Below are 70998 nucleotides of genomic sequence, written 5' to 3' on the forward strand. Positions count from 1 at the left end.
GGGGTTAAATTGTTATCAGGTCAAGATCTATTTGTCCTGAAATTTTCAGATGAATCGGACAACCTGTTGTTGGGTAGCTGTCCTTGAATTGGTAATTTGAGGAAATTTTGTTGTTTTTGATTATTATCTTGAATATTATTATAGATAGAGATAAACTGTAAACCGCAAAAATGTTCAGCAAAATAAGATTTACAAAAATGTCAACATGATCGAAATGGTCAATTTTTAACCATTTTTTGTAAAACATAGTAATCTTTACAAAAATCTTCTCCTCTGAAACTACTGGGCCAAATTATTCCAAACTTCGCCAAAATCATCTTTGGGGTTTCTTGTTTAAAAAATGTGTTCTTGATCCAGCCATTCAACCAATATGGCTGCCACTGCTAAAAATAGAACATAGTGGTAAAATGCAGTTTTGGGCTTATAACTTAGAAACCAAAGCGTTTAGAGCAAATCTGACATGAAGTAAAATTGTTTATCAGGTCAAGATCTATCTGCCCTGAAATTTTCAGATAAAAAGGACAGCCACTTCTTGGGTTGCTGCATCTGAATTGGTAAGTTTTAAAGTGCCCTATGGTTCTCATGTATGTGCACATAACACATATAAACTGAAAAAAAGGGTATATTATTGGACCAGTTTATTAAAGAATGAATACATTAATCTAGAGCTAGCACAAATTACGTTGATTTTTATAGAGCAAAGATACTACTTTCTTACAAGAAATCAGTTATGTTGTGCATGTACTGCAACATCATTGTTGAAACCGTCCGCTGATTAAGTAAAATTTCAAACTCGCAATGTCCTGTGCATGGAGCAAGTCATTTACTGAACGAATGTAGAGAATTTCGCATGAAATCAATTTCAGAACGTATGGAGCTTGTTTTCGCGCCATCTAAGAAGAGACTGCACAGAGTTCTTGAAATGTTCAGTTCTGACAGAGTCGGGAACATCCTTCTGCTTTACATACCGATATAGAAAGTATTAAAAAGAATAAACCCCCAGAATATCACGAGGGGAAGAATGAATAAGGAGAAGTTAGCACAGTATGCACACGAATGTGTGGTCAAGTATCTGCCACCAGTAAGTCATGTTCAAATCTTATGCTAGTTAAAGTGTGTCCATAAGGAAAACCCAAACAATCACAAATGATGAATTCCTCAATAGATGACCAAAGTAACAGATAATTCGCCACTTCCAATTTCTTTTATTTGTTTTCTGATAATGGACCTCAATCTGAATATGTTTAGTCGTCTTGTGCTGAATGAAATAAAATTCACAACATCTGTTCACAATTATTGATATGACTGTGCAATTTATTGAACTTCAGCAAGAAGGCGTTGCAAAGGTCACTTGCCATAGCAGTTGTCATTGGTCTTGAAGGACTTTCATATGACATCAAGCTGAAAGATCCAGGAAGTTTTTCTGTTGGAGTTCTACAGAAAATTTTGCATAATGAAAAAGATCTGGTCTTCAGAAAATCGCAAGTATCTCATGTTTATTTTATAAAATGTTACACTTAATGTTACAAAACATTGATTTTTTCGAAAAAAAAATAAGGATTTTCTTATCCCAGGTATAGATTACCTTAGCCGTATTTGGCACAACTTTTTGGAATTTTGGATCCTCTATGCTCTTCAACTTTGTACTTATTTGGCTTTATAAATATTTTGATATGAGCGTCACTGATGAGTCTTATGAAGACGAAACGCGCGTCTGGCGTGCTAAATTTTAATCCTGTTAACTTTGATAACTATTAAGGTAGATGTGACCTTTAAATTTCTTTAAGGAAAATGTACCCCTCATTATCAAATTTAATACCCAATTTAAAAGAATCTTGTAAGATGATGAACATATATGTTTTGTTACCCACATACCTGTATACGATGTTATATATATTGCATTTATCTCTCCAATGTAAACATTGATTTAAACATTGGAAGTCGATTTCTGACAAAGTATTCAAAACTATTACAATAAGATAGGAGATAAACAAATAATTCATGTCACAAGGAAGAAACCATGGAACTCAAATCGTGAATATTTGCTTCTGAACATGATTCTTTTCAAAACTATATGCAAGGAAAGTGTAGATATTTCCTTTATCTTTTATGCACAGTTATACTTGTACAAATGGCAGTAACAAGCTATAAAATAACAGAACTTAAAATTTTACTATGTTGCCATCATCTACTTTGAATGAATTTTTTTTAACAGCTAAACATGCCAAGTACAATCAAACATAATCAACCAAGCATATAAAACATATGTATAATGACAATTTTTGTTGTATTTGCAACTTTTCAATGGTTTGGAAGCCAGTACTCAAAGGGTGGGTTATATGAGCCGCAAAATGCGTGAAGAAAATTAGTTTTTTGGTAGATGGACATCAATACTGCCTTTACCCTGTAAGCTTATAAAGGTCATCCATGAATTGGAAAATATAAAACATAATGGTATTAAATCATCCATTGCAATGAATTGATGGACTAAGAGCAAAAAGAATAGTTGTTCGCCGCTAAATCAGACTCATCTGCTGTTATTCTTGAGCTACAACAAACTAAATGTACTAATAAGAAGTTAACAGAAGAAATAATAAACTAATAAATATGTCGTTTAAGGTATAATAATAGGTAAACAGACAAAGAGTCACAGGACAGTCATTATCTCATAGGACTTACAGTCCAAATTTGATAGGACAATCAGTCACAATTAATTTTTGACAATTGTTTGAATATATTTTGAAATATTTATTTTTTATTAAATACATTCATTTTTAAGTTAAGGAAATTGCTCATGAATCAAAATGTATGGTATTGTAATCTTGCAAATAATTGGCAAAAAGAAGTCATTTAAGTACCAAATCACTTTGACATTACGTTTTCAAATTAATGTTTTGATCCATAAATATGTTTTGCTAGAAATGTGGCACAAAGAGGCGACGATCGGGAACATATTCCTGAGTTTCACAGAGTCCGTTCCCAAATAACACTTATTCGACTAGCGTACATACCCGGTCATGCTCTGTTTAGAGTATATTTAATCCTAGGTGATCAAAAATAAAAGTATAAAAGAAAACAGTTTAGCTGATATTTGGAACAGTTTTACATTTGGATTACTAATTTTTAGAAAGAAAATATATTTGTTTTCTTTTTCTTGAAGATGTCATTCGTCCTGTCTGAGTTTCATTTGGAAGCACAGTAGTTATCTGGCAGCTAGTTCAAAGCCATTAACAACTAATAAAAAAAAATCATGCCTCTAAGACTAACCAATCAATCCGGACACATCCAACATACAATGGATTTAGTGTAAAGACGTCATAAACAGCCCGAGAAAAACATGACATTGTGCAATGCCAAGTTACAGGTATCGACAGATTGTAGATCCATGAAAATGAATATGTATATAGCATACTAGTAATATTTAGTTAGCTTTTAATCTACTTATAACAAAGTCAATATTAATACCAATGAAAACAATATTCAATGATTTTATCACAGTGTTGAATAGGTAACCTTTAAGAACCTTTATTTAAAGGAGCAACAAGTTTACATGGATCATTTTAAATTTCCGGGCACGGTTAACAACATTTCCGTAAAAATGAGGATGTGATATCCCGTTTGAAATAAGTTTTCTATGTATAGAAGAACAAAAATCCGCTTACACACCATAGTTCAACACATTTGAAAAGTTTCCAAATTTAAATATGTAATATTCAAAATAAGACACAAATTAATGTTTTTATTAATGAAATGCGAATTATACACAACTTAATGTCTTTTTTATATATAAACTTGTTGTCCTAATAGCTATTGTACTGGTTACTACGAAGAACAGACACATTTTGCATAAAAAAAATAATCAGTCCATCATAGCTTCTAGTTGCTGTCTTTCCCGCTTAATGTGAGAGATAAGATGATGCCAATGAACATAAGCAAATATATCCCTCATATCATTCAATTGTTTTAAAGAGAATTCTCTTGTCAAAAAATATATTTGACTGGTAGTTGAAAAGCCGCATTTCCTTACCTTCTTACAAGTTTCAATATTATTTAAAGATTCATTACCAGTCGAAAAATTCCTTTGCCAAAGCACTTCATGCAACAACATCATTAGATCGATAACCCTTGATTAGTTTAAATTTAACTTCAAATGTGAATATGTTCCGGACCATATGAGTATTTGGACCATACGCGTATGGTCATGACCGTATGCGTATACTCATATGGTCCGACCGTACGCGTATGGTCGGACCATATGAGTATTATACTCGTTTGGTTATTAACGGGCCGGACCATGTGAGTATTTTTTTCAAATAACATTATAAACGTTTTAATAATACAAAAACTTTATCTAAAATAGCAGTGATGGTTACTTGACAATTTATTAATTTTATAATCCAAAACTACGTGAAAATTAAATATTGATTGCTAGTTACATTATTGCATGTAGGCGTGGGTGACATTCACTTCCACAGGGTATCATAGCTTTTTTTTTTTTTACATTTGCAAGAAATTTTTGCACGATCCTTTTCATTTACACCTTTTGTTTGCGAGTGAAAAACTAGCCTTTTTGCAGCTGCGTACAGTGATACAGAGATCTTTGGCCATCCTGATGTTTACGTTTTTTTTTTAAGAAGCTTTAGATCTCAAATGTCGTATAATGACTGCAGTACACCAAATTCACAAGACATTTAAAATAAACTATGTTACTTTCCAGTGACTTTTTGTGTAACAGTTCATTAAGAAATTTTGAATAATTTTTTTTAGTCGACATATTGCCATTCACTTGTAATAACAAATCGGTTATGACCATCGGTATAAATTTGTTTTACTATAAATTTGACAATTAAGTAATATTAACTATGTGACACTTCTTATCTTTTTCTTAAAATATGATAAGAAAATTACCTTTATTATTGCTTATTCTTAATGACCGGTCATACCATCTGAAGAGTTTAGAAGTATTAAAAGCAAACTCAGTGTAACAAAAATTTAATAACCCCGACCATACGCGTATGGTCGGACCATATGAGTATATACCCATATGGTCATGACCATACGCGTATGGTCCAAATACTCATATGGTCCGTAACAAATATATTTCAGTTAATACTGAAGTAGGCATTTGACATAAAACATCACGAGTCATTAATGCTACTGGTGACACAATTAACACCTGAATAATTCTATTGATGGACTGATTTTTCAAACATACGACCCTTAATCCAACGCTTCGTCGTCTATGAGCTCCTCCACTATGGGTTACTTGATTTTTAGCTCACCTGGCCCTTCGGGCCAAGTGAGCTTATGTCATCACTTGGCGTCCGTCGTCTGTCGTCGTAAACTATTTCAAGAATCTTCTCCTCTGAAATTACTGGGCCAAATACTTCCAAACTTCAACTGAATGTTCCTTATGGTATCTAGATTATAAATTGTATCCGAGGTTTTGATTTATCAACAAACATGGTCGCCATTGCTAAAAATAGAACATAGGGGTCAAATGCAGTTTTTGGCTTATAACTCAAAAACCAAAGCATTTAGAGCAAATCTGACATGGGTAATATTGTTAATCAGGTCAAGATCAATCTGCCCTGAAATTTTCAGATGAATCAGACAACCCGTTGTTGGGTTGCTGCCCCTGAATTGGTAATTTTAAGGAAATTTTGCTGTTTTTGGTTATTATGTTGAATATTATTATAGATAGAGATAAACTGTAAACAGCAATAATGTTCAGCAAAGTAAGATTTACAAATAAGTCAACATGACCGAAATGGTCAATTGACCCCTTAAGATGTTATTGCCCTTTATAGTCAATTTTTAACCATTTTTCGTAAATTTTAGTTATCATTTACAAAAATCTTCTCCTCTGAAACTACTGGGCCAAATACTTCCAAACTTTAACTGAATGTTCCTTAGGGTATCTAGTTTATAAATTGTATCCGAAGTTTTGATCTATCAACAAACATGGTCGCCATTGCTAAAAATAGAACATAAGGGTCAAATGCAGTTTTTGGCTTATAACTCAAAAACCAAAGCATTTAGAGCAAATCTGACATGGGGTAATATTGTTTATCAGGTCAAGATTTATCTGCCCTGAAATTTTCAGATGAATCAGACAACCTGTTGTTGGGTTGCTGCCCCTGCAACTGCTGTATCAATTTCAGCCAAACTTAGGCTAAATGAGTTTCATAGTATCTAGTATAAATTTTATATTTTATTTCCTTGTATGTCAAGAAACATAGCTTCTATGGCTAAAATAGAACATAGGAGAAAATGATTTTTTTTTTTGCTTTTGAAGAAAATAGGTTGATCCAAAAACATTTAAATAAATTGAAAGCCAAAATAATCATTGATGAGAGATTTCACCAAAAGAATTAAGGTGAGCGATTCAGGCTCTTGAGAGCCTCTTGTTTTTACTATTCTTCTTTTCTTTAGTGGTAGTTGCGTTTCCTCCTCCTCCGACAGTAAAGCAGGAAGATCCTCGTCTGTTGACAGCTCTTCTATTCTTGTCGGCGACGCCGGCACATCTTTTGGTATCGTCGGGGGTGTTATGTCCACACATTCTTCTTTCCCTCTACCATCTGCAAAGCTTTCTCTTCCTTTGCTAATTGAGTTCTGCTCTGAAAAAAGTGTTTTAATTTTAAATTGGATCTAGAAATCAAAGATGTTAAATCATATATTTTTTTAGAAAAATAAACATTACAATAGACATAATCACTTAAAACAAGTTTGTATTAATATATATTATGACATACCAGAATACCGAAGACTGACAAGAACCTACTTCTTTAAGGTTATATTTTAAATTCTGACATATTGTGAAACTAACTGTCATGGTGTCTTAACTTAAAGGTGGGACTACAAATTGAAGATGCAAAAACACCAAGGTGAACATTCTACATTGTGAATGGTCGGATTTTGAACAGACTGAAAAGAATGTATCCATGATAGTAGTGCGTATTATCAATTACTTACAAGACAAACAAAATATGTTGTTACGAGGATGGTAGAGAGTTATGTTCGTGCAACGTTTTGAGCATTTCATTATGCGCGTACTCCTGTATTTTGATTTTTTTTAAATTTCGTTGTCTTATGATTGCAGGGATACACGTGATACATATTTCATTTAATTCATCGATTGTGTTTCAGTTTATTTCTCGTGCATTAGCAATGATAGTTTAGTATAAAACAATAACTTTGTTAAAATTCTAGACTATACCATTTTGTTATATGAAAAATTGAAAACTTAATGCTTACCTGTGTTTCAAAATTGGAAGCTATCCCTTTCAGCTTATCCAAATCAATCAACGTCACCATGTTGTAATATTCCTTTTGCGACATTGAAAAAGTTTTAAACCCTCCAAATTGGTTGGGTCTTTACGAAGTATATGGTGGCTCCATATGAGTTGATTCTTGTCTAGAAGTTAATGGGTTTGTTTGAAACTATTATAGAGCATGTCCCTTACTAATTTTGATGCTTGTTAAGCCAGAAATATTCTCTTCTAAAATCTCTAACATGGTGTCCGGTAAAATTCTATAAATCTTGATTCTGCTTACTCCTTCTCCAAACAAAACATAGTAATTTGGTGTCCTAAATTTACAACTCTAAATTTCCGATGGGAAAGTTCTGATACATTCATGTGGAACATCAAATTGAACAAACCCGTCTATGGGAATAAATGGCATAACCAACAAGATAAACATTTTTTTTTATTTTCCAATCTTCTTCAATCGTCACAAAATGAGCATGTGCAAAGGTCAATAAATATGATACAGGATAAATTAATGATATATTGTTTCCGATCGAAATATAAAGTCGTTTAAATTTTTAAATATCTAAATGTTTGGTAAATAAAAGTGTTGCTTGGATTGTATTAGGATATATTAAAAAAAAAGGGAAGACTTTACAGATATCAGTAGATTTTCATTAAACTGAATTCTATTTTTCAGAATGATATATCCAAGACTACAACACAGGAAAGGAAGCAAGAACATGACATGACAAGCAGTGTCACTATTAAACAGATAGAAAAAAACAGAGGTAAATAGTTTACAATTATGTTTAGACTTAGTATGAAACAACATAATACAAGATAAGTATATTGATTATGAGTATTTTATAACTATGTTTTATGTATAATATATGTTGTGAAGGTTTAACTATATTGAAGGGGGTTGTTTAATAATATTATCTTGCAATATTTTTCATTAAAAAATTCATTCTAAAACTTAATTCTATTTTTTAGAATGATATCTAAGGTCACAACACAGGAAAGAAGAGGGGAGATGACACGACAAGCAGTGTCACTACTGTTAAACAGTAAGAAACAACAGAGGTAAACATTGAAATATAAATATAGTTACATATTACATTTTTTTTACATGTTAATTATAAGTATTTAAAATTCAAAATTTAGACTTGGAGATCTTCATTAGATGCTCAGTAGGGGTAGGAATTTACTTCTTGTGTAGCAGATATAGTTTGTAAAATTTCATAGATTTCCCTTTCATAATTTATCATATTTTTTACTTATACTATCTATAATTTTGTTGTAGGATCAGGAAACCACTCCCTGGATAGTCAGCACTGCCGTTTTGATTACAGGTACAAGTTTCAAATTAGATATTAGCACTTTTAATTTATCATCATTAGAAAAAGTTATTATGTTGACTTTAACAGTGATTAGTGTTTTTATAGTTAGTATTACATATGTGATAAAACATAAATTTGCATACAGAAAAATTCAATACTCTAACTTATACCAATGAAAAGGAAATGAAAGTGTATGTATAATGTAACTTTATTTTTGAGACATATTTCAGTGATTGCACTAGTATTTGGTATTTGCAGTTATCAAAAGAGGTGTAAAAAAAGGTTACTGCAGGATTGAAAATTGAGGAGAGGGGGTCTATCAATCTTAAAGATTCTTGTATTGATTGATTGTTGGTTGCTTAACGTCCAGTGGCAAATATTTCATGCATATTCAGGACGAGAACAAGTTCACAATAAATACAATAGGTAGGTTGATACAATAGTGGCCATCTGGGATGATGGTCGGAGAAATTTGGACTGCCACCGGAAAACGGGGGTATATTGGATAGGGACAGAAATTTTGCCTTGCAACAGGTCACCTACGGACCCCTCAAAGAGTTGTTGCAAGGGTTCTTAACGTGCAAAGAGTGTGGCACTCTCTTTACACGAGGCATCGGATTTAACGTCCCCTTCTGACCGGACGTGACTGCAAACTTGATACATCCCGCACAGCCAAACGGACGCCCCACTTCGGCAAGCGTTTTACTGCCGGTCGGGAGAAGACCAAGTGACCATATTTCTATACCCCAGTCACCCTTGGGGATAAAGATTCTTGTAAAGTTGATACACAGTTTCATTTCGAGAAACCTTTAAAAATGGAATAAGACTCCGTTTAATTTTCATTTCTTTTTTCTTTTCCAGTATTTACTATAATTCTGATATTTGTGCTATACATTTAGAGGAAAAAAGAATAACTCATCTAAGTAGGAGAAATTCTAATGCATCTACAAGTTTTGATATGTTTGACCGTGTACGGTATAGGATGAGAAATAATGATGAAATTGAACTTTAAGTTTCAGATTATTTAAACATAATAATCAGTTTAGAGACAGTGGCTGTAGCATATAGACGATTAATTAATGCTCTTGCACCAGTTTTTGATGATATCAGACAAGTATTCCCCATCCTCATACCTTCACCCCTGCACCAATTTCCTGTACAACCCCCTCAAGAGCAAAGAGCACACCTTCAACCAATTCCAGGAGTTGCACCTCAACAACCCTTGAAACGAAGTGATAGAATAAGAAGATTGATTGATTGATTGTTGGTTGCTTAACGTCCATTGGCAAATATTTCATGCATATTCAGGACGAGAACAAGTTAACAATAAATACAATAGGTAGGTTGATACGATAGAGGCCACCTGTGATGATGGTCGGGGAAATTCGGACTGCCACTGGAAAATGAGGGTACATTGGATAAGAAGAAGACCTAATAGACTTACCTTATAATTTATTAATTTTAATTCGATCTTACCTTAAAGTGTGAAAAAGATTTCCTTGATTAGAAGTACTGCACAAATTTGAAAACTGATCGAAAAACTTATGAATGACAATTGTTTGATTGAAAATCAAAATATATATGAACACACATTCCTCAGTATAATAACTGGAAATGCAGAAGGGGTTTTATAGAAAAAGACTTGTGTTAATCTGAGTGATTGTTTTATAAATAAAGGGCATTTAAATTGAGGGTAGAAGTTTAGTATCATCTTACATGTATATTATACTTGTAGTTTATTTTTAATGTTGATTTACATTGAAAATGTTATGTTCATATTTTTTACTTTATCTTTGTTTATAATGTTATGATTATTAATTGTTTTAAAATATCTAGATAAGAAAAAAAGTAAAATCACAAACATACTGAACTTCAAATCAATTCGGAAAGTCCATAATCACATCGCAAAATCAAATAACAAAACGCATCAAAAACGAATTGAAAAGAACTTGGTACAGGCATTTTCAAATGTAGAAAATGGTGGATTAAACATGGTTCTAAGGCGCTAACCCTCTCACTTTAATAAAATTTTCATCAAATTCCGTTATACTTACATTTATCCGTTAATTAAACAGACAATAAATAAAATTTTCTTCTCATTAAAAGTAAATTTTTAGTTTATGATTTACGATTCATAAGTAGACAGGGTCAGTCTTTTTTCATAAGAATTATATTTCAGTGAGGATTATTTTAAAATGTTCCATAGAATGTTGCGACATTTTGGCGTCTGCACAATCTGATCTTGCAAGAAAATGTTAACGTCTTTGGATTAGTCGCTATTAAAGCAGATAAGATAAGATTATTAAAAGATGCACATTATTGTTTTTGGAGCTATTTTTTATCTTAATCTAAAATCCAAAATAATCAAAGTATTTTAATAATGGCTTAACAATTAGATTTTTAATGATGGTTTAGCTTTTAATCTTTAAACTCATTTATTTTCAAGTCTTTTATACAAATTTTTTAAATTTTCAAAAAATATCAGAATAAAATTGATATGATAAAGAATGTATGCTTTTAATAGACCTTTTACTGTTTCTTTTATTTTAAATGAATAGATTAGATTTTTATTTATGTTTCAAATTGTATCATTTTATGTTTCTTATTCATATGTTTGTCAGATTATAAGAAAAATTATGAAAATCAAACAGGTGATAACTGAGTATTAATTTCATTACTTTGAATAAAACATGTATCTTTTAAAAGTATTATATTTTTAATACTCAACTTTGTAACAGTATAACATTTTTAATACTCAATTTAGTAACAGAATGTAATTTTAAACACTCATACTTTGTTATGAGTATGTTCAACTCTTCGTTGTTGTAGCAATATTTTACAGAAGTACATGTATATGTTGACTAATAGATTTTATGTGATGAATATCAATGTTTTACGTTCAATTGAAATCCATTCACCAAAGACATTCCAGTATTATTTTTAACTTTAATATGTCACAAGTGTTTCTATTCTCATGGTATTATTTTATAGTCTTTATTGAATTGACATATTTTTATTGATGTTTAATGTTAAATATTGATCAAAAACATTCCAGTATAACTCTTAAAACATGATATTCTAGGTTGGATAGATACATAAATGTTTAATACTTTTATAACATTGTTACTCAGGGACTATGCAATAATTTTTATTTTTTTATCTTAGGTTGTGATTTTTTTTTCATGTTACTTTTAGCTCATGTAGTTTTTAGTTCATTGTAAATATTTTAGGTAACTTTTTCATTGATGATTTTATTTGAAGTGCCATGAGCATGATAATTTTCAAGATTGTGATTTTCTTATGTATTTTTTTTTAAATTATCATCTATAAAAGTGCCATGATGCATAACCGATTTCATTTTTTTCCCTATCAAGATATTTTAATTTGATAGAAAATTTAGAGTTGTCTTTCTTTGTATGTATTTTTTTTACTAAGCTATCAAAGTTAGTATGAAAGGTAGTGTCTTTAACCAAACTTGTTTATAATGTTTCAAGATGTGATGCTACATACTAATATTCATCTGTTAGATAAACTATGATAAAAAATGTTTCATGAATAAACATATTTTGGACTCAGATATGTCTTTCTTTCCATTTTCATCATATAATTTCAAAGTGAGATTTATAAATCAGTACACTAGGTAAATAGTGAACCTCGGGTATATTTTCTGTAATTCTTACTAATACACCTTTGAAACTTTGTTGTGGAAAGTGGTTTGATAAACCATATGGAGTTATGGAGTTTCAACAAGGAAGGCTATGTGAGGGAAGTTGTGATAGTGCAAGTTATGTTAGACAATTGTAATTGCATAATCCATCTGGTACATTTCAATGAGCACCCTACTGTAGCAAACATGTTTAACAGAACTTGTAGTAGGACATGCACAAATGAGACATAAGGTAGGTTTTACATTAACACAGAAGTTTACATGAAGTATAATATGAAGTAAAAATTATGATGTCTGTTGTTAATCTTTGACCAAGAAAATATTACCCCTTGACCCATTCAAATCAAAATTTAAATGTTCAATTTCCAAGTTTAAAGGAAAATCCACAATAGACAATTCCTTATGGTTTGAGCACAGCAGAAGTATAATACAGAAATACAGATTCAAATCAAACATGTTGTACCTTACGTACACCTCATAGACCCCTTGATTGATTATAACATCTATTTCATAAATTTACTATTTTATTTAATAATTTTATCAACCAGCAATTGTCGATTGTTTTATATTTCATTTAAGATATATCTACATTTATCCTTGTTTTTTTGTCAATGGTAGCTTCATTAACATCTTTCAAAAGTAACTCTATAAATGCTTTGAGCTAATCTGGTGAATTTGTATTCCGAACAGCGATTATACCTGAAATAAATAACCTGTTTACATTTTTCTGTACTAACAATGTCAACGTTATTTTTATAATTGTCAATGTGCCTTTGTGAACCTGTGACAAAATGCAGTTTAGGCGTAAGACAATATTTGTAATTTATCGTTGAATTGTAATCCATGATTAATTACCCATTTGAACAATACGTTAACGAAAACTACATATCAAATCATCCTTTTATCCTCGGTTGTTATGAGATGCGTTAATTGTTGTTAGGGTGCTCTCTTCGAGGTCCGCGCTCATGGTATATAAGGACGCCGATACATGGTGTAAGTTCGTCAATCATCATTAGAACAGTCACGTCTCAGTCCTTACAGCTGAACGGACGTGCTGGGTCAGCTCTCCTTTACCCGCTATCTTCGATGAGGGTTTATTGCTAGATGGTCAACGACATACTACTAAGATGACAGAAACCAATCCATGCCGTACAGAGAGACGTAGTAGTAGGCGTACCCGCGTTAACATGCCTCCAAAACCATTGTCTATTATGGGGAGTGTCATGCCGATTAACGTCCGAGGGCTGTATCCTAGGCTGTTGGGTGATACGACCTACATTTCACTGCCTCAGGGCTTTGGTCCTGATAACGCTTCCTGTCATCTTAGAACTACGTCCACGATTCATCTACCAGTACTCCATCATCGAGGCTAGCGGGCTGCCAAGCTGACCAAACTGGCCCTGAAAGCAGCCGTTGTGAAGTAAAGAAAACAACAAAAATAGTCAAAAAATTAAATCAACTCACCAAAACCAAGATGGCGGCCTCCATTCGGCGTCCTTTGCTACCCGTTCCTGACCCACGGCGCAAAATATTTAAATGCTCACCAATCGTCTTCGGGCACCGAGCCGACCGTGCGAGGGCTGAAAAGCCAGTCAAGGTCGTTAAACACTTCCATATATATGTAAGTTCGCTCATTTGTTATTTGGCCGTTGATGGTTAAACACGGAAGAAAATACCAGCAAATAAAGAAGTTAGAATTGAGAAGTTTGTAAAGCTAGTTTGAGTTGAAAGCTTGTGGTTTTGAAGCAAGTGGTTTTTGAAGTCTTTACGACTGTTGCAAGCTACCGGGTTGTTCCGATACTGTAATTTCCCTCTCGGGAATGGTCGCAGTCCCTCGAACAGGTGGTTTGTAAAAGTCTGGTGACTTTGGTGCTTCGGAGACTAGGTATTACAATTATTAGAAGCTACCGGGTTGTTCCGACACTGTAATTTCCCTCGGGAATGGTCGCAGTCCCTCGAACATATAGCTTGTAATAATCTGGTGACTTAGGTGCTCCGGAGACTGCTATAGGTGCTTCAAAACTAGTTGTCTCAGGAACTAGGTGCTTCAGAGACTAGTCATTTCAGGACTAGGTGTTTCAGAAACCTATGATTTTTGAAGCTTGCTCTTACGTTTAATATAATTGTTTGTCAAATCAGTTGGGACCTCGGAGTCAGTGAAAGGATCAAAGATAAATTGAGATTCTAGTTTTCAGGCTACTTTTTGATATAAAGTTATTTGTGTGAATATTATTATTTCTTTATTAAGTTTCAAAGTTTAAGAACTGGTCTTGTAGTTTTTAAGGAAAGCCTCCAAGTTATTGTTAGGTTTTCGAGTTAATTAAAAGATTGATATTGGAGTATCTCAGATTCTGTGAAAACGGATACGAACATATAGTTCATAAGCCAAACACGTTACAAACCCACCTGTGTGACGTGGCCTATCAGCTATGACTTAAAATAATTTTGACGTTTAAGAATTGATACTTTGTAGTACTATCAATTGTTTTCTTTTAATGAAACTCCTGAGACTTGTTTAGTAGATTTAAGAAGGGTGTCGATGTTTGCCGTACATTATAGGACGAAAGGGAAACGTGGTGAATACGATCTTCATTTACAGTCATGTTACTACTAGGACAAAGTTATTTTCGGTTACCTGTATGCGACGTAGCTTAGAAACCTGGGACCCACCTTTTGTTGACAGGTTTATATTTCAGAGAAATGGAATACCTTACTGAAACTGATAAAATAAAAATTTTAATGGACTGCTCTTATCTCCTTACAGTAAAAAGCGCGTCGTGTACATTTATTCTGTACTAACTATGTCAACGATATTTTTCTTATCTCAATGTACCTGTGTGACGTGGCTTCCCGGGAATGCCTTAACACAATAATGTTATTTCACTGATGATACCAATTGGTCCGTTGAATTATTTTCGTTTGGTGAAACTGGTGAGACTTATTACAAATGGAGTCAGGATGATTTAACAAGGGTGTCCATGATTGCTGAAAATTTAAGAACGTAAGGGAATTATGGTAAAACACGATCTCGTGGATACCACAACTGATAACATTATTTTTAGTTACCTGTATGTGACGTAGCCTAGTTAATTACCTGGCACCCACCATATGTTGACACGTAAATATGGTAGCAGCATGTTAGAAGTAGGATTTCTCCAAAAAGAAAAGCAAACTTATATTCAGCAGAGCCATGTAGAGGCACATCCTTTTTTCTTACGATAACATTGGTAGTACGAAGTGCTGGCTGTTTCTGAATATATGCTACTTGTAATTTCCTGATCTTCATTAATATTGATTGCACAATCTTTAAATGCAACAGGATCACATGCATGAACATTTCTAATCTTCAAGACAATTAAACGGATTTAGTTCCTATCCAAAAATCAAAAGTTCTGTGTTCATTTGTATCAAGTGTAATGAAACCGTATTCGAATGCTTGAATAACTTCATAAAAACTTCAGTATTGTTATAAGCCTTTTTTAAAAGTTTTTCTTGAAATTGTTGGACATGTAATGCAATACGATTTGTGAAATGAAAATAAACATTTTGTTTCTTACCTGAACATTTTAAGTTGAAAAAATTAGATTTTATCAATAAGCGTTTGATGTACAAGTTTCATGAAAATATATGTTTACAATTAAAATACACAACAATAGCAACTTAGTTATTAGAGTTATTAATGTCTCTGATGTTGATAGTAATTCTTGGTTCTTAGAAAAAAAAAATGCATTATAATGTAGTATCAATGTACAATTGTGTATTCTGATAAAGTCGCAAATAAATCATTCACTGGAAACAAATGTAAAAGTGATTAGTCCGAAAGGTATAAACATAATGTTCAACTGTTAATATTCCGGTTCGAATTGTCGAAACTTTGTCTTTGGCATGTTGAAATGTCTGGATGTTGATATTGTGTTATAATTTGTTGTGTTTTGGTGTTGTGGTATATTAACCCGACAATTGTAATGCCCTTTGGCGCAATCTGGGGGAGGCTCAAGGTAGTAGGCCGGGACAACAATGGCAAAGAAAAACCAAACTAAAATATCAAGAAATTCGCTATTAATTAGTATTTGAAACCTCACAATTATTACAATATAATTTCACAGTACAAATTTAAAGTTAAAATCAATTAAAAATATAATAAAATACTATAAACAATTAACATTAAATATATTATAATAACAATAGTAATGACTATTTAATTATACCTTTGATATTAAAGTATTAGTTATTTATAAACTTGTTTTATTTTTCCAAAGTAAATTTAAAAGAAAAATAATTTAAATGAAAATTTTTTCAGAACTAAGACACTCACCTAAAATATCAAGAAATTCGCTATTAACATTATAGCGGCTTGATTACTTTATATACTAATTTGTGCGTGTCATGAGCCTTAAGTTATCTTTTATCTTTATCTGTAATTGATACTGCCTACATGAAGTTGACCATTGTCCATAGTTTATGGCCTAATTTGTTAACCTTTATCAAACAAAATTAAGTAACATTTGTACTCTCAGAAAGTCACTTGGAACAGCGTGACATTTACTTGAAACAAAAGTCTATTTGTTGTATCTTATGTCCACCAATTACACATGTAAGTTTGGTTTTAAAGTATAAAGCAGTTAAACAATAATTGACTATAAAATATTTTTCACAGAAGATTTTACATGTATTAATTAGTAACTATATGAAATCAAATAAAGTACATTTTTCTATTACAATAATCGCTCTCCCTTTGAAAAGGAGATTGTTCCACCAATCTAAATTACTAACACCATGAAATAACAAACAATAATAAAACAATATTTTTCGTTGTTTAGTTTTGTTTTCATATTTTTTTTTATTTTTTATTTTTTTTTATAATATATATAGATATATAATACAATAAAATACACAATGAAAAAAATAAAACATAAAAGACAATTAAATGGATATATAACATAAATCAATAATTAAAAGGCCTTCAAATATTTACAGATGTACATAAAGATACTTAATTAAATGACTATTTTAGAAACAATGATCATTATAATATATCACTCAATTAAGATATAGATAACTTTCCATGACGTTAACGATTTTCCCTTTCATGCTTAAACAAGGGACATTTTTTTTCTTTTTGTATAATCTATACACATATCACAATGGCAGCGATGATTGCATTTTATTTGTATACAAGTATTTCGCGTTTATTCGCGCACTTGAAGGTAGGAAATTTGAGGATAGTCTAAAATGAAGGGGGAATCTATATGAATGTTATTTTGTTGCAATATTGTAAAAAAAAAAATATATATGAGAACTTTGAACAAATAGTAAATATAATATATTTATCGATTGACAGAATTTAAATTTAACGAAAGTATCTAAGTTGTCTGATGTATTGCTTGTGTAACATTTCATAATAGGAAATATATAAACTCACAAAGGGGGGTAAATCATTATATGGTATATCCAACTCTTCATTTTTAGTTTGAAGAGATGAATAATTGAATGGATCAAAATTGATATCAGCTAAATAATTTGTGGCTTCTAAATAATCTATATCAGTATGGTTATTACATAATTTGTACCAGAGCTGGGACGGCGAAAAGGTGGTTACGTCTTTAAGCATATCAATATCTGAGAAAATAGAAAAAAAACCAATATGAGTATAAGGTAGAAGGGTATACATTAGTGTTGCGATTGTTTGGTTGACCTGGGTTATCACTATTTGTTGCGAATCTATTGTCATTTCTAATAGGACATTTAATGTTATGATGAAGTAGTATGACATAAACAGAGAAAGGATGTTTAAGTATTGACCTTAGTGTGCATGCTTGGAAAATGTTCAGATCGATAATTTCAGGTACCTGAATGGATAGATAAGTATTTTTATTTCGAACTGTAAAATTTGGATAAGAAATATGTTATTTTGGCCTTAAGTAATTTACAATAATGTTTGGAAGTTGAATATCCCAGTATGTTGGACATAGAGGCATGGAATAAATTGGAATATAAACACAATTGAAACCTGCTGTTATTTCTAAACATAATTTAGTATTCAGTATTCATATTTGTTCTTTTGAAGGATTTAACTAACAAAATAATAGTCATTAAAAAAGAAGTAAAAGCTAATGTAAAAACAGCATGATCCCAAGTTATATTGGAATTTAATACATTGATCCATGTAGTAGGTGCTTGAGTTGTGGAAGGGTCAAATTTAAAATTTGGTAGAGTGGTAGCAGATATTTGCACAGGTTGATATATAGCTATTGAAGCAGCTATAATTTTGAATTTATAAAATAACCAGATAAGAACAATTGTATAAAGTGAAGTAATAATAATTGCAATTAGTGATAATATATCATTGGTCGTAGGTCATTTTTCAAAGTTTAGATCAATTTGTCAATCTACCATAGAATCAGCTAAAGTGGAATATATAGTATTTTGTGTCTTGACTCTTGTAACCAATTTTTTTTAAATTGAGGTGATATTTTTCATCTTTAGCAAAAATATGATTCATTTTATTTTTGTATATTGTGAAGTTTGGTAAAGAAATAGAAACTGGATCAGTGAAAGTTGTAGTAGCAAGGATATTTTCAATTTTTGAATCACCAAAGAAGTGTTGTAAAATTGCTAAGTTAACTGGATGAAGTTTGGTAAAATCATATGTTCCATTTTCACAAAGTGATAATTTTGTTGCAAAATGTGAATTTTTAGAAAGTAAAAAACAGTGACAAGGGATCCTAAAAATACAAAAAGAACAACCTGATAGTGTTATATTTTCATCATTACACATTAAATTTAAATTATCATATTGATAAATTAGAACTGAATCGTCTGATATTTGCTCAATATGGGGTGAAATGGAATTAGGCAAAAATTTTAAATCACAAAAGTTTTTAATTTTTTGTTTGTCATTATTGAAAATATGAAAAGCACATTCTGTAGTATTGGATGATTGAAATAAAGGATTAAAATTACAATGCTTTGGAGTCATACCTTGACACATATTCATTTGTTCAAAAGTTCATACGTGATCAGCATATATTAAGGTACTTCAAAAAGTTGAGTTGCGTGAGAAGTATTGGTAGTAACTTGAACAGGAACAGATTTTATTTTATAACTTCAAATAGTTTGCCATGAGTTGTTTACGGAAATTGGACAGCTAAATACAATTTTGTATTGTTTTGGAGAACAATATATTTAGCGTAATTGTAATAGTAATGTGGATTAGAAGTTAAAACTTTGTATCCCGTGTAGTTAGCGTTTAAAATATTTTGAATATCCAACACAGTTTGTTGAATTACGTTTGGTTTGAGAAGAAGAGGAGATAATTTACCTTCAACTAAATTAATAATGGCTGATTTCAAATCCATTATATAATTTTGCAAAGTATTAGCATCTTGATTTTGATCTGTTAGAATTTGAAAATAGGATGTGTAATGTTCTAGGTTTTTAAAATCTCTTTGAATAAGGGTATTTAAAAAGGATAAAGCTTGATATTTTTTTTCAATACCTTGCATTGCATTGTCAAGTCTTTTTTCTGTTTGTGAAACAAAAGACGCTAAACTACCTCCATATTGTTTTAAAGCATTTGAAATTTTATTGTTTTCAGATGTTAAGGTATTTATATGGGAAACTATTTTTTTCATAGATTCTTCAGTTACTAAACCGAACAATCCCCCTACAATGCTTCCTACAAATGGGATTAATGCTCGCTTTGATTTGCCAATTAAAGTGATATTTATTCTTGGTACCAATTTGTCTATTAATGATTTCGTGTCTTGAATTTGTGCATTCATATATTCTCTTATATAATTTACTTGTGAAGCAATTTTGTTATACGATTGACATTGACGACCTGCCTGTTTTGGACATTTAGTGACGAACTTATGTTCTATATTCAAATACATTAGGATTTCATAAATATGTGTCCAATAATCTGTAGCAAAGTCAATATTAGGTTGATTTTCAAATGTTATTCCATAATTTATTCTCTGTTCATCTGCGTTTGACGTTGACAAAAGTAAGACAAAAAGCAAAAATCGCACAGTCACAAATCCAAATCTTGACATGCCTACAATATAAAAAAAAAAGAATTAATTTGATTTCTGGAGATCAAAAGATTGGGGATAAATTTTTCCAGTGGTCTAAATGAAAGGACAATTTTGATATAGGTAGGGAAGTGGATTAATGTGATTGTGAATTGCATGTCACTTTTGTAAATTATTTGAAAACAATTTTTTTTTTAACGTCTTCTTTATAATCTTTTGCGCGCTTTTTCTGAATGAAATGCTATCTTCAAAGGTTCACTAACATTTTCTTGCGGTTCCCATGTTGGGTTTGAATTATCTTTCCATTGAACTAAATAATGTTTCTTTCCTGAAATCCATTTTAGTTTTAATAATTTAATAGCCTCATACCATTCATCATTTTTGTTTTGACCTTGAATTGATGTTGCTTCATCAACATCACTTTGAGAGTTATTTTCTGAATTTTCTGGTTGATTTAAATCTTCATTTAAATTATTAGGATTTGGTTGATTTATATTACCAGGCTCATTATGTAAAGTTTCATTATCTTTTCTGAGATTTGGTGGTGGCCTGAAATCCTTTGGATCTTTATAAGCTTTAAGTCTGTTTGCATGAATGAATGATTTAACTGGCCTAAGTGTTTTTAAGTTGAGTAGCTTATAAATCAAATCATGCCGATTTTCCAGTATAGAAAATGGTCCAATCCATTTAGGTTCTAATTTCTTTTTCTTTCCTATTTGTACTTTTTCTTGTTTAAGTAAAACATGATCACCTACTTTAAAATTTGGTATTTTAGTAGTTTTATCATAATATGTTTTGCTTTTAAGTTGAGCATCTTCCAAATTTGTTTTAGCAAGATCATGAATAATTTTGACTTCTATTTATTAATTGATCTATATATTTTTCTGGAGATTGAGTGATTAATTCTTCAGGGATTAAAGCTGTATCTATCGGTAAAGGCATTTCTCTTCCAAAGATCATATAGTAAGGTGAAAAACCTGTAGACTGAGTACAAGGACTCATTCTAAATGCCATCATAATATTTGGTAAAATTTGCGGCCAATTTGTTTGTTGCTCAGAGCAATACGTTCTTAAAGATGGTGCTAATGTAGAATTTGTTCTTTCACATGCTACGTTACTTTGCGGATGATATGAACTAGTAAAATGTTGTGTAACATAATATGTTGACAAGTTTACTTAAGTTACTTGCATGTCTGTCGGATACCAAATATCGACAAGCTCCATATCTGGTAAAAATTTCAGAATATAAAATGTTTGCAATTTCTTCAGCTTCTTGAGTTTTCATTGGAAAACTTTCGCACCAATGCGAGAAAGAATCGGTTACTAACAAAATATATTTGTATTTTTCTTTTGAAGTTGGTAATCCCCCTAAAACATCCATGTGAAGGCGAACAAAAGAACCTTGGATTGGTAATGATTTTAATGGTGCTTTTTTCGCAGTACTGTCTTTTTTCATAGTTTGACAAATTTGACAACTAGTGACATAATCATAAACATTTTGATGCATTTTCGGCCAAAAGTATCTTTGTTTGATAGCTTCATAAGTTCTTTGAACACCTAAATGTGAACTACCTGCTTTTTGATCATGAAATGATAATAAAATATCATTGCGCAATGGTTGTGGAATTGCTACTTGTTTTATTAATTGATGTTTTGAAGTTCATATTGACTAGTTTCATATGGTATTGCTTGTGCTCTTTTTTTATCATCTGGTAAAGTGCCGTTTTGTAAGAAGGTGATTATTGGTCCAAAATATGGGCACTGTTTTTGTAAAGATGAAATATCTTGTAAGGAAAAGATTGGAATTTCTTTTTCAGAATTATTATTCTGTTCCAAAATTTCCCCGGGATAAATGAAAGTAATTTCAGTTAAAATTTTGGTTTGTTCTGGCTGTTTTTCATAAGTTCGTCTGGAAAGCGCATCGCAGTGTTGATTTCTCGATCCCAAACGATGTATAACGTCAAATTTATATTCTTGTAATTTTAACGCCCACCTTATCAATCTTGAGTTTGTGTGTTTTATAGTTTGTAACCATGTCAATGCTTTATGGTCTGTGTAAATAGTAAATTTGTTAGTCGCAAGATACACGTGAAAATGCGCGACTGCTGATACTAGTGCTAACATTTCTTGTTCTGTTACCGTGTAATTTTTTTCTGCCGGTGTTAAAGCTCTACCACCGTAACCAATTACATGTTCTTTTTCATCCTGTCCAATTTGTGATAAAATATAACCTATTGCGGATCCCGAAGCGTCACAAGATACAATAAATGGTTTATTGAAATTTGGGAAATTTAAAACTGGAGTTGATGTTAAAGCTTCTTTCAATGTATCAAAAGCGTTTTGACAATCTGTGGTCCATTTAAAAGGAGTATCTTTAGTAAGAAGTCGATTCAAAGGTGATGCAATTTTGGCATAACCCTTAACAAATTTCCTATAATAGTTGCATAAACCTAAAAAACTGCGGACATCATGTTGATTGTTTGGAATAGGAAAAGTTTCAACAGCTTTTGTTTTAGAAGTGTCGACTTTTATACCTTCTTTAGAAATGATATGTCCTAAATAAAGAATTTCTGATTGAGCAAAATCACATTTCTTAGGTCTTAGTTTTAAATTTGCCTGATTTAACCTTTGAAAAATCAAGTCTAAATGTTGTAAATGAGATTCAAAATCTTCAGACCAAATAATAACATCGTCAACGTACACTAAACAATGTTTCCATGTTAAACCTCTCAAAACTTGTGTCATTAAAGACTGAAAACTTTGACAAGCGTTGTTTAAACCATAAGACATTCTCTTGAATTGATATAAGGTTATCATGAGTTATAAACGCTGTTTTATGCTTTGAATGTTCTTCCATTGGCATTTGATAGTAAGCAGTTGTCAAATCAAGTCGTGAATACATTTTGGCATTTGATTGGCCTATAGCATCAAATACATCGTCTAATCGAGGCAAAGAATGTTGCTGAAGAATTGATTGTTTGTTAAGTGCACGAAAATCAATGCATAGTCTCCATGTGTTATCTTTTTTCTTAACAAGGACAATTGGCGAGCTATATTCACTAGTTGATGGCTCTATTATATCATTTTTAAGAAGTTCTTCGACTTGCCTTTGAATTTCTTGTTTAGCAGCTGGCGATGTCCCATAAGGACGAGATGTGACGAGCGGGGCATTTCCGGTATTAATTTTATGTTTATAGACATCAGTTTGACCTAGTTCTTGTAAATTGGTTGCAAAAACATTCCTATTTTGGTTTAAAAATGATTTTAATTGTTGTTTTCGTAGATCTGTTAAATCAGCTTTTGATAGATCAAATTGAATATCTGTTTGATTTAATTTAGTTTGTACCGAGTTTATATATTTACTTGATGTTTTATTTGTAGACTTGTCATCGTCTAAAGCAAGTATATTATTTTTATCTACATCATTAAGAGAAGCTAAAATCAAACCTGATTTTAAAGTAATGACCTCATTTGTAGGATTCAAAATTTGTAGGTAACATTTGATGTTACAATTTTTGATTAAACATCTAGCTGTTAGAAAATTGTACTTTGAATTTTGTAATGGTTCTAACAAGTAATTTTGATTCGGCAATGCCTGAGACATTCTAACACAAACATTCATAATTGTATTAGGAGGGATTGTTGTCTTCCTATAGACCCTAGCAAAACCTGGTGTTACTCTTACTACATTGATTGTAACTGAATCTTTAATCAAAGATAATTTGTAAGTATTCCAGTTTAAACAAACACTTTTTTCTTTGCAAAAATCTGTTCCTAAGATCATAGAATGTCTTAAAGCTGGTATAATATAAAAATTTTGAGAAAGTAATCCTCCGCCTATTTTAAATTTTAACTGAATTGCTTTAATGTGAATACCACCAAAATATACAGGAATAAGACATTGATGCAGATCTGTAAGAAATTGTTTTGTTTGCTTTTTTGAACTTTCATGATTTGAACAATTGTTTTCAACTTTGATATTTTGTATGCCTGTCCAAAGTAGAAATTCGAACAGGCTTGAATTGCTATTGTGGTTGCATTCTTCTGGTAGATAGACAGGCTGTTGCAAAATGTCCCATTTTGCTACAAAGATGTCAAGTTGCATTTCTGGCGGGACATTGGTTTCTATCATGAGAAAACCTATTGCAGTATACACATCTACGAGATGATGTTTGTGATTGATTTTGAAATCTAAATGGTTGTCGAAAATTTTGATTAACGGGATAGCGAGGAGGCATCCTATTGAAATTTTTACGTGGTTGTTGATTTTGTGGCACCTTATACCTATTTGATGGATACCCAGTATGATATGGCGTTCTTGGGGTATGATAAACTGGCTGTTGTACATGAACGGAATTTTGAGGAGGTTGATAAGACTGATGTTTGGGAGTATCTGGAGTTGTACTATTTACATTAATTTAATAGATTGGATATGTTCCTTTAGCGAATGAATTTCATTTAAAACAGTTTGATTCATGGAATTTACAGAATTTACATTTGAATCAATTGCTTTTTCTGCCAAATTTGCAGCATGCCTAAATTCTTCAATATTTTTAGGTTCCTTCGTCATGACTATTGTTTTTAAATCAGCCCTTAAACCATTCATTGCTACGGCTAGCAATATATCATCAGATATGTTTCTGTTAGTAGCTTATTTTAACAACCTAGATAAGAAATCTAGTACAGACTCATTTCTTCGTTGATGGGTTTGTAAAATTGTTATGTCCAAAAGATGTTGTTTATCTTTAAAACGATCTCTGAAAGCAGCTATCAAAAAATCTAAATGATGTTTCTTTGAATCGGCCACTGTGTCATACCAAATTTTGGCGTGGCCTTCTAAATGAAAAGGAAATGACTCTGCACTCTTTTTCTTTGACAAATCATACAAACTACAATATTGATTAAAATTGGTTAACCAAGTTTCCGGATTTTGAGTAGTGTCACCTTTAAATTTTTCAATTTTCAAAATTGATGACATGTTATAAATGTTGGTAGGAGGTTGTGTTGTCCTACCTTGGAAATGAGCTGTTGCTGCTGATCCTGATCCCGCTACTGCTCCTGTTCCTGGTCCTGGTCCCGGTCCTGCTACTGCTCCTGGTCCTGCTACTGCTATTGCTCCAGTTCCTGCAGCTGTAGTTACTGGAACTGTTGTGGATGTTGTAGCAGTCACTGTTGAAGGAATTTGTGATGTTGTTGAAGTTGTTGAAATTGGTAGGGTAGGATACAATGATGAAAAATGTTGTGGCGTTTGAAGTGAATTTGTGGTAGGTGCCGGTCTTTTAGTTAACGTTGATGGAATAGATGGCCGGTGTACAATTGATGGTCTTAATGGAGTGATACTGGATGGCAAAGTAGGTTGTCCTGTCCACGACGAAAGAAAGTTATTGGAATGAATAGGCGATGATTGAAAGAAAGGCTGGTCTTCAACGTATGGTATTGTGGTGTCGTTATCATCAACTGGATACGATGGTGGGTGATCGGGTTTGAAGCTTATAACGTTGTCTGGTTTTTTTGTGAAAAGATCTAAATTGTCGAAGGCCGATTCCATATCGCATTGAATTTCTTGATGATAATTACTAGTAGCTGGTGTTTTTCCTTGTTTCAGTGTTTTTTTGCTATTGTTAAACATGGTCCTCTACCATTCTATTGTGTTATAATTTGTTGTGTTTTGGTGTTGTGGTATATTAACCCGACAATTGTAATGCCTTTGGCGCAATCTGGGGGAGGCTCAAGGTAGTAGACCGGGACAACAATGGCAAAGAAAAACCAAACTAAAATATCAAGAAATTCGCTATTAATTAGTATTTGAAACATCACAATAATTACAATATAATCTCACAGTACAAATTTAAAGTTAAAATCAATTAAAAATATAATAAAATACTATAAACAATTAACATTAAATATATTATAACAATAGTAATGACTATTTAATTATACCTTTGATATTAAAGTATTAGTTATTTATAAACTTGTTTTATTTTTCCAAAGTAAATTTAAAAGAAAAATAATTTAAATGAAAATTATTTCAGAACTAAGACACTCACCTAAAATATCAAGAAATTCGCTATTAACATTATAGCGGCTTGATTACTTTATATACTAATTTGTGCGTGTCATGAGCCTTAAGTTATCTTTTATCTTTATCTGTAATTGATACTGCCTACATGAAGTTGACCATTGTCCATAGTTTATGGCCTGATTTGTTAACCTTTATCAAACAAAATTAAGTAACATTTGTACTCTCAGAAAGTCACTTAGAACAGCGTGACATTTACTTGAAACACAAGTCTATTTGTTGTATCTTATGTTCACCAATTACACATGAAAGTTTGGCTTTAAAGTATATAGCAGTTAAACAATAATTGACTATAAAATATTTTTCAGTGTATGCAAATAAAAAAAAACTTGTTTCTTGCTCTATCTACTACAATTTCAACTACTTCCTTAACTAAAGAGGGAATTAAAAGTCTATCATGGTGGGAACTGTCAAAAAAAGGTTTATACGAATCCCTAAAAATTGTCGCAATCATTCTATTCTCGTGAAATAATCTGGCCATTTAGGACCAGGTTTTATAAATTTGATTAAGTATAGAGGGAAGCATCCCCTTTTCAGCCAACGATTCGGTGCAGCCCGAGTACGCTCTAAAAGCGAATTCCGTCAATATCAAATTGAACTTCTGTTCCACCGTCTCCATATTCTTCCCTTCTTCGTCTATTCCTCTGAACTGCATCTAATATAGTAATATAAATATATAAGTATTATTATATAAGGTGCATTGAAATACTTGTATATTTTTTAATTGGCTATTGTTCGAGAATATCCTTTAACCAAATATCTCTTACAGTCAATACTTTAGTTACATTTTAGATACTCTTCATGACTTAAGTAGTTAACCAAGAATTCTCAATATCTGATTTCTTACAAGTTTACACACCCAACTTGTACTCATTTTATTTTGTTATTTATGTATTTGTAATTTGATCCGCATAAGACTGTATTAAATCACAATCGTACTTTATTGTACGCCCCGATGGGATCATGATCAGACATTAAAATATTCTATTCTATTATATCATATTCAATGTGTTCCTTCATAATTAATTGAGGCAAATATATTGTAAATATAATGGATATTGTTACATATCCAGATGCCATATCAAATAATATTATGGTCAGGGAAAACATGTATTATGTTACTGTCAAATGTATGACAGATGGTGAAAAATAACAATACTCATATTTAATAAAATTAATGTTTTGTTAACATGAATTTGTAGTTTCTCTTTAAATGCTCATTTTTAAACTTAAGATGTCTTCAAATATGAATATTCAATATACGCCTTAATCCGTAAATATTTTATTATAATGAAACATTAAAACAACTAAAAAACAATATTTAATAAACTCGAATTTATTTAAACTGAACTAATCTTCTCAATGTAACATGTAATGGAAGATGAATTTGATCTTTTAAATATGGTTTATGTCTATCTTGTCGTCAATTAAATACGTCTTGGTTACGCTTTAAGTCCGAATGAAAACAACAAAATTGTAAAAGTAAATAACATGGTGTTGATTGTTATGATAACATGTATAACAATTCATGTCCAGTGCCAAAATGACACTGCAATAGCTAGTTGAACTAATATCGGAATCATGATTTTTTTTCTTACAAATATTTTTGACAGATAATTTTTTTACTTATAGTGCATCAATCTTCATACCTCATTAATACTATGTAAGGTTGGGCCAGTTAATATAAATTTTTACCTTTTTTTTGGAGGGATTCTTTAAATTTCCTAAGTTAACCTGATTTTACAAATTTGCACGTGTTATTAATTTTATATCCCATTGCATTTTGTCCGAAACTGTATAGTCTTACCTTTATTAAAAGTGAACAAACAGAAAATGGAGCGAAGTTAAAAGAAAATGACAAAGGGTGTTTCCAAATGTGTTATTAAAAAATCTTTGCGACATGATATGTATAAATATTGTTTATTCAATGAAAGTGAAACTGTAAATTCAATGCAATACATTCGTTCACACAACAATGAACTATATATAGATGAGGAAGGGAACAATCTCTTTCACGATAAAAGGTTTTGGAAAGATTCCGTGAACAGTTATCCATTTGGACACTATAAGAATAAGAGGAATATCTAAATATTATTAAATTATATAAAATGTATTATCCATGTCAGATATAATTTAATGTATGTGAAATTATTGAAAAATAAATAAAATTGATCTACACTTTCTTATTAACTAAGTCATATTATCACTTTCATAATTGTTATATATACAGAGTCATAATGGAGCAAACATTTCTGGAAGTATGTCTTCACAGTCCTCATACGAAACTGGTGGTGGAGTAATGGCTTCATACTGCTCTGAGAATCTTAATCGTTTACTCCATACTTGGTCATCTGCTGCTGAGGTTTTCGGCCTTTTAAAGGGAGTTCCTGTGTGTTTATATCCTCTAACCTGGGAAGGGGAAAACATTGAAGTTGATTCTAGTTGATACATGGATTACTCCCCCCCCCCTTTTTTTCCATTGGTTTTTGTGGATAATTTACGACTTCCTGACTTTGCAGTAAATGCAACACTTGCATTGGTGCCCCCATTGGTAAACAGGGTGAAGATTTAGTAGTGCAACACCTGCACAAACAACTCCTCAATAGGCTTTAATTACTGTAAATCAACTTATTTTCGCGGATACTTTATTTCGCGTTTATACCCAGCTAGTCAACTTCACGGCGATTTAATTTCGCGATTTTCTTATTTTCTTTATGTAGTGGAAGGGAAAGATCCAAGTTATTAATTTTCGCGTCTATTTAATTTTGCGTGTTTTTTCTACTCGCGAAATTTAGTTGGTTTACAGTATGCAAAAGCACACATTAAGACTTTAAACACTTGACGTGTGTTTTAACTTCTTATGTCACACATTATTTTGATACCAAATTTTATATTTCAAACCGTCTATATATATTGATTTTGTGGTTATTGATTGTACCTATTAGCTTTTCTACATACTTGTTCAAAATGACCCTTAACTTTACAAAACCGACAAATTGAAATTTGTGCAGGACATGATTGTCTATTTAAACAGTACCTACCACATCCTTGACACGATGAACTCGGTGGACGCTGGTAGTTCCGTTGCTGTAAAGTAGTCTTCGGTCGTTGTTGGTAGTTTTGCCTTTGGTACGGTCCATTCGACTGGTTGTTGTTGTGGGCCTGTATGGCTGACATTTTGGCGACGCTACGACTGAGTTTGTCTGTCAACATGGCCGACAGTCTGTCCTCAATACTTGCTATGTTGGCTACCTGCAAAGTTAGATTTTCGATAGGTTTTGCCGTCGTCATCTGGACCGTTTTCTCCGCAATCGAGGCTGCAGCCTAACACTGTTGATGGGTCTTTGGTACCTGAGACATAACTATTGCTGCTAGATCTGGCCTCAATCCTCCAACTAGCATGCTCACCAGGATGGCTTCTAGGACATTGCTTTCGGAAGTTTGCGCCAGAATTCTGTTTATGTAGTCATTGACCGATTCCGACTGGTTTTGTTTGATGTGCTGGAGGCTGTATTCGAGGTTTCGTCTCTGGAATCGCTCCTTCAGACGCTGCAGGTTCCCACGAACGCCTTCCTCCAGCGAATAGAACCAGTCTTGCACAGTGCTGGATACATACAGTGGGAACACGCCCACTGTTTCGCTCTCCGTGAACCTGTACAAAGTGCAATATTGCATTAATAGACTCCAAAACTTGATTGGATTTTCGTCTCTACCCTCGAACTTCTGCAGGGTCACGTTTTCCATGTGTTTTGATCCCCGAGATTCAGGCTGGGACGCCTGTGGTACTTGCGGCTGCAACTGGTTAAGCTGCATTTGTAGTTGAAGCTGCCGTTCCAAGTTTTGAACATGCAACTTTAACTGCTGCTTTTCCGGGTCCTCTTGTTGTTGACGCATAGGCACTTGGCCAGGCGTGGACTGGCTTGGCGGCTGTGCCAACGGCTGAAATAACCTGTCCGTCAATGTGCGGTTCTTATCAGTCAGGGACGTGCTTGTGGCAGGTGTAGTCCCCCCTGAAGCTTCATTTTCCAAGGTTGTTTTTGCCGCCGATAACGGACTAGGGTTAATGGATTCCGGTATCGTTGATTTCACCGGTGTTACTGGGATTTTTGACAAATCTTTTTCCGTTTTCTTACTCCTAAGAATATAGTCATTCATCGTATCTTTGTTTTTATAGTTAATAGGAGTAGACATCTTTATTGGTTGTTATTAAAAATTTCGGGACTTTCGGGCCTCCACCAAAATTATCAGGACTTATTTTACTGTCTCGTAGTTGTTAAGACTGACCTGTAACTCTGCCGTAGTGTGGCTTTTGGTGGGACGTTTTGGCTGGGAATAATAGAAAGGTGTTGCGGCATATTAATTTAATATGCCGCAACACCTAAGTCCTGGGAATAATAGAAATGAAGTTTCTATATTTTAATATGCCGCAACATCGAAGTCATGTATTACAATTAACAATACATAATAATATATATACAAACATAACAAATATAGATAAAGAATAATTGAAGAAGTTTCCATAATATGTATATAAATAAGCGGTTGACCTTATTTTATCATTTTTAGTAATGTCATCCCGCTTGCTCACAAGTTTTCCAATACAATGATTTACTGACATTACCTCGTCTTTAGACCGGTTAGCGTCTGAACTGATAGATCTTGATGCCATTTGGGAAATCAAAGCTACTTGTCTTTAGAGATTTTCGGCGATAAGATATTTCATACAATTGTTCTATGGCATCATATCCAAAAGCAGAGGTCATAATAAACTACACAAGGATTCATAATGAGCACTACTTCCTATGTGAAACTTCAATACTTTTGGGTAATTCCACGATTATTTAAGGTTTTCTGATCATATGTTTTGTAATCCAGAATAAAAAGTATTAAAACAGTGTTCAATTAGTTATATATAGCATAGTGGCCAGCTAGATGATAACACTGGCAAGTACTTCAGCATATTTGGGGTGGAACACAAATCTAGGGTGCTCGCACATAATGCAGCTTAACTGTATGAAAAGATGTGCTTTGATTTCCAATCAGACAAGAGACCAAATGAAACAGAAATTAACAACTGTATGTCACCGTATGCCCTTCAACAATGAGCAAAGCCCATACTGCATAGTGTTCTGTAACATGTCTTTGAATAACAATGTAAATCAATTCAAACGAGAAAACTAAAGATCTAATTTAATATTCATTACTCTCACGACACTAGTATAGTAATATATAGTGATCAGGAAAATACAATATTTTTTGCACTGTTTAAGACAACACTTAAATGGAGACCAAAGTTACTTTCAAATGAGTTTCCTTATAGAATAACATATATGGATGGTGAAAAAATAGATTGATTGATTGTTGGTTGCTTAACGTTCATGAAAAAAGACACTTTACATATAAAATAATGTATGTAGTATGAATGCAAATGTTCAAGTTAGCGCAAGAAAATAATGACAGAATTTGTTCCAAAACTTACTAATGCTGTCAAATGTGAAGATACCCACAATAATGAAATCGGAAAGTTGACATGCTCTGAATAATCACCGTTCCTAGAAGAAGAAGAAAAGTAATCTCAAATTAAGAAGAAACTCTTAACAATCGCCACAGAAGAAGTAAACCTAAACCAAGAAGATACTCTGGAACTCTCAACAACAATGATGCAGTTGAATGAAGTGTTATTAGAAAAACAGTGTTTGACATTATACACAAAAAAAATGTTTGTATTGATTTTGGCTTCACATACCCCACTGATTATAACACTAATATGTAAACATTGTACTCAATTTATCAACATCAAACAAACAAACATAAAGAATAAAACTATTTTCATTATTTGTTGTTTTTTTTACAAATATAAACAGGTTGACAATGTTATTCATTAAGTTTTCTTGCACTATTATAAGGTAGTGTAGTCTTTGCCTCATCATCTTTTTTTTATGTTGAATTTCTCTCTCAACTTTATTATTTTTAAGATTCCCAATCATCACATGATTATCTATTTTGACAAACATGTCCTCTATTTTTGTATTCAAAATCCTTTGAATATGTTGGAGATGTATAATCTCTTCATGGTTTACATTGCTGAAAAAATATTAACGTTAAGAAACCATAACAATCACATGTGCATTAATGGGTCAAATACATACACTAAATATCAAACATATGAAGAATAAATGATTGAGAATCGGCAAAAAGTGTAAATTTAAAACATAAAAAAATAAGACTGTACTTTTCTTGAAATTATTAATTTATACATCTTTTTGTATTTCATCCTTCATATGTACAGAAAACTGATAATGAACGTATTTTAAAGAATTTTCTTAAATTTTACAGCTGTACCAATAAAAAAATTCCTTGGCTTCGTCCGAAAATATATAATCTTACCTATAATATAAGTGAACAAACAGAAGATGGAGTGAAGTTAAAAGAAAAAGAAAAGAAAGTGGCAAAGGGTGTTTCCAAATGTGTTATTGAAAAAACTTTGCGACATGATATGTATAAACATTGTTTATTCAATGACAGTGAAACTTTAAATTCAATGCAATGCATTCGTTCACACAATCATGAACTATATATAGATGAATAGGGAAAAAATCTCTGGAGTTTTGATGATAAAAGGTTTTGGATAGATTCTGTGAACAGTTATCTATTTGACCACTATAAGACTAAGAACAATGTCTAAATATTAAGAACTTATATTAAATGTACTAACCATGTCAGATTTAATTTAAATTATGTGAAATTTTTGAAAAATAAATGAAATTGAACTACACTTTCTTATTAACTTAGTCGTATTGTCACATTCTTGATTGTTAATATGCAGTTATATGGAGTTAACATTTCTAGAGGTATGTTTTCAGTCCTCATACGAATCTGGTGGTGGAGATATGGTTTCATACTGCTCTGTACATCTTAATCTTTTACCCCGCACTTGGTCATCTGCTACTGAGGTTCTCAGCCTTTTAAAGGGAGTTGTATGTTTAAATCCTCTAACCTGGACACGGGTAAACATTGAAGTTGATTCTGGTCGATACCGTAACATTGATACCCCTAGTATTGTTTTTTGACAATTTTGTGGATAATTTACAACTTCTTGACTTTGCTGTAAATGCAATACTTGCATTGGTAAACAGGGTGAAGATTTAGTATGCATGGGTAGTTCTGAAATCTGCATTGGTGCCCCCATTGCTGCCATTGGTAAACAGGGTGAAGATTTAGTATGCATGGGTAGTTCTGAAATCTGCATTGGTGACCCAATTGCGGCTAGTGTCAGTAGTTATCTAATAGGTACTAGTCAGCATAGGAAGCTGGCTTTTTAGAGAAAAAAAAGCCATTTTTTTAAGAACAAGGAGGGCCGAGCCATCTTTTTTTCGGGTGATACAGGATCGGTTGGTTCGAGGTCATAGTGTAGGGGTGGGTACGTAGAGGTAGATTAGTCCAGCTATTTCTAACCCATTCGGTAAAGACTCTTTATTACTAAATGGGTACGACATGGGATTATACTTTTATGCATTGTATTGTAAAACTGAATTCCAATGAAGCCTTAGATATCAGTCTTCAATCATGATTCAACCTGTTCTAGTTTGTATTGTCACAATGTATGTGCTTCTAAGTTTTTGTGTATGAAGGAACAAGAATAGTTATTTACTGTTGTTCATTATTCACCACATCTCAGGTTTCTTTTACATGAAATGATTTTTTTTCAATTCTTTCAGAAAGAGAAGTTGTCTTTAATCCAAGTTGCTTGACAATTTTACCCAGCCAGTGCTCAATTTGTATATAAGAAGAAAATAAATCATACTAACAGTAACAAATATTTCTTACATAAAAACGTGAGCTCAAATACGGATTGTCCTGAGTATTTTAAACATAATTTTAAAAAAATGTATGTGTATGCGAATCACAAAAATGGTTATGGAATGTATGTATCACCCGGAGTTGAAATGTTGATAAAATATGAATTGACAAAATCACATTAAGTCTTGCAACAGGAAAACGTCGACGTTGTGATCTTCTTAAGTTGGGTTGTTGTACAGGTTCTATTTGCTGTTGTGGTAATTGACGATGTTGTTGAGGTAAATTGTTGTTATGTAATTTTTTCAGATAATTAATAACTTGTAGAATAGTTTCCAATCTTCTTCTTAAATTTTGATTTCCTGTACATGTATATGATAGTCTCAAACATAGTTATTATGGAATGTCTATTGCAAATGAAAAACTGTACACATTTCATATAATGAGTATTTAAAACATGGATGGAATTAAGAAACCCATTATTTAGCACTGATGTTAAAATAAAGATGGACTTCTATTAATTAAAGAATTTTCAAAAAACATGGCACATATGTATAAAAAAGGTATCCAGAAAATGACATTTACTTTGAGAAAATTAACCGGCTTTTTAAACTATTTTCAGTAGCACTAAAATAATCAAAGTAAGCAATATACTTATCACAATAATGTGATATCCCTCAAGGTGAGTAAACATTTTACACTGATACAGATCAGAAATTATTTTAATGTGTTGTACTTTATATAACATGTACTATGTCAAATGACTGATTTTCAACCAAAAAGGGGGTCAAAATTGCTTTCTGATTAATTTACTCTACAATATTTTCAATATCTAAATTAAGTAATACTAAAAACACCACTAAAGTAAATTAAATTAAAAATTGCACCAGCATAACAAAATACAGCACCTTGAAACTTACATCTACATGTAAGGATGAGTTAGTGGAATGAAGCAGTACTTATTAACCTCTCACAATTCAACACAGAAAAACACATCACAACCTATTAATACAGAACTAAATGTTGCATTTACATAATTTAAAAAATGTATTTAATATTACAGTGAAAAAAATTAAACTTAAGAATCAGTCTGAACTTATTTTCTATTACAATCTTAATGAACTGGAAAGTGATATTCAAGATAGAATATTACATAGCGAAAAATGAAATTCCTCCTACATCAAAGGTACTACAAGTAACAGTCATACTATGTCTCTGGGAAGCTAAACATTTTTGGTAAAATGCAAAGCAAATAAGAGTTATGTTCACTTCCACTACTTAACCTTCGCATAATGAAAAATAAACACTTCAGAGAGAAACAAATGATAATGGAACCAGATTAAACATGGCTTTACTTTAAGACATCCCAAAGTTCTCATAGAATGAAGAATAAATATAGATAATCTCATGTATCTTGTATAAACTTTCACCACCCATTATCCCTGATGAAAAATCAACACTTCAGTTAGAAAATCAACAAATGTTCACAGAACCAACATGTAAAAAAAAGTGGTTCACACAACTGAAAAAAGTAAAAACTTTGTTACAAAACAATAAATTAAGTCTTGCAACAGGAAAACGTCGACGTTGTGATCTTCTTAAGTTGGGTTGTTGTACAGGTTCTATTTGCTGTTGTGGTAATTGACGATGTTGTTGAGGTAAATTGTTGTTATGTAATTTTTTCAGATAATTAATAACTTGTAGAATAGTTTCCAATCTTCTTCTTAAATTTTGATTTCCTCTTAAAAACACTTCCGAAACAGCTATAAGTGTGACAATTATATATATAATCCAATCTACAAAGAAGAAAACAAGTCATCTGAACTAACACTTTCAGAACTACATGTATGAGATGCATTAAATATAAATTGTTGTTGCTTGTCGTGTGGTGGATTTTCAAGTCTTTCAAGATACATTTCATAAGATTCTTGTGTGTGGGCATGTTATCTACATCTCAATTCAAAATCTGGACTATTTGTAGGTTGCTGACGTTCTTTTTTTTTTAATATTCTTCTACGGATGAAATATACACCAAAACCAAAAACAAAACATACTAAGGACACTGAAATCAAACAAATTATATTACTCTTTTAATTTTATATTAGAATACATTTTCATTAGGGTCATACAATTTTTCTTTTTAAATTGGATGATAATTTTTTTTATAATGTGAACATAAAATTGAGTGAAAAAAAAAATTAGAGAAAAAAAATATGAAAATAAATGTGAATATAAATAAAGTATCACCTATTGTAGAACTTATCACACTTGAAACCCATGCAGGTAATCCTTCTGTGCTAGATGTCTAAAATAAAAGATCATTTATTCATTTTAGGGAAGAAATATTTGCCATCATGTACAATGGAATGCCCACCCACCTAAACTTTAATACGTCAGAAGAAGGAGAAGAAGAAGAAGAAGACATACAAGATGAAGGATACATGAAAGAAGAAGAAGTGATAGTGGACGTCATATATGTTGATGAGGTACTTGTTTACAAAAACTTCTTCACACTATCAGTGTATTTGTATATAAATAATTGTAGTAACATGTAAATATAATCATAAGTATATGAAAATATATATTTTCTTTAAATTATCAATTTCATACAAATACTTTTAATTCAATTTGAATATAATATCATAATACATGTCAAATAAAAAAAATCTACTATACCCCTGACACAACTAGTAATTTAGCCATCTTTTTAAAGGTGTAACGTATTAGATTCTAAACTTGTTGAATAATTTTCATTATTTCTATTTTGTAGGAATGATTGTGACCAATTTAATGAAGACCTGACCAGACCAGACGAAAGATTACACATTTTTTTTTCTTAAATAAATCTTAATATAATATAAATGATTTGGTTATAATTTATTATTTTCAATGGCAATATATATATATTATTGAAATTATTTAACATACCGTATTTGCAAGTGGAGTGTTCTCATATTCTGGTGATGCCTCATCTGATATTGATTCTGCTGATGGTTTCTGTAAATGTTACAAGTATGCAATTGAATAAGAATAAATCATATTTACTTTTTCTTTCTTCTACCCTTTTTTTTAACTAAGTGCTAATCACTTAAGTTATAATTCAAAGACTCTCAATGTTTTTATTTATGTTTTCTTATTGATGTTGACTTCATACAGTTACTTATATGTCAGAAGAAGATGTGGTGTGATTACCAATGAGACAACGATCCACAAAAGACCAAAATGACACAAATTAACAATTATGTTACCGTACAGCCTTCAACAATGAGTAAAACCCATACCACATATAGTCAGCTATAAAAGGCTTATATAACTTCAAATTCATTTTAACTTGGGACTTATTTATCTCCATATTTTTATAGACATGTATTTTATTCACATGAGCTTCAGCAGGACTATTTATAATTTTATACGTTTTGGAGAAGTTGACAATTTCTATACTATTCACACAATTAAAACAATGTTTCTTTTTTAATATGTTTACACTTGTATGCTTTCAACATCTTGAACATGAGTAAAGTTGTGAAATATTATGGCCATTGATGTAGGAAATTTAAGCATTTATTAGTGTTGGAATCATTTGGTTGAATGTTGTCTCAAAGATATTTACTCTCATTTTAAATATGGAAATTAAGAACGCATGTTATTCATGCTGCCTTGTACAGTACTTATACCTTTATCTTCGGGTCGTTAAATAAGCCAAAGGCTTCTACTGACCCATCATCTTGGATTGTCGTATATGCATTTCTCTTCTCATAATTAATATATATAATATATATTAAACTTATAATAAAAAACACTTATTTGGGTGTGCGCAGCTGAACACTTAATTAACACGAACATATGAATTTATAAGGGTTCCAGTTTTCGCCATTTAGTGCGGACTTAAAATTTTCTCCAAAAACGACTTTAGTGTTTGGTGGTGAATCAACATTTTGACACAGCACCTGCCCGTCCGTTATTAGAACAGTTTTCAGACGTCTACCAATGATTGCAATGTAGGTGGCAGGGGATAGGGTATTAATGGATAGTGTCTTGACTATGCTGTATTCCTCGGAATCAAAAATGTAATGTCCTTTTCCCACTACACAAACCCTTTTATCTACCACAAAGTTTAAGTCTTGGATAGCTTTGCATCTTCTAGATGGTTGTACCCCCAAGGGTGACTGGGGTATAGAAATATGGTCACTTGGTCTTCTCACGACCGACAGTAAAACGCTTGCCGAAGCGGGGCGTCCGTTTGGTTGTGCGGATGTATCAAGTTCGCAGTCACGTCCGGTCAGAAGGGAGACTTTAAAATCCGATGCCTCGTGTAAAGAGAGTGCCACGCTCTTTGCACGTTAAGAACCCTTGCAGCAACTCTTTGATGGGTCAGTAGGTGGCCTGTTGCCAGGCAAAATTTCTGTCCCTATCCAATATACCCTCCTTTTCCGGTGGCAGTCCAAATTTCTCCGACCATCATCCCAGATGGCCTCTATTGTATCAACCTACATATTGTATTTATTGTAAACTTATTCTCGTCCTGAATATGCATGACATATTTGCCACTGGACGTTAAGTAACCAACAATCAATCAATCAATCTAGATGGTTGTTACTCTAGCGGTCTACCACTAGAATCTACCACTAGAATCACAGAATGCACCCATCAAAACCAATATCAATATCAAAACCATCTCGAATTTTAAAAGAGAACAATGACAATCAAGATGGAACCCTTAAATGAAACGCAATGGAATGTGGGATATGTTTCTTGAATATGTACTGATAATCCCTCCGAATACAAGAGCACCTCTCAAGGTACAAATAACAATGGAAACTTTTCTCATTCTACATTCATTTATCAATAATATACATTGTATATATAAATATATATACATATGAAAACCAAATAGAAAAATATGCCATAAATTTTGGAATTAAACAAATCATTCAATCATCTTCAGCGGAACATCGTCAATTTGATCAGGTAACCATTTCTACACGGATAAAGTCTTTCAACATGAAGTGATTTCACGAGTATATAGATCTCTTAACTACTATTCTAAGTCAATCAGTCGGGGGGGGGGGGGGGAACAACTATCATGTTTAATCTCTGCAATGTCTGGAGTTACTGATTCTCTAACAACTATACTCAAATCACACACAAAACCTTCAATTTCTCCATCAGGACATTTATGTGGTTGTAATATGTATGTCAGAAATACGTAACAATGATCATATTCAAATGAATTAATTGTATCAACTTGAATCTTTTAAACATTATATAATGAACATGTGGGAGGATCCTACATAGTCTTAGTCAAATATCAAAGTTTAATAAACATAGATTGATTGATTGATTGATTGTTGGTTTCTTAACGTCCAGTGGCAAATATTTCATGCATATTCAGGACGAGAACAAGTTCACAATAAATACAATAGGTAGGTTGATACAATAGAGGCCATCTGGGATGATGGTTGGAGAAATTTTGACTGCCACCGGAAAAGGAGGGTATATTGGATAGGGACAGAAATTTTGCCTTGCAACAGGCCACCTACGGACCCCTCAGAGAGTTGTTGCAATGGTTCTTCACGTGCAAAGAGCGTGGCACTCTCTTTACACGAGGCGGCACTCTCTTTACACGAGGCATCGGGTTTAACGTCCCCCTTCTGACCGGACGTGACTGCGAACTTGATACATCCCGCACAGCCAAACGGACGCCCCACTTCGGCAATCGTTATACTGCCGGTCGGGAGAAGACCAAGTGACCATATTACTATACCCCAGTCACCCTTGGGGATTTAATAAACATAGAAACTGGAGGGGATAATGTTTGAACAGGTGAAAAAAAAATAGGGACGCGACAAACAATCATAATGAATCCTTTACAATAAAAGGGAGTATTATGAAACCTATTTAACCGAATCGGAGAAAAAGCGTCACTCTTTTATTTTAAACTATCCAATGAAAATAAGTTGTTTTATTTTAAAACAGAAATTAGGGAGGGTAGAATAAAATTTGAATAAAAAAGGGACGCGACAAACAAACATAATAAATACTTTTCAATGAAAGGAGTATCATTAAAGAAAAAGCGTCACCCTCTTTTGTTCGTTTCTTCCCAATGAAAATTAATGGTTTTGTTTGTATATTCTACCATACTAATATAAAAATGAGAGCCCAAACTAATCATCTTCACTCTTACATCTTACCAGAAAATTCAACTAAGACAGAAGTGTGAAGAAAAAAAAACATGGATCAGATAAATTTGTTGAAAATTCACAAAAAAAATGGTGCTTTTGAGCTGAGATCAAATTTCGGGAGAGAAAAAAACTGCTGTTATGTCAAAGGGAGGCGAGTACTTCTATATGAATCTATACGACAACAGACCGAGATATAAGGAAAACAAAATGTTTATTGGTTTTGATGAGTTAAATGAACTTTGTCAGATAAAGAAGGCGATGGAGACTATGAGAGGAGAATTTAAGGAGGTAAGATGATGTTCAACATATATGTATCTTCATTTTCAATTTTACAAAAGTATTAAAGTATGTCCTATCATTAATTCAGAGTTCAGTCATACGTCTTTTTAACTTCGTCTGTTTTCACACAGTAACAAATATTTCATAACTATTTATGATAATTAATTTATATACACATAGGACCGCAATACATATATGTCCGATTGTTTTACGTACAGTGACAAATATTTCACAATTATTCGTGATTGATATTACTTAATACGTTTGTAAAACTAATAGTTTTATACATTGATCGTTTCAGCCAGTATATATGCCGATGGCAGAACCTATAAGTCCTGCAAAATATTATCAACATACGTCAAAACCAGCAACCTACCAATCACAGATGATGGATAAAAACAGTATCGATCAACCCGTAGGAACGTCAATTCCTGTAATAGTGGGGCAAAAAAGAAAAAAAAACTTAGAAATACCTTTTAAAAAAGTGCGTTAAAGTGATGATATAGAGGGAGAATTTGAAAACATTCCACCGGAACTTTTGAATGAATACCTCATGTGAACAATCATTTCTCTATTCATGGATGGACATTTAATATTCTCATTTACTTTATTATAAATAAATTATTGTATCACACATCTTATATCTTTTTTCTTCTTTTATATATGTCGAATGTATGTGGTAGATCTCTCATTTTATTTTAAAACGTTGAGATGGAAAGCCGTTGGTGTCAAAGAGAAAGTCTAATACAGTTTGAATCTCCTACATGGTTTTTCATTGTCGGTCCAAGTAGTTCTGGAAAGATTTTTTACACTAAACAGTTATTGGTGATGGCTCCGGAAATGTTCAAAGTTCCACCATCTGAAATATATTTTTGTTTTTAGTGTTTGGCAGGACTTGTATGATAAAATGATATCCCTCAAATTCAATTTCATAAAGGTCTCCCTTCAATGGAACTGTTAACCAGTTGGGGTGAACAGGAGGGTCATAAAATTATAGTTTTCGATGATTTAATGATGGATGCGGTAGATAGTGTCGAGATGTCTCACATTATCTGTGTTGGGAGTCATCACTATAACATGACAGTTATTCACATATTGCAGAATGTTTTCCAGAAAGGAAAGTCTACGAGAACAGCCTCACTTAATTGTCACTATTTCATCCTTTTTCGATCTTTTCGAGATGTTTTGCAAATTCAAACATTGGGAAAGCAAATGTTTCCAGGACAGACGAAATTTTTTATGGATGCATATAACATATCAACAAAACAGAGGTTTAGTTTTCTGCTTCTTGACCTCCACCCTCACACCGATAAAACATATCAGTTGCGTACAAATATTCATCCAGGACAGTTCTGTACAATATATCAGCCTATACAATGAATGAAGAAGATAGAATCTGTTTTATAAAGTTTCTACTTAAAGTTTCTCCTAGACAAAATATGTACATATTGAAAACTTAAACTAATGGATGTTGAAATACACTTTATTACAACACTCTCAACGAAGTGAACAATGCTTGATGTATTATTTAAAATTCACCTAAGTATTAATTCAAATATAGATTTTAACGCTTGTGTAGGGAAATGTTTCAATCAAATTTAGAATGGAAATGGGGAACGTGCCAAAATGACAACCTGACCATAGAGCAGACAACAACAGAAGGTCACCAACAGGTCTTTAGTGCAGCGAGAAGTTCCTGCACCCAAATGCGTCTTCCAGCTGGCCCCTAAACAATTATACATACTAGTTCAGGGATAATGAACGCCATACTAAACTCCAAATTGTACACAAGAAACTAAAATTAAAAATAATACAAGACTAACAAAGGCCAGAGGCCGCAAAATTACGGGGGTTTAACATGTTTACGAGATCTCAATCCTCCCCCTATACATCTAGCCAATGCAGAAAAGTAAACGCATAAAAATACGCACATTAGTATTCAGTTCAAGAGAATTCCGAGTCTTGGTGTCAGATGTAACCAAAGAAAATAAACAAATTGAAAATAATACATAAATAACATCAGACTACTAGCAGTTAACCGACATGCCAGCTCCAGACTTCAATTAAACTGATTGAAAGATAATAATTTCAGCATATAAATATCATTGATTGATTGGTTATTGGTTGCTAAACGTCCAGTGGCAAATATTTCATGCATATTCAGGACGAGAACAAGTAAACACTAATTACAATAGGTAGGTTGTTGTAAAAGAGGCCATCCTATGGTCGGGGAAATTTGGACTGCCACTGGAAAATAAGGGTATATTGGATGTTTGCCTTGCAACAGGCCACCTACGGACCCCCCAAAGAGTTGTCGCAAGGGTTCTTAACGTGCAGAGAGCGTGGCACTCTCTTTCCACGAGGCATCGGATTTAACGTCCCCCTTCTGATTGGACGTGACTGCGAACTTGATACATCTCGCACAGCCAAACGGACGCCCCACATCGGCAAGCGTTTTACTGCCGGTCGGGAGAAGACCAAGTGACCATATTTCTATTCCCCAGTCACCCTTGGGGGATCATATAAATATCAGACACAATCCTTCCCGTGAGGGGTTTTGGTATCATACCATCATAACATATATGAGAAGAACATAAACTTTTTTTCTTTAAAAAACTATTACATGACTTATGAGAAGACCAGGGTTGTGACACCACGTGGTGTTGTTCCGTAGTTTGAATGTTCTATGTTTAGAGAACGCAACTCAAGTGTGATGATAATGTTTACGTTTGTTGGACAAAAAGTCACAATTCAGATTTGCGATTAATTTTCTTTGAACAAGAAAACACTGATTTTAAAAAAAGGTTTCTGTTAGATTATTCTTAACTAATATATATAACGCAACTTGGTAATATAAATGTATTCCATAATTATTTATACTGATCAAGAAATTATTATGAAAACAAAATGTTCAAGTGACTTGATATTAAAATGGCTTCATTCTGTTGCCAAACCATATTTCCATTGCATGATAAAAAAAATCATTTGTCAAGGCACATGAACAATTGCCTGATTTTGAAGATTAATATATGTTACAAAAGAAAATATTCCAAGATCTTTCTCATATATTGTTTATGACTTTCCGTCCGTTTACCTGTAAAACCACAGGTATGTTCACACCTCTTTTTTAAGCTGAAATCTTGAATATCATATTTTTTCAAGATAGCACATGCTAATTTTACCATATTAAGCATTATATGATTTATGAGACTAACTCCGTGATGACACAACGAGCTGTGTCACAGTATCAAGGTTACATTAAATGTAATGCGTAGATATTTTTATGTGAATGTTGGTTGCTCAACGTCCAGTGGCAAATATCTCATGCATGTTCAGGACGAGAACAGGATTACAATAAATGCAAAACATAATTCTTTGTTTTCATAGTTTTTTGTTGGTTCTGATGTTGAGAGTATTGATTTTGTAGATATTAATTGTACCTCTTAGCTTTTCTATACACTTGTTCAAAATGACCCTTAAATTCAAAACCGACAAATTGCATTTTGTGCAGGGCATGATTGTCTATTTAAACAAAAACTACCACATCCTTGACAAGCTGAACTCGGTGGACGCTGGTAGTTCCGTTGCTGGAAATTGGTTTTCGGTCGTTGTTGATAGTTTTGTCTTTGGTACGGTCCGTTTGACTGGTTTGTGTTATGGGCCGGTATGGCTGACATTTAGGCGACGCTCCTGCTTAGTTTGTCCGTCAACATGGACGATAGTCTGTCCTCCGTACTGGCTATATTGGCTACCTGCAAAGTCAGATTTTCAATAGGCTTTGCCGTCGTCATCTGTACCGTTTTCTCCGCAATCGAGGCTGCTGCCAAAAACTGTTGGTGGCTTTTTGGTAATTGAGGCATTACTATTGCTGCAGGATCTGGCCTTGAAGGCATAAAACTTTGCTCAGTGCTTGGAGCACAAAAATCATGCTCGAAACATGAAATCCATCAATATGATTGGTTGAATTTCGAATCTGAGTACAAAAATCATGCTCGAAAGTTTTATGACTGTGAGGCCTGGTCTCAGTCCTCCAACTAGCATGACCAACAGGTTGGCTTCTGGAACGTTGCTGTCGGAAGTTTGTGCCAGAATTCTATTGATGTAGTCGTCGACCGATTCAGACTAATTTTGCTTTATGTGCTGGAGGCTGTATTCTAAGTTTCGTCTTTGGAATCTCTCCAAAAACGCCTCCTTCAGACGCTGCAGGTTCCTACGATTGATTGATTGATTGTTGGTTGCTTAACTTCCAGTGGCAAATATTGCATGCATATTCAGGACGAGAACAAGTTTACAATAAATACAATAGGTAGGTCTTGTCATAATAGAGGCCATTTAGGATGATGGTCGGGGAAATTTGGTTGGACTGCCTTTCTCCAGCGAATAAAACTAGTCTTGAACAGTGCTGGATACATGCAGTGGGAACACGCCAACTGTGTCGTTATCCGTGTACCTGAATAAGGTGCAATACTGGAAGAAAAGACTCCGAACCGTTAAAGGATATTCACCTTAAGTGGCATTGTCAACTATCGATTTGGTCTCCGATACAGGATTAGAGTAAACTGAAATCCGCTTGTATTCGCTTCACTCTATGAACAAAGTGTAGTAGTCAGCCGAGAACCAGCTTAGGATTAGAGTTGACTGGTGTTATGTCAACTGAACCCGGTGGTATTGTTGACGTTACGAACTTTCCTGTGAAGAATAGAAACGGAGTTTCCAATATGTTTTAATTTGCCGCAACACCGAAGTCCATATGATGTTAATATCCTGAATTGTGTAAATAAGTTGTACATATAAACTTGATAAAAGACAATGTATTTATGTACGTTACTTAAATATTACACGTATTGTTTATCTGTCAATACATTGTACCAATCATAAATTAATCGTCAATTCTGACATGTGTTGTAATGCCGTTTAAGTGATCGTTCACTGAATATCAAGTTGACAACATTCCTCTCTAAGTGAGAAGTGCTTGGTGTAATTAATTAAATAGATATAGGAAGATGTGGTGTGAGTGCCAATGAGACAACTCTCCATCCAAGTAAAAAGTAAACCATTACAGGTTAAAATACTGCCTTCAACACGAAGCCTTGGCTCACACCGAACAACAAGCTATAAAGGGCCCCACAATTACTAGTGTAAAACCATTCAAACGGGAAAACCAACGGTCTAATCTATATCAACAAAACGAGAAACGAGAAACACGTATATATTACATAAACAAACGACAACTACTGTACATCAGATTCCTGACAGGTGCAAACATTTGCACATATTTACTTAATTGTCAATATAAATGGTTTTCAACTATTTAGAAGCGAAATGGTTAAACAATATTTTCTTCACACTACTAGTGAGAAAACCCGACTTGAGATATCACAATGTGCTGATTATTATAAATCACAGGTATGTTCACACCTATTTTTTTTTAAGCTGAAATCTTGAAAATTATATTTTTACAGGATATAATATTATTATTTGTATTGAGGAAGGACATCATCAATTTAACAAACATAAAGTACACGAGGGTCGTAACGTACATTTTATAAGTTTGAATTAATCAACAAATCTAACATGTTTTTTCATGTGGTACAATCTTTCACTTTTTTCTTTATAAACCATTGCATGACTTAAGAGAGACAAAATTTATTTACATTGTCATTGTGTGGCCTTATTTAGCCGACTATGCGGTATGGATTATGCTCGTTGTTGAAGGCCGTACGGTTACCTATAGTTGTAAATATCTGTGTCATTTAGGTCTTATGTGAAGAGTTGTCTCGTTGGCAATCATCCTACATCTTTTAATATTAAAATATCACCACGTGTTGGTCCGTAGATTCAATGTGCTATGTTCAGAGAAGCTGAAATCTTGAAGATCATATTTTACAGGATATAATATTATTGTTTGACAGAGTGAAGACATAATCAAGTTAACAAATATAAAGATTGATTGATTGTTGGTTGCTTAACGTCCAGTGGCAAATATTTCATGCATATTCAGGACGAAAACAAGTTCACAATAAATACAATAGGTAGGTTGATACAATAGAGGCCATCTGGGATGATGGTCGGGGAAATTTGGACTGCCACTGAAAAATGAGGATATTCAAATTCAAATATTTTATTGGACAAAGCACATATGATACAATGCGTATTCCAAGATATAAACACATTAAACATGACAATTTATGCAAATACAACATGAAGAAAACATTTGAAGTACCAATTATATATATAATATCACAGTATTACATAGTATTATACTTAAGGTAGACCAACTGACATTAGATTATTATTACGAGCTTCAAAAGCTTGACTTAAATAACTACATATTTGTCTGGTGTTAACTAGATTTACGGGGTTAAGTAAATAGATCGTTGATTTAATATCATCATCATTATTAAGGTTTTTGAAAATATCAAACTTCTCTCGAAGGTCTTTATATAGAGGACAATGTAAAAGAAAATGAACTTCATCTTCCACTTTATCTTTACAAAGTTTGCAGTATCTTTCACTTGCTAAAATTTTTGGTTTGCTATACCTCCCAGTTTCAATTGCAAGTGAATGTGCACTTATTCTAATTTTTGTAAGCAGTGACCTATCATATTTTTTAATATCAAATCTTAAGTAAGCTTTCAAGTCAAATGATGAGCACATTTTACTATAAAATCTTAGTTTACCTGTGTTATTAGATTTAATATTCTCAAGTTGACCCAAAATCTTGCATTTATAAAAGTTTTTCAGCGAGTCCTCAAACATTATGTGATATTTGAAGTGAATCAAAGTTGATTAACTTTTTTAGTTTATGTAAGGACTGTACCCAGCAAGCGCTCTTTTGTGTATACAATTTTTTATCTTCAATGAATGCAGATTTTAATAGAACAAATTTTGGGTTGTTTCCAACTTCAATGTCAGTTAATCTAGCATAGTATTTAAACATTAGTTTATATGATATAAAACTCACTGGATATAGCTCAAGTTCTGTACGTAAAGCTAAATTGGAAGCCTTACCATGAACACCAAGAACATTTTTCATAATCATATTCTGAACCTTTTCAAATGGTAGTTTATCAGCAGTGTCAAGATTTATATTAAAATCTGAGATCCAAATTTCAGATCCATAAGTCATAATTGGTGAAATTGATGAGTTGAAAAGTCTTACCCATTTTTCCACTGCAATACAATTAGAATATGGTAATTTTGATTTCAAGGCGAAATATGCCTTACGTGCTTTATCAGCAAGATTTTCAGCTGCTATATTAAGTTTACCTCTATTGTTGAAGACTATACCTAAGTATTTATATTCCGTAGCAGATTCTAATGGTTGGGGACCAAAATAAAAATAATGTTTATCTAATAAATATCTATTTTTACTATTTGATAAAATCATAGTTTGTGTTTTCTTGGTGTTCACATTTAGGCCCCAATCAATACAAAAGGATTGTAAGGCATCCACACAGTGTTGCAAGCCATTAGGTGTTTCTGAAATTAAGATTAAATCATCTGCATAAAGAAGATGACTAAAGTTATTCTGATTTAAATTAACTGGATCAGACAAAACAGGGTTGAAATAGGAATCTATGTCATCGACAAAAATATTAAAAAGGGTGGGGCTAAAACTGTCCCCCTGTTTCACCCCTAAATTAGCATGGAATGATTCACTAATAAATCCATCTGTTTTACAACAATATAATGTATTACTATACATATGTTTTAACAAGTCATAAAATTTCCCACCTATTCCCTTTTTGAGCAATTTATGTAGTAATGCCTTTCTTACAACACTGTCGAACGCCTTTTTAAAGTCCACAAAACAAATGTAAAGATTTTTCTTTCACTTATTTAGATATTTATTAATTAAAGTTTTCATTATGAATATATGGTCACTTGTTCTATACCCTTCACGAAAGCCACCCTGATTGGCACTCAACAAGTCTTTAGACTCTATGAACACGGTTAATCTGTTTTGCAGTAATGAAGTAAATAATTTACCTAAACAGCTAGAGACACATATACCTCTATAGTTATTGCAATCACTAGGATCACCTGATTTAAAAATTGAAGAAATATATGACAGATTCCATGATTTTGGAAATTTTCCACATTGAAGTATTTTATTAAAAAGTTTTACTATAACTAGTACCATGGATGGCACTACATTTAATAAACTCATTCAATATCAAATCAGGACCACCAGACTTACCAGATTTAAGTCTAGTGATACCCTTTTTAACTTCATTACAAGTAAATGGGTAATCCAGAGAGCAATGATTGTCCTTTGATGTCTCAAGATCATCAGGAAAATTAAGTTCTGAATCAGAGTTTAATAAGGATTTGTAATGTTCTACCCATTCCTGCTTTGATAATGGACTGGGTGCCTGTTGGTGGTTATTTTTTAGATCGTTAATAGATTTCCAAAAGGACTTAGAATCTTTGTGTCCTAGGCTATTCAATTTACTAATAAATGTCCTATAAAACTCTGCTTTTAAGCTCTTTTTTTTTTTTATTATAATGTTTTACACAATTAGAATATGTTTGGCGAAGGTTAGCATTATTTTTATCCTTTTGGAGTCTTTTACCAAGAGACCTTACTTCTTTCCTCAACAAAAGACAATCATTGGACATCCATGTTTTGTTTTTGGTTTAGCTCTTTTTCTCTTATTAGATGGACGAGAACTTTTCTTTTTTAATACTAAAGTTTGTGAGGCTGCATTAACATAAATTTTATTAACTGATGAGACAAGAAAATCAATATCATCATCAATATTGTTCATTAGATCTAATATATCATTTACAGACTCTTTATGCAATAAAGCATCATGATAATTGTCTGACATGGAATGTTCCCATTGAAATTTACCAACATCTGAATGAGACTCAAGAGTTGTCTCTCTTTGAGTACATGATTTAAAGCATACAGATAATAAACAGTGGTCAGACAATTCCACTGGAGATCTAACAATAAAATGCTGTACACAATATAATAAATTAGGTGTTGTTAACATATAATCAACTGTGCTTTGGCCATTAGAATTATAAAAAGTAAAAAATCCTAAGGAATCGCCTAGAAATCTCCCATTAAGAAGTCTCAACTGTAAATCTTTACAAAGGGACACAAGAAGAGTGCCATGTATATGTTTTTTCTCTATCCATTTGACGTCTTACTAAGGGAATATCAGGGGAGTAATTAACAGGGACAGGACAATCAATGAAATTTTCATTTTCATCATCATTTTGAATGTAGTCCTGCAGTCCTCCTGTTCGGGCATTAAAATCACCACAGATTAAAATTTCTCCCTGATGTTTAAACTGCATGATTTCATTTTGAAGCTGTGTAAATATCAATTCTGAATCATCTTTATTCAGATATGGTTTTATATAACAAAAACACAAATAAACTGTATAAGATAGTCCAAGTATTTGCTTATCCAGCTTTAACCAAAGTGAAAATTTTGATCTTTTCATCTCTTTTACTCCCTTTCTGATATGCGGTTTGCAGTATACTGCTATACCACCTGATGCCCTTCCCTTTCTTTTGCGTTTAATAGGTTTTACAGTAAAAGGCATAGACAAATCTGGGAGAATTCCAGGTGAGTCAGATACTAAAGTTTCAACAAAACCAACTATCTCAAAACTATTTACATAAGTAACAAAATCTACATCTTCAATTTTGTGACTATTTAAGCCATGAGTATTCCAAAAACCTATATTAAGCTTACTCATTTTTCAAAAAGATATATATATATGTATGTGAGAATAAAACGGTTATCATATAATCAAAATTTGGATTGAATCAATACGATAGACATGGTTGAACATCTTTGTTTACATGTCGATGTTATGTATACATACATTGTACATGTATGTGTAGAACAAAAATTTTTGTTTTTTTGTGTTTTTTTTCTTTTCAGTTTTAAGAACTGAATTAATAATTTTAACTTAAATTGAAAATGAAATAACCCTTACATTAAAATTGAAAAAGAAATCAATCTAAATCCTGCAACTAGTCCAAACTGAGGGGGCTATATTTCTGTAAGAGAAAAAAAGGGGGGGGGGGGGGGGCAAATTGAATTACAGTAAAATAAATTTAATATCAATTTTTGGATTTTTTTAAATTTTTTTTCATCAGGAAGAAATTTTTTTTGGTTAACATGGTTAACCATTAGCTACATTTTGTACATTAGTATTTCAAAAATAACATTTAAACATGAATACAAGCTGAAGTTGCTAGTTATCTTTTACTGAGTTTGTGGGCCATAACTTTAATTTTTTTCAACAAAAAAAAGGGGGGGTTTAAATTACATAACAGTAATAAAAAGTCTTTATTTTCCAAAAAAGACTTAAAATATGATCATTCTAAATAATAAAATAAATTTATGAAAATGAATGTTTATAATAAGGCTACAGTACATTTACATTTTGAAAATAACAGTTTAATTAGCAAGTTGTAACAACTGTTGGACTAGCTTGTTGATTTCAAATTCTTTGTTCTTATTTCCATGATTACCAGTGAATTTTCCCTTTCCTGGGTTTGGTTTTGCCACTTTTGATTGTTGAAAAGATCTGTTTTTTCGGTGGACGGAAGTAGTCCTCATATGGCTTAAGTCCAATGTGTGGGTTAAGATGGGCCTTGATTATTCGCACTAAACTTTTTTTTCCAGAATTACTGAAGTGAATACCCGTTTGAATGGTTTTACACTAGTAATTTTGGGGCCCTTTATAGCTTGTTGTTCGGTGTGAGCCAAGGCTCCGTGTTGAAGGCCGTACTTTAACCTATAATGGTTCAATTTTTAAATTGTTATTTGGATGGAGAGTTGTCTCATTGGCACTCACACCACATCTTCCTATATCTACCATCTGAGAACAGTGATGGATCTAGCGATGATATTAATTTGTTTTCAATGAATTCACACTTTTCATTTTGTGAGCAAAACCACTTCATTTCTGTATTAAAATCTGCACATTTAGAGTTGAAAGTCGCTTTGTTTACCCTTTCAAATGCAGGTAAAACATGGATGGTTGTATCCTCATTCTTTTCAAGAAATGCTGAAATAAAGTACTTTATGTCTGCAATACATGTACTAGTGGATTTCTTTTCCAAATCATTGTTTCCTACCCCTAAAACAAGATGTTTAGGGGAGCTGTGTGAGTCACAGTAGTTTTTTGCTCCATTTATGGATTTTTCTCCTTTTCCCAATATAATTAGTTCTGCGTCTTTGTTTTTATAAATTCTTTTTGGATCTATCCCATTTCCATGGGAATCCATAACAAATCTAATTTCACAATGAGGTTGATTAGAGATTGGAGCCTTAAGCTCTGTTTCTTCTTCGTCATTGCTTATGTTGTTATTATGGTCCGCAAGTAAGGAGAATGAATTTGAGGGTGATACCTGTGGGATAACATCTTGTCTTTTGTGTTCCATTTTGTGTTCCATTAAGGATTGAATTTTCTCCTCCAACATTTTCAAATTTGATTTCAAGGTCATATTCTCTGATCGCAGAAATTGATTTTCAGAAATCAGTTGAGAATAATTGTTTTGAGAAAATTGTGATTCTGGTTGTTTCTCTTTTGGTTGTACCAATGTTGCATGTTCGCACTTATCTTGAAATTTTTCAAACTTGTTTTCAAATTCCAATACTTTCTCTTCTATTTCAGAGTATGTCTTTGTTTCTTGTTTTATTTCTGTTACCTTTAAGTTGACATAGTCAACAATTTTGTTTTCTAAAACATTTAGCCTTTGTTCAAGAGCTGCTGATTGATTGTTTTCAATTTCAAATACTTTCTCTTCTATTTTAGGATATGTCTTTATTTCTTGTTTTATTTCTATTAACTTTGAGTTTATGTAATCAAAAATTTTGTTTTCTAAGACTTCTAGCCTTTGTTCGACATCTGCTGGTTGATTGTCACTTTTTAATGTCAAGTCTTGTATCAATTGTTCACATTAACTGAGTTTTTCAATTTTTGAATTCATATTGTCTAAATTGGAATCTAGACTTGTTGACATACTACAAATTTTTTCTTCCATTTTCTGAATGGAAAAACAAATGCTCTCATTGTCAGTATGTATCTTTGACTGCGATTTTGGTACAATAATTCGAGGCGAAGAGGCGACTTTGAGATTTGTTTGACTTACGTCATTCTTTGATTCAAGCATTGTAACAAATTGTAGGTAGTTATTATCACTGCTGTCAAGGTCATGTGTTAATAAGTTTTCAGACGGTACAATGCAGTTAGCATCTACTATAGATTTCATATATTTGAATTCATTTTCTGCCCAAACAGAGTGAAGGTTACCCTGCACAGTTATGACAAATGTTGTAGGATAAAGGTGGAATGTTAAAAGTTTATTGGATTCAATTTTTGTCTCTTGTTCTGTTCCTTGAAAAATCTGAATGAAAATTTCAACTATTGGACCAGTATCATTGTTTACTTTGTCTACCCAGATACAAGTGTGATCACTCAGTTCCCCTAGTTGTAAATGATATCGGTATGCAAATGTTTTAATCCAGGATAAAAATCTTTCGGTGGATCTCACTCTAAACGCTGTCATTTTTGCCCCTGGCATATATAGGTCACCACTATTGGCATCTTCATATTGTGCATGTAGGGCTGTCAGTAGGCTGTTTGGGTAGTCTGGGCAGTTTATATTTGGAGATATCATTTTGTTTTTTCCAAAAAGGAGAGGACAGAACTTTCTCTGGGTCTAGCTTCTCTAATTTTGTAAACACCGGATCCATATTTACCATGGCCACGTGGGTCTTCGAACAATGTTATTTATATAAATATCGATAATAGAACACCTTCATCTGATTTTTATGATTACAAATCAGTCATATTGTCTTTCTACAAATTCCATTTTACTCTCACAAATCATTATTTAGCAATCTATGCTGTTGTTTTGACTGCTGTTTTCTTTCCGTCCATTCATGGCGGGACCGGAAGTACTATTGGATAGGGACAGAAATTTTGCCTTGCAACAGGCCACCTACGGACCCATCAAAGAGTTGTTGCAAGGGTTCTTAACGGCACTCTCTTTACACGAGGCATCGGATTTAACGTTCCCCGTCTGACCGGACGTGACTGCGAACTTGATACATCCCGCACAGCCAAACGGACGCCCAACTTCGGCAAGCGTTTTACTGCCGGTCGGGAAAAGACCAAGTGACCATATTTCTTGGGGTCGACACAAATATAAAGTTCATGAAGGTCGCAACGTAGATTTAGTGAGCATGAATCAGTCAGCAAATTAAATACTTTGTCATGCTGTTTAAATTATCTTTCACTTATTATCAAGTTGACAACAATCCTCTTGAAGTGAAAATGATTGGTGTAATTAGTAATTAAATACACTGATGTATACCTAATTGTCACTAAATATAGATTTAAATGTTTTAACAATATTTTCTTTATAAACCATTAAACGACTTATTAGAGACCAGGCTTATTGACATAGTCATTTAGGGGTCTTTTAAAGCCGACTGTGCGGTATGGGCTTTGCTAGTTATTGAAGGCCGTACGGTAACCTATAGAAAATATTTCTGTCATTTTGGTCTCTTGTGGAGAATTGTCTCATTGGCAATCATACCACATCTTTTAATATTAAGATAACACCACGTGTTGGTCCGTAGTTATCAATGTTCTATGTTTAGAAAACGCAACTCATATGTGATGATTACGTAAAATCCAAGGTGTGTTCAAACCCGTGTTGTTAATAAAGCTGAAATCTTGAATATCATATTGTTGCAGGATAGCTGTAAATATGTATTGGGGAAAACATAACAGCAAAATCACAATAATTCTGAACTCAGATGAAAATTTAATCGGAAAGTCAATAAGCACATGGCAAAATCAAATGATTAACGCTTCAAAAACGAATGGACAAGAACTGTCATATTTCCGACTTGGTAGAAGCATTTTCAAAAGTAGAAAATGAAGGATTAAACCTGGTTTCATAGCGCTAAACCTCTCACTGTGTTGACAGTCTCGTCAAATTCCGTTATACGAAATAAGAAATACAGTCGACTCTCGTTATCTCGAAGTCAGTCGGACCAGAGAAATATTTCAGGACCCGGGCCGAGTTAACTTGGATCTCTTCAATCGACTTCAGAGTTAATAGATTATCTCGTGAAAGCACTAGAGTTGATATTCGGAACAACTTTAAGTAACTATAGGGTAAGGCCCTAACCAGGCATAACAAATAAAATATTCTCATTGGTTTCACGTCATTCAAGAGTTTCACGAGTATAACCGTGGCTGGGTGAGGTTTGGAACCAGGGTACGAGGGGTCAACTCGAGTGGTTCAAGTAAAATCGTTTTGTTGAAACCCAAGTCAGTGAAGTTAACTCGAGAGTTTCAAGTGAACTCGGTCCCGTAGTTCGACTCAAACGAATACCGGAAGTATTTACAGACCAAGGGAAACAACTCTTGCTTAGCTGGGTAAGGCTAAAACAAATCCCGGTGGATATGTGTCGGGGATCGATGTATCTTTATGTAATTGTGTTTTATGTTTATAATAAACTTGTGTTTTTTATTTTGTTTCTCTTGTCTTTGTACAATAACCCACTTTCTTGTGGTTTCTTTCTGAGATCGATGTATTTTTTATGTAATTGTGTTTAATGATTACAATGTATAATATTTAAAGTTTGTCTCTCTTGTTTCTTTGTACAATAACTCATTTTCTTGTGGTTTCTAGTCGACAGTATAATATTATACATTGGTACATAATAAAAATACGATTTGAATTCAATAATTTAATAATAATCATCACATCAGCACTAACGATAGAAACAGTTGTACAATAATAAACACATATCTTAATTAAACACAGATAGTTTTGAAATTTTTTAATGTCTTTCAATCCTGTTTTGACAATTTAGCACTCTGAAAGAAGATAGATATGTCACTTTGCTTTACACTCAAACTGTGGAGGTGGTGCTTCATCACAAAAGAGTTAACAAAGTTCAAGTGAGACATTGTGCTGTTCGAATTCTGAACGGTCTCGAGATGAGCATTTAAGGTGTTAAGAGCAGCAAACGCGGAATTCATTGACGGTCTTGGAGGAGGTACTGGTTCATCGTCCTGGTTACTCTGATCGTCGATTGCGGATCTGAAAGAGATGATATCGTCTATGATATATGTGTCTGTCATCTTGGCGGACGTTGTCAAATTGTCGTCAACACTTATGTAATCTTCTATACGGCACCGGTTGGTAACCAGATTCTGCAGAGTAACGACAAGGGAATGTCGTCGTCGATATTGTCACTAGGTGTGATGACGGGTGATTCGTTGTTTGATTACCTTTACTCCAGGCATGATTTAGCATACGAATTCCGTCAAGGAAGGTTATTGCAAATTCAGTTTTAGTATCAATGGATTTGCTTTTTGATGACTTATTTACGATAGTGAAGTTTTAAATTTCTTATTACACCTTGATCCATTGGTTGAGTTACACTAGTAGTGTTTGGTGGTAAAAATACCAATTTAATTGACTTTAAACCAGGAACATGAGGATGAGGTTGACGATTGTCCACTATCATAAATATACGTCTCTTCCTTTTATTCATTTGTTTATCAACTTGATGAAGCCAATTTATGAAAAATGTTGAAGTCATCCAAGCCTTTTTGTTGGCGACATACTCGGTAGGTAATGATTTAACATTTTTAAAACGACGATTTATAGATTTGCCAATGACTAGACTAGGCAATTTATCAGACCCAGACATATTAGCACAAACTAAAGCAGTCAATCTTTCCTTACTTTGTTTGCCACTATTACATTTTACATCTTTGAATTCTAGAATCTTATCAGGTAATAACCGAAAAAAATAAACCAGTTTTATCTGCATCATATATTTGATCAGGCGAGTAGTCATTAAGAAGATTGGATTTATTTTTCCATTCATTCATTCCATCTGAATTTTCTTGAACAGATTTTTACTCCCCACATTAGAGCGAACAGCATATTCGTTTGACACGTATCCGAAAGCGGACGCGTATTCTTTAGATGGCATACCTTCTAGCTGGCAATAAAGGGGGGAAGGTTTTAATTTACAACAACTTTCGGTATCAGAAAAATAAAAAAAACAGCGGCGAGGATTCACTTCAGATGTTGGAGAAAGGAATGTCGGACACCACTTCAATCAAACCTCTTTGATGAGAATGAAGAAGATCCCGACTTCCAAATAATTCAGGAATCCATTGGAATAAATAAGCAAAGCCATTTTGAAATATCGCTGGATCCAGGACTAATCCTGTAAAAAAAACATAAAGCCCGGAGCTCAAATATTCATTTTCTGATCTCAGCGGAGGAAAAAAAACATAAATAAGTTTGTTTTTTTTCACTTGGCAATATCTCTTAACACAAACACATCAAGATAATCCAGCCCAGTTGATCGATATGACTATGCATGAATCCGCTCTTGTGAACCGAAGTCAATGTATTAAATCCAAACACCCCAAAAAAGTGTTTATATCTATCATATCATGGTGCCATACGAGATATTTTAACTTTGTTAAATGTTATAAACATATAAGCGGAATGCAAATGATCATTCGTGAGGGGGGCTGCTTGATGACCATTTTTGGGGTACATGTGTGCTGCAGGCCATATCCAAAACCGACTCTGTTCATGACATGAAAATGCAAAATACAATATCTTGTGCAAGACACCCTCTAAAACAAACATATCTTGTTCATGAAGGTTTTTTTTAAATTGGTACATAAATTTAGAAAACACAATATTTTAAATTCGGCTTTATTATGTCAATCGAACGGCTACTTATGCCCATCGCTACAACTTATTATGTTGAGCCATCGCTCAACTTACTATGTTGAACGTACGACTTATTATCTCGAGAGAACGACTTTTAATGTACAATTGTATATATAGAGAAAACATAGGGAACATGGAATAAGGAAAGGTGGATAATTGTAAAACAATTCGCGTGATCGTCGCGTGATGAACACGCAACAATCGCTTTGAAGTATAAATGGGCAATAAGTAAGAAACAACCCATAAGTGCTTTATTATTTTCCATTAATTCATTATTATCTATATTTCTTATTCCTTGGACCCTTTTCCTAATTCTTTTAACCTATTCCTCTCATTATATCCTAATATATATATTATTAAGTCGGGCGCTCGACATAACAAGTTGATCGCTCGACATAATAAGTCGAGAGCTGACACATTTCATGAGAATTTTAAATATTGTGTGTCCTTAATAAAATGTACCCCTGTACAATACAAAATCAAGTGCCGCAGAAGTTAAATTAGTTTTAAGGATTTTTGCACTACACAGGTATGAAAGGTGATGCCAGACTTGATGATATTTTTTTCAAATTTCAGTAAGAAAATTACAACCATGGTGGCGAAAAGGAGCTGATATCAAGAAGCGTCTTAGTTCAACGCATGAGAGACAGCATAAGGACGGATCCTACAAGTCTATTAAACGAGTGTATAATGAAGTTCTGACACAGGCGGCCAGAAATGTGCCAGTAGAAGACACACCGGAGTTTCGGAATGTCCAATCGGCCCTGAAAAAAACAAGACTATCCCTGATGCCGGAAATACCTGACACAATTAACGATGTCGATATCAACGGTGTATGGGCGACCACATGGGTAGGGCGTCGGTTCTTAAGTCATTTAGACAACTCATGGGGTGTTTGTGTATTTGCAACTGATAAAAATCTTCGAAGTCTTATTAGATGTGAAACTGTATTTATTAATGGAACCTTCAAAACTTGCCCCGATCCGTATGAACATGTCACCATCCACGGCCTTTATCATGGCTTTAGTTACGGTTAAAACAGTTGGTCATTATCGCCAGATATTGCAACACGTAAAAGCAAGAGTGCATAATCTTACAGGCCATCGTTTCGCCCCCAACATGCCAATAATCGATTCTGAACACAGTCTTAGAATTGCTATAGACACAGAACTAGGAAGAACACGTGTAAGAAGTTGTTATTTTCATTTTTGCCAAAATCTGTGGAGACACGTGCAAAGTCTTGGCCTTGCACGTTCTTACACAAGATACAGAAATCTGAAGATTTGTATTCAGAAGGTCATGGCGATAGGTTATCTGCCGGTAGAAATCGTTCGTCAGAACTCCCGTCTCTTGCTAGCTGCAAGACCGACAAGAAGGCTCATTAACAGGTTCCCGGCCCTTCGGGATTTCTTAGCCTATTTCCAGAGAAACTACGTGGATGGCCAGTTCCATATCCTCGAGTGGAATGTCTATGAGCGTAATGTTGAAACAAGAATCAATAACCACGTCGAATGTTTGCATATAGTAATGTTAAACACAATTTTAAACGGTCGAAAGCCATCGGTTTCGAAGAAGAGTATGATATTCTACCATTTATAGTCAAATAAAGTTATTCTCTCACATTTGAGGTTTTATATGTAAGCAAACTTTAACATATTTCATATTTCAAAAAGAATAGGAAAATTACATTATAAGCAATCGTAAACATGGTATAGCGAGTATAAAATACTTATCTGTATTTTGCGAACACCAGTTAAAAACCAACTTGAAAACGGCAAATGGTCTTACGACATGTACATGTAATAATTTCATTTCATATGTATTCATACGAATTCAGTCATTTTGATTCGCGAGCAACGATCACGTGGTATTTCAAAGTCGATGAAACACATTTGACCACGTGCTCACACGGCGGATGAATTGATAAAAAATATATACCCACGAACTTTTTGCACTCTGTAAATTCTACACAAAACTTAAGGTAGTAGACCTAGGATAAGGTAGATAAATTCAAATGTCATTGAAACGTTTTATTTCAAGCATCTGTTTAATACCGATTGAAAATCATCTGAGTTATTTAGAAGCTTGTTAAATACCATGAGAATAAAACGTTCCGCTGATTATTGGTGTATTCCCTCATACCCTAGGTCTACTACCTTACAGTCATTTCGATCAGATCTTTAAAAGCATATATTCGATTGCTCTTGAATGTGTGTACATAGGCCCCGACGTGCCATGGAAAGAATAAAAAGTCATTTGAAACTATGGTAACTGATGCGAATAAGTTGAATATTTTGTTTAGGTTTGTCTGGACTTTCGTATGAATTACAAATTAACCATTGAAAATAGTGTGGGTATAATATATGTAATGTGCCGCCCAAAATGATCGAAAATGTCCAATCTTGAAAGATAAGCCAAATATTGATACAACTATAAACTTAAATTATCCATTTAAACCTTCAACGATTTTCAATGTGAGTACATAGAGTATAGAGAAAACATATATTATATGTTATAAATTCTTTCAAAATTAATTTCTAAAATTGGAAAAGCTCTAGTCTATTTTCAAATATATATACGTTTTAAATAATGCATTGTACAAATGTACATGACTGATAAACATGTGTTTTTCAACAAAAATGAATGTTTAATCGTAAGCTATCATAATTTGCAGCCAATCCCTTGGTTGGTTTCATTTTTGTTGGGCGTTTTGTTATCACTAAAGATAACTAATAGGTAGAATTCCTGACCTGTAAACTACTTTTTTTCTCATCACTATCGTCGTCATCCGTTAACCTTTATAAAAATGTTCTCCTCTGAAAAGACTGGGCAAAATTTAACCAAACTTGGCCACAATTATCATTAGGGTATCTCGTTAAAAAAATGTGTCCGATGACCGTCATGGCTAAAAATAGAACAAAGAGGTAAACTGTTGATGTTGGCTTGTATCTCTGAAACCAAAGCATTAAGTGAAAATCTGACAGGGGTACAATTGTTTATCAGGTCATAATCTATCTTCCCTGAAATTTTCAGATGAATTGAACAACCCGTTGTTAGGTTGCTGCCCCTAAATTGATAATTTTAAGGAAATTTTGCCGTTTTTGGTCATAATCATTACCTGTCAATTCAACCCCTCTTAATACTGGCTTAAAAATTAAAAGTCCTGATTATCTTTCCTTTACTTACATGGCAAATTTGCTTAAACATATTACATGTATTATCAGTTTTAAAAGTACTCTTACTTATCATTTTCTAAATAGAGTTAAAAATTAAATAATTAGGAACATTGACAATAATGTTGTAGTAAACATTAGTCAAGATTAGCTTTGAAGATAATTATAATTACATAAGATGTATGTTTTATTATGATACTCTTATTATGATTGGCTAACAGTGATTTCCTTCTCTCTGAAATTAAAATTCATTACGCAACGAAGCTGACGTTGAGGTCCCACAATAAAGGGCACAGGTAAATTTTTAAAAAAAACTTGATAGAAATTGTGTTTTCTTGATCCTAGCTAAAACAAATGTAATTACATTTTGAATGCTTCTTTTTGTAACTTCATAGGGGTGTAAAAGCTTTGACCGTGCACACATTTTTAGATGCTTGTGCGCCTCATTCAAAATGTACTTCGGTCAACGCTTTTACACCCCAATGAATTAATTACAAAAAGAAGCATTCAATTCTTTAATAAAGATTGTTTAAGTATCAAAGGTTATGGATGTCTATTGGGCAAACTAGAAAAGTAAGCAACCCAAAATTTGGTCAACAAGATTTGTGAAATCAGCTCTGAGAGCTTGGAAAATGATCTCACAGACTTCACATCAATCCTAGAGCACTTGGTATCCTGAAGTGATTTACTGTGATCCCTTTCACTTCTTACATGTACATGTTTGTATATATATTTTTATTGAAGATATACATGTATATGTACTGCTTCTGAAATATACTCTGTGATCTTATTTAAAGAGGTATAAAATTACCTATTCATAGTTACTGTATCAATTCAATGAGTTTAATTGTTGATTATCATTTTTATAGGAAGGAGAGGACAAAATGGAAAGAAAACGTCCCTACGGAGTTAAAGATTTTACAAGGACTAAAAAAAAAGGTGATAGTTGCATCATCTTATGGAGATGTAATCCAACAATGTAAGGAGTAGTTTTAATGAATTGTTCCCAGCATGCCCTATTCACCCTCAAAATCAGCCATATAACCCAAAATTTTTATAGAATTTCTTTTGATACCTACAGTATACAGGGAAAGCTGTCCAAACCAAGCACCACAAGACTTTGCGTTTCGTTCAGTTTTCACAGGTGTTCATATTGTAAGTGTAGTTTTTGGCTTATATCTCAAAAACTAAAGCTTGTAAAGCAAATCTAACATGGGGTATGTAACATTGTTTGATTGGTTAATTAAGATCCATCGGCCCTGAAATTTTCAGAAGAATTGAACAATCCATTGTCAAATGATTGTTGGGTTGATGTCACTAAATTGTTGGTTTTAAGAAAAAAATTGCAGTTTTTATTATCATCTTGAATATTATTATAGATAGATTTAAACCGTAAACAGCAATAATGTTCAGCAAAGTAAGATCTACAAAAAAATTGATATAACCAAAATCGTCAATTGACCCCTTAGGGAGCTTTTGCCATTTAGATATTTTACACAATTTGTTCATCAAGTTTGCTAACGTTGACTTCCGTTTTGACAGTCATGTTGTGAGACGTGTGGAAAAATTGCTCCTGGTAAATTGTTTGTATCTGCCTTATATTTAACATTTCAATTAAACAGAGTACTACATAGAGCGTATATTCATATAGTATTTCCTTTTCACACTGAACGAAGTGACTTTCATTCAATTATCTTCTTAATTAACCAGTCTTTAATCGGCGATTCCCGCCTCTACCTGTTTTAAACAATAGCAATATGGCGGACTATGAGTGCAAAGATTATGCCGACATTGGGAGATGTTTCCAGAAACTACATTTTATATAAATACTGAAGTGGATAAACTAAAAGAAAAACAAGAACAGATCGATGAAAGGGTTAAAGTTCTTGAAAACCAGGCAGAGATTGCCAATGGTGAGCTTCATGATATCCATAACTCTAAAATCCCCAACTTAGAGTCACTAATTGCCGAGGAGGTCACCGAAAACATCGTTCGAATATGGTTGCATAATGATAAAAAGGGGCTTGGGTTTACTGTTCCGCAGGTGAAAAGTATGCTATTTACAGCAGTACATAGATTGCCGAATGGTCCTTAAAAGAAACGCAATATAATCCTTAGGTTATCAAACTTGATAGATAGGGATGATATCCTTAGTGCTGCCACAAAACTGCCTAGGTGGTGCGGATACAGTGTGGTACCGGACCTCCCTCCCTCACTTGCAGTGCGTCGAGGTGAACTGGCAGAGAGAGAAGCAAGATGTCCAATGAGGGGGAAAAAATCAGACTTGTATACCTGAATTCTGTATACTAACAAAACTTCTCTATTTAATCAACGTTTTTTCTCCCAATTCATGCACCTGGTTTCCTGGCTACACATTGGGTTTCCGTCATTATTACAGTGGAGATCAGTTCTAACCTCTCATTAAATCTGTCAGAATCTGTCAGGAGAACTGTTCTAGAACAGTACGTAGAACTGTCAGCCTGACACCTTTTAGTCAGTTCTAGGTTAGAACTATTCTAGCTAGAACTGACTTGGTCAGTTCTGGCTAGAACTGATTTAGACAGTTCTACCTAGAACTGATCCTGACAGTTCTACCCTAGAACTGATCCTGACAGTTCTACCTAGAACTGACCAAATCTTTGGTCAGTTCTATCTAGAACAGTTCTGCGGTTAGAATTGATTACAAATTCTACGGTTAGAATTGATTACAAATTCTACGGCTAGAATTGATTTATAAATTCTACGGCTAGAATTGATTTATAAATCCTACTGCTAAAATTGATTTATAAATTCTACGGCTAGAATTGATTTATAATTTTTAAGAAATCTTTGACTAAATATAAAGGCTTCGACAAAATAGCGATTAATATTATAAAAGAGTTTTGCTATTTTGCCGGTTTTATTTCAAATTTTTCGTCGGCAAGAGAACATGTTTAACCCCGCCATATTCTGCATGTATGTGACTGTTCCAAGTCAGGAGTCTGTTGTTCAGTGATTTTCGTTTGTTGATGTATTACATATATTATTTGTTTTTCTTTCATTTTTTGAACATAAATTAGGCCGTTAATATGGGGGAGGGGGCATTATTATTTCAACTGTTTTACATTTGTCATTCCGGGAGTCAGGATTGCTCGTTTTAAAAAACAAAATTATCCGTCCATCTATAATGTAATACGTTGTTCCGGCGGATCCAGCAGTTTTAAAAGGTGGTGGGGGGTGGGGAAAAAAAGGGGGGTCCAACTATATGTCCTCATGCAAATGCATTGATCGTCCAAAAAAGGGGTCACCCACTCTGGATCTGCCATCGATCCACTATAAACTTAAACTGACCATATTTGATTTCTTCAGATAAATCTATATACTTTTAGGAATCCAGTTTATTTTTAGGCAAGGATACCAATTATATTGGCAAACATCAATGATTTCAAAATTTTATTTGCAATCAATTTATAATACTAGCATGTCCTCTTTTAATTTAAAATATTGAATCTTAAACAAATGTGATATCTGTTTACGAGTAGTTTTCATACCTCGGATGGACCTGTTATACAAAAATCTTTTGACCGCATCAATCTAAACTGATCTTATTTGCTCTTTCTATCTGCAAATCTATATAGCTGCACAGAAATTCAGTCATAATTTTAGGTCAAGAGGGACTGTAATATAAGTTACAGCAATATTGGAATAAAAATGACTTCAAATTTTTGTTCGCATGAATTTAAAGTGCCAGCATGTCCTCTTTTTATTCAAAGTATTGAATCTTAAACAAATATCAGTAGTTTTCATACTTCAGACTGAGTCGTGTAATAAAATCTTTTGACCGCATCAATCTAAAGTGACCTTATTTGTTTTTCTTCCTGCAAATCTATATAGCTGCACAGTAATTATATATAATTCAGTTATAATTTTAGGTCATGAGGGACTGTAATATACATGAACAAGTTACAGCAATATTGGAAAACAATGACCTCAAAATTTTGTTCGCATGAATTTAAAGTGCCAGCATGTCCTCTTTTTATTCAAATTATTGAATCGTTAAGAAATATCAGTAGTTTTCATACTTCAGACTTAGTTGGGTTATAAAATCTTTTTATCGCATCAATCTAAGCTGACTATGCGGTATGGGCTCTGCTCATTGTTGAAGGCCGTACAGTGACCTACAGTTGTTAATGTTTGTGTCATTTTGGTCTTTTGTGGATAGTTGTCTCATTGGCAATCATACCACATCTTCTTTTTTATATATAAACTGACCTTATTTGCTATTTCTTTTTGCAAAGCTATATAGCTGCACAGTAATTCAGTTATAATTTTAGGTCAAGAGGGACTGTAATATACAAGTTACAGCAATATTGGAAAACAATGACCTCAAAATTTTGTTCGCATGAATTTAAAGTGCCAGCATGACCTCTTTTTATTCAAAGTATTGAATCGTAAACAAACATCAGTAGTTTTTCATACTTCAGACTGAGTCATGTAATAAAATCTTTTGACCACATCAATCTAAACTGACCTTATTTGCTCTTTTTTTCTGAAAATCTATATAGCTGCACAGTAATTCAGATATAATTTTAGGTCAAGAGGGACTGGAATATACAAGTTACAGCAATATTGGAAAACAATAACCTCAAAACTTTGTTCGCATGAATTTATAGTGCCAGCATGTCCTCTTTTTATTCAAAGTATTTAATCGTAAACAATTATCAGTAGTTTTCATACTTTAAACTGAGTTGTGTAATATAATCTACTGACCGCTTCAACCAAAACTGACCATATTTGCTTTTTTCATACAAGTCTATATAGCTGCACAGTACTTCAGTTATAATTTTAGGTCAAGAGGGACTGTAGTATAAATAACTGCAATATTGGAAATTAAAGACCACAAAAAAATTTTCATCGATTGAGCATGTTGAGAGTGCCAGCATTTCCTACTTTTATTCAAAATATCACATCAGAAACAAACATCGTAAGATTTCATGTCTGAAATTATTTGTCTGCATCAATAAAACCTGACCATATTTGACAGCATCTACCAAAACTGACCATATATGACTGCATCAGCCAAAACTGACCATATTTGCTCTTTTGTATGTACCGTACGTTAACTCTTTAAGTTGCATAGTAAATCTGTTATATTGTTATGTAAGAATTGATTGTATAATACAAATGATAGAAATATTGGAACACCTAATTTCTTTTGCATCAATTAACAGTGTCAGCGTGTCCTCTTTTTAATCAAAATATTGCATCATAAACTGGTATAACAAAATTGTCTGCAGCAACCAAAACTGACCATAGTTACACTTTATTATGTCATGTATGTAAATCTTAATATATAGATAATTATATATAGCTGCATAGTTAATCACTAATAAAATTGAGAAAGGAAATGGCGAAAGGTGTCAAAGCGACAACAACCCGACCAAAGAGCAGACAACAACCAATCACGATGGATAGTATAATTCAAATGACAGCATGTCCTCTTTATATTCAAAATATTGAATTGCTGACAAATTTCAGTAGTTTCGATATATCAGACTGAGATCATATGTTTTAATTTAATAACAACATTATTTGACCGCATCAACCAAAACTGAACATATATACTTTATCATGTAAATATATACATGTATGGCCTCATTGTAAACCAATGATATTTCTATGTCAGGATAAATACTGCATGATAAAGACAATACCAAATTTCAAAATCGATTTAGCGCGCCCCTTATTTCCTCTCTGTATCGATAATATTATTATTCAAGAAATGACTGTAATATTTTTTCTGTCTATGAAGGAATAACATAAAAAATTTGGTACACACTGAATAACGTGAGTAGCAGGTTTTTTAACAGTGTGCATGCACCACATTTCTTTTTTGTTATTTCAAATAGACAGAAAAAAATATAAGTCATTTCTTAAAATTTAATTTTAACTTCCAATTTAAACCTTGGCAAACCATGAAAAATGTTGATGACGATACGGTCACATAACTAACTTTTATCTATGGGCTAATAACAAAATAACGTCAGCCAATCAGAGACCTGTTACATCCAAAATTAAATTATTAAATAATGAATCGTCACAAAAGTGACTTTTTAAGTCAGTGTAGTTCATGATGGTTTGTTTTTAAACAAAACTATTTAATGGCATCATCCAACACTCACATGACTGATTCATATACTTTATTTTAAAATGAAAAGTACATGTATGAGAAGTTCTCTTCTTGGAATAATTTGAAGGAGGAAAATGATTGGTTTTGTTTGAAGCCTAAAGTCCAGTTGCAAATGTTTCATTCATATTCACATTGAGTATATTTTTCTGACGTTCCAACTTCCACACTCCCAGATTATTTACGAGATAATGCAAATGTAGCCTACATATTTTTTTTACGTTTCACAACACTTTTTTCGTTAAAATATCCCATAATTCATCCACTGTACAATTTTCGTTTGAACATTTGTCAAAACAGAATCTTAAATCATGAATGTAAATCCAAGGTACACAAAGTAAATTAAGATTAAACTTCCATGAATTAAATGCAGAGTTTTATGAAGAGACTGTTAAAGACGGGGAACGAAGAAACGTAAACAATGATGTTTTCTATGCAATCTTATAAAAATGTTTCTCCGATGAGTTGGATAACCTTCAATTCACTTCAATATTTGTACATGTAACGTTTGATTAGTAAAAAATATAGAAAATCTGCTATTAAATAGCAAAGTAATTGGAACTGATTTATTTCTTCTAAATTCTAAAGTGCCCTTACTGTAGTGACGTCATTTAGAACTGTTCTACAGTCCTGACTGATTTAGTCAGTTATGCTGACAGTTCTACGGTTAGAACTGATTTGGACAGTTCTACCTAGAACAGTTTTAGACAGTTCTACCCTAGAACTGATCCTGACAGTTCTACCTAGAACTGATTTAGTCAGTTCTTCCTAGAACTGATCCTGACAGTTCTACCTAGAACAGTTCTAGGGTAGAACAGTTCTAGCTAGAACTGTTCTAGGACAGGTTAGAACTGTTCTATGACAGATTATTCTGACAGTTCTAATGAGAGGTTAGAAGTGATCTCCACTGTACGTATCTTAAATTTACTTGAATGCACCACAGGCTCTATGTTTGGACTGTTACAGTTAAGACGTATAATATCACTGCTTGTTTCAACACCCAAAACACTCAGTTCTTCACCTGATTTTTTTTTTTTGCCAAATCAAAAGTTATTTTGTGATCAGTAAATCTTTCGGCAATTGACACAAGACCAAGTTTATAAAGAACCGTCTGTACACTTTTCGAGTTATCAGCCATTTTGTAACATGTGTTCATGAATGAAAAATAGACCGACCTCGGAATATCCGATGAAATTTCCAGAGTTTACCGATTCTGAACCACAACCATTACTGACATCAACCATCATCATTACCATCACTGATCATCACCTTGATCAACAAAAAAACGTATAATGTTGTGACCACTGCATATAATAATGTGAGCACTGTATATAAAGTGGTGAACACTGCATATAATGATGTGACCACTATATATAATGTTCCGCCAACTCCATATAATGCTGTGACCACTGCATATAATGTTGTGAACACTGCATATAATGATGTGACCACTATATATAATGTTCCGACAACTGCATATAGTGCTGTGACCACTGCACATAATGTTATGAACACTGCATAAAATGTTGTGAACACTGCTTATAGTTAAGTTGTGACCGCTGCATTTAATGCTGTGAAAACTGCTTAAATGTCCCGACATCTGCATATAATGTGAAGACAACTGCGTATGATGTTACGAGCACTGCATATAATGTTACGAGCACTGCATATAATGTTTTGAGCTCTGCATATAATGCTTTGACCACTGCATATAATGCTCTGAGCAGTGCATATAATGCAGAGACCACTGCATATAATGTTTCCTTTGAATCTAGCCGTTATCACCGCTAGCTTGGACAAGAATCCATCGGTTGCCTTTATTCAGACTTCTCCGTCGCCGTTAGACCATCAAAAAAACAAGCATCTGTTGAATATGAGTTTTTCTTTAATAAACGTTTCATCTATATACATGATATACACTGGATGAAACTGGATTGTCCTTCAAAGTTTTTCACTTATCGCCAATAGTTTAGGAGCCATACTATAATTTATTTGGTTTGCGCAACAAAAAATCTCCTGCTTTGATTTTCTAAATACAAACCCAATGGCTTTCATGATTCCCTCTAAGCCTCAACCATCTGATTATGGTACCCTTGTAATAAAGCAAAGTTGCGAACAATTTTTGAGCCCAATGCTCAATGGGTGTTGCAGATATTATATCTCTGTCATAAATAGTGCTTATGTACGCTTGGACCCTTTTTTTTCTCTTTAACAGACAAAAAGAGACAGATTCTTCAGATGGGGAGGATGCAAGTACACAACCAGAGAGTGAAAGAATTTTAAGCCAAAAAATTTAAAAAAAAAACAGAAAAAAAGAGACCAAACGAGTGCGGGAGCTTCGAAGATGTCCTCACTGTCAAAAAAGTATTATCAACATATGGAGGCATTAAAAAGATATACACTCAATTTCATGTCTGTCGTCCAGGAACTTAATGCGGAGTAACACAAAAAGATGCCCACACATAGGATGTGCGGCTGTTGTTGACAGATTAACCGATCATTTAGTTAGAAAGCACAAAGTACCTAGAAGGAATCCCAAAAGCTTTACAGTAAGGCGAAATGGAAAGCATTAAAGATGTTCTATTGGACACAGACCATTCATTCCTCTCTCATTGCATTAACTATCGGAGAAAATTTGAAAATACCAAAAGGTGACTATTTTGCGATGCTAGTTGGATACAACCAGTTACCATAAAAAGGTAAATGTTACCACATCTTGTCAATCAGTTCTGGATTTGACACAGGATCAGATTTCGAACGCCCTCCTATTCCTGTTTTAGCCATGACGTTACTAATGAAACCAATGGCAATGATAAGAATGATGAGGACTACTTAACCTAGATCTCCTGTACTACTGTGTCGTTTGATTAGGAAAGCAAGGACTTTTTATAGATAAAAAAAAATATATAAATGCAATTTTCAACAACATGTTTATCCAAATTATGCCACTCTTCCTGGCACATTAGCTGTTCCTCCATAACCTTCATGTTAGTATCCACTTTTTTAGGGAGAGCCTAAACTGAGCCTTTCTTAATCTTTAAATGACTCAGGGGATTCATTCGAGCTGGAACGAGTGATGCGTATAATAGTTCCTGGTTAGTGGTAAAATCTATTTTAAGAAGTAGTGTTACAGACGTATAATACTGGTTTAGTATAACAAGGCATTTCCTTTGTTTCCAAGGTGCTTTAAACCTTGTTCAAATTTGGATTAATGGAGATTCATACCACTATACACCAGAAATTAGAAAATCAACAATTCATATGCAAGAGCTGTCCACAGAATTCGAGTAACTATTTTATGTCGAAAGCAGTAGTGGAAAACACATTATGGAAAAAGATTCTAGCTATGGTTTGAAATAATGTTCTTTCTGTAAGTATATTACAGTAAGGGAAAATGGAAAACATTAAAGATGTTCTAGTGGACACAGACCATTCCTCTCTCATTGCATTAACTACCGGAGAAAATTTTGAACATACAAAAAGAGACTAACTACATACAGTTAAAAAAATAAAGGAAAAAACTATAAATGAAGAACGACCACAGCAAGTATCTCGTTTTCGATCATGATCACATTGAAATAGAATTGAGACAGTCATCATACATCTCGATCACCATCCGTAGATCAAAAACTAACAGTTCATCTTCAGAACAGACTAGAAAACGTGTCAACTCCCCGTCCCGTACATCCAAAACACATATAAAAAAGAAGACGTGGTATGATTGACAATGAGACAACTATCCACAAAAGACTAAGATGATACAAACATTAACAACTAAAGGTCATCGTACGGTCTTCAAAAATGAGCAAATCCCATTCCGCATAGTCAGCTATAAAAGGCCCCGATAAGACAATGTTAAATAAAGGCAACAGTAGTATACCGCTGTTCAAAACTCATAAATCCATGGACAAAAAACAAAATCAAACTAAAACCGAGGGAAACGCATTAAATATAGGAGAACAACGACACAACACCGAAACACACACAGAACCGGCCCAAGCAACAGACAAGACACCACGAGAATAACAAATATAACATCAAAATCAATTACATGAATTTGGGATAGACAAGTACCGTGCCACGTCTTATCTCAAAAATAAGAGAAAACACAAACGACTCAACGTTAAAATGCAACACACACAGAAACGAACAATATTATAACAATGGCCATCTTCCTGACTTGGTACAGGACACTTTTAAAGGGGAATAAAAGTGGTGGGTTGAACCTGGTTTTATGGCATGCCAAACCTCGCAC

The 70998-nt window shown here is 33.1% G+C and overlaps 1 protein-coding gene across 1 annotated transcript; it reads right to left on the reverse strand.

The window, feature by feature from the left end:
- Positions 1 to 56022: 56022 nt before the first annotated feature.
- LOC134717863 (tigger transposable element-derived protein 4-like) lies at positions 56023 to 56355 on the reverse strand. Its single transcript, XM_063580360.1, has one exon. It carries the CDS (start codon positions 56353 to 56355, stop codon positions 56023 to 56025), a length of 333 nt encoding a protein of 110 aa, XP_063436430.1.
- Between the last annotated feature and the right edge of the window lie 14643 nt (positions 56356 to 70998).

Source organism: Mytilus trossulus, chromosome 5, assembly GCF_036588685.1.
Source record: "Mytilus trossulus isolate FHL-02 chromosome 5, PNRI_Mtr1.1.1.hap1, whole genome shotgun sequence".
Classification (NCBI taxonomy): domain Eukaryota; kingdom Metazoa; phylum Mollusca; class Bivalvia; order Mytilida; family Mytilidae; genus Mytilus; species Mytilus trossulus.

Bases quoted from the DNA above. Each gene is read 5' to 3' on its own strand.
- LOC134717863 (XM_063580360.1), bottom strand. From the start codon at position 56,355: ATGTCTGGGTCTGATAAATTGCCTAGTCTAGTCATTGGCAAATCTATA.